Source organism: Saccostrea cucullata, unplaced genomic scaffold (assembly GCF_032062105.1).
Source record: "Saccostrea cucullata isolate Sc308-1 unplaced genomic scaffold, CSIRO_AGI_Scuc_v1 ctg170, whole genome shotgun sequence".
In the NCBI taxonomy this organism is placed as follows: Eukaryota; Metazoa; Mollusca; class Bivalvia; order Ostreida; family Ostreidae; genus Saccostrea; species Saccostrea cuccullata.
The window spans coordinates 76,935-149,023 of record NW_026931200.1 but is presented as its reverse complement, the minus strand read 5'-3'; the positions used below and the strand labels follow the sequence as shown (position 1 = coordinate 149,023).

General features: G+C 31.5%; 3 protein-coding genes and 1 pseudogene across 10 annotated transcripts; 2 read left to right on the top strand and 2 right to left on the bottom strand.

Moving 5' to 3' along the window:
• Nucleotides 1–12,409: 12,409 nt before the first annotated feature.
• On the bottom strand, nt 12,410–20,885 carry LOC134231758 (beta-1,3-galactosyltransferase 1-like). The gene is made up of 2 exons (XM_062713723.1): nt 20,699–20,885; nt 12,410–13,470 (listed from the first exon to the last, which is right to left on the bottom strand). The coding sequence occupies exon 2, from the start codon at nt 13,468–13,470 to the stop codon at nt 12,457–12,459; it is 1,014 nt and encodes a 337-aa protein (XP_062569707.1). The 5' UTR covers nt 20,699–20,885; the 3' UTR covers nt 12,410–12,456.
• A 7,167-nt stretch (nt 20,886–28,052) lies between these two features.
• LOC134231756 (beta-1,3-galactosyltransferase 1-like) lies at nt 28,053–52,845 on the top strand. 8 transcript variants are annotated; one of them, XM_062713720.1, is made up of 4 exons: nt 30,523–30,678; nt 34,798–34,875; nt 47,915–47,982; nt 51,385–52,845. In XM_062713720.1, the coding sequence occupies exons 3-4, from the start codon at nt 47,965–47,967 to the stop codon at nt 52,396–52,398; spliced, it is 1,032 nt and encodes a 343-aa protein (XP_062569704.1). In that variant the 5' UTR covers nt 30,523–30,678; nt 34,798–34,875; nt 47,915–47,964; the 3' UTR covers nt 52,399–52,845. The 8 variants fall into 8 exon arrangements, with proteins under 8 accessions (XP_062569702.1, XP_062569703.1, XP_062569699.1 ...); XM_062713718.1 differs by lacking the exons at nt 30,523–30,678; nt 34,798–34,875 and adding an exon at nt 28,053–28,188; XM_062713719.1 differs by lacking the exons at nt 30,523–30,678; nt 34,798–34,875 and adding an exon at nt 28,059–28,192.
• A 6,789-nt stretch (nt 52,846–59,634) lies between these two features.
• On the bottom strand, nt 59,635–60,674 carry LOC134231749 (beta-1,3-galactosyltransferase 1-like; annotated as a pseudogene).
• Nucleotides 60,675–62,894: 2,220 nt separating this feature from the next.
• Nucleotides 62,895–65,944, top strand: LOC134231764 (tigger transposable element-derived protein 4-like). Its single transcript, XM_062713730.1, has 3 exons — nt 62,895–62,952; nt 64,420–65,225; nt 65,405–65,944. Exons 1-3 carry the CDS (start codon nt 62,895–62,897, stop codon nt 65,942–65,944), a joined length of 1,404 nt encoding a protein of 467 aa, XP_062569714.1.
• Nucleotides 65,945–72,089: the final 6,145 nt, after the last annotated feature.

Here is a 72,089-nt window from a genome sequence, read left to right as displayed (position 1 = left end):
TCTAACGCTCTAAATATTACGTTATTGGAACATCTACTCTAAATCAACTTGTATAAATTCACAAAACAGTGCTTCTCTCTTAAAATTATGAAAGGCGGGTCACTCTTCAAAATTTAGCGCCAAACGCCACGAGTTAATCTTTGCACCTTTTCTTTGGAATGTTCTATTAAACAGGTGTGATAGCTTGAATGAAATAAAAAAAAAAGAACTTTCTTAAAGCCTACGTTTCGAAGTTTAGAAAGTATATTTAACACAATTACAAATTTCATTTAGTATATATGCATGGGAAACGGTTATAAATTTTAAACTTTTTTTTTCAATTTCCTGTTTATCCCCAAAGTGAACTATCCCGATTAGTTAATAAAAAAAAAGGTTAAAACGTTTCGCCGAAAAACATGGCTCGCCTTACAGGTACGATGGTCAAGGAATCAGATATCATTTATGCTCAATAACTTTAATCAGGTCTTTGAAACAAAAATGCTAAAATAATCTACATGAAGCGATCTTTAAAAAAAATCGCTTTCTTATTATTTTTTTCTTATTTATAAGTTTAATATGACACAAGTGTGCATAAAAAGCAGTGGTTAAGATTTATACTTGATATTGATACTGATATAATTGATTTTCTTTTTGAGAAAGTATTATTTATAAGTATGATTTAAGATCTTTTTTTTTTCGTGGTGCACAAGAATATTAGGTATCGAATTTCATTTGCACATTTAGTCTTTTCTTTTTCTATTTTGAGAACAAGCCAAAACCAATTAAAGAAGACGTTAGTTTGACATAGAACTGCAACGTAACTACGACGTGACAATCCAAGTATTCCTTTACATTTCATTTATCCTTATGTTACTTTCGTTCAAGCAAACGCTCGGATGCCTCCGTAAACCACTATTGCGAAATGTCGGCGTTGACAGCGACAGCCGCCATTTTGGGCCCGCTTCAGATTTTTGAATGCTAATATCTAGAGTTTAGATTTATCAGCATTCAAAAAAATTATATAGTAAGCATAATAAGAAGGGTTTCTATTACTATACCAAAAATAAATGAAAAATGTTGAAAAACAAAAAAGTTAGAAAAAACGCTTTTTTTAAATTTGCATCTCGTAACGACCGGAAGTACTGACGACGCACGAAAAAGCAATTCTGCAAACCACAAAGTCATGATCTATCATCTCCAATAAGCCTCCAGTTCATACGCTTAGCCAATTTCGATAAAAGTGCGCGACTAAATCGCATTTTAAAATCAGGAAATTGTCCATAACTTGGCACCAGAATCGAATTTTCCAAATTTTATTTGGGATGAACAAAGATCATATTATGACTCATATTTTGTGAAAGTTTCATTGAAAACTGCCGAATAGTTTTCGAGAAATCGCCTGCACAAAATTTTGTCAAAAAAATTAATAATAATAATAAGAAACAGTAGAATCACTATAAGGTCTTCCGTAAAGACGGAAGACCTTAATAATAAGAAACAGAGTAAAAACAATATGTTCCCCAACTTCGTTTGGGGAACATAAAAAACGACAGTCAAACTTTACCAAGCGCTCTCAACTGGGCCGCACATCTGGGAGCGGGGCTCTTCCGAGCAACGTTCTAAGAGGCAGAGGCACTCTACGATCAGGAGCCACTTTACGATCGAGGTTCACTATATCTATATAGCTATACGATCAGGAACTGTATTATCTATCTCTTTCAGTTCTTTAAAATAAACTCTTCGAAAAAGACATCTTATTTGTCATTGGCTTACACTCTCCACAAACTGTAAGAAATTATAGTTAATGCATTTGTAGGGAGATTAATACAAATTACATATTTATACTTTCATTATTTTTTCAATTCCTTATGAAATAAGCTGATTGATTATTCCTTTCTGATGCTTAAGTGATTAACTGATCGTTTAAAATATATATCTGAAGTGCACGAAATTAAAATGCTGCGCAAGGTTATGCGCACTCGAATTAGACTCGGCCTAGCTATTAAATATGATGGTTTCTTACGAACGTTCTATTTTTTTTTATATTTACATCGAAGATGGAAATTTTATGATTGCATAATTCATATTTTATGAGCCACCTTTTCGAACAAATCTTGTGATTGACAATTTTACACTGTCTAATCGATGGAAAGAAATCAAGTGGTGATCTTTTGATTCACATTAAAGTGAAATAAGTTTTAGAACTGCAACAAACTATTTACTTTTGCATTAACTGTTTAGAAAGAGAAAATATCGGCGGAAAGTCTTTGCCAAGTGTACAGGAAGCAAACACTTCCTTTCCCTTAAATACACATTTAACACCTGAAGAAGTCGTCAATGTGTATTTACACAATACACAATGCGTCACAATTAAAATTGTCATAAAGTGGAAGAGCTGAGAAAAGTTTTCAATCCAGTTAAATTCACCTTACATCAGCAAAATTATTCTTAGTTTTTGTATTTGAGAAAAGTAACACATTGCAACGTATCTTTTGTTATTAAAATATTTCAGGAATAAGGAATTCTGATGATAATCTATTGTTACAGTTATGAAGTATTACAAGGAGAAGAAAGAATTGACAAAAAGAGAGTGTAAAAAGAAGAGATTTTTAGTATTTAAAAAAAACACAAAAAATAAAACCCTCAGGTGATTTATAGGCTTATAATTAATTGGAAGTTAGACATGGTTTAATTGAATTTTTTTTAATCTAAAAAAAAAAACAGAATATAAGGAACATTTTTACATCGCTAGAACAATCTGATACAAAGCCCCCAAAAATTGATAATTTAAACAGGTTTGTATTGTCCATCTTTTACGGAATCCCTGCAGGAACATTGATTACTTGTTAGACTTATTTGTTACATGTATAACTTGTTTGTTGTAACCTAATTGTTATGAATATGTTGCTTGTTAAAACTTAGCGTAACGTAGCTATGTAAAACGTGTAGCTTGGCTTAAAAGGATATGTTTAGATCTAGTTTAACTATGGTTTTTATTGATTAATTTTTTAATATTTATTACAAATGTGACTACTTAATTCTTACATGTATCCGTTGGTATGTTTTTTGCTATAACTTAATTGTTATTTGTTAAATGTTATTCCTTGTTACTTTATAGTTGTTACTTAATTTTCATATGTATCTTCCAGTTTGTATAATGATTAAACACACGCATATAACTACCATTTTATATTGTCGTTAGTAATAAATAAAAAGCAAAATATTACTTTTTTCCCTCTGAAACTACACGTAGCCTCTATCTCTCATGCCACGTTTTTGGTTTAAATAAACATCAGATAACAAAAAAAATTGTTCATAGCAAACATAACAATATTATCGATCTATTTTCCCTGGGATATATGATTCAGGCAAGTTTGTTCACTACAATTCATAAAAAAATGATTAAAGGCAGAGATTTAAAGCACCACCTTCACAATAAAACCTTGTCTGGGTAGCCTTGTCAATCAAGTGCATGAAGGTCCATGATTGGATGCTTGTACTTGATTGACATTTACTTACTGCTCCCTGTGTATACTCTGTACACCTTCTTTGGCATTCCTGGGGACCTTCAAGTTAACTTTTGATCATTTGAAGTTCACTAAACATTGCATAGAGAAACTGTATTTCTATGAACTATTAGCTTCATAATATATGAATTAAATTTACCTTAAGTATTTGAAAAAATGCTAATATGAAATAAATTTAAAAAAATTACTTTGGTATATAAAAGCTTTTTTCTCATGCAATTTCTACACTAATTTCAATTGCTAAACGGTAACCTAAAGGGAAATGGTATTGATTAAGGTAAGAGCAGCACTGTGTGAAGTAATGAAATTCAAAATATTTTTAAATGTTTCTTATCATGGGTATTTTTTAATGAAATGTAGTTAACAAGACTCTTTTTTCATTTAATAGATGGGATCCACGGGATGAATGAATGAAGCCTAATTTGGTTGTTACTTTTTTTAAATTAACACATACACTAATATCTAAAATAATCTTTGTTGTAATATTTGAATTTCTAGTATGATATCATCGTATTTTTTTAAAATGGGTAGGGATGTTTTCAAACATTTAATAATAAACCAATATAGATTATTGAGAAACTTTTTACTTCTAATTTGAAATTGTCTCAAAATCCCCAACACATGTAAAGTTTGACATCTGGATATTTCACTGTTTATTAAATCACTTATGTGTATAGGGATTAGGATACAGGTGACCACAGGTAGACTGCTAGCAACTAAAGGAATTCACACCAATACAAAATAAGCCCCTCCCTCACCTGGAATTTACCACCCGGTGAAAAATCTCTGCCTTTAAATTGGAACTAAACATTTTATTTTATAATAAACGTAAGCTAAGCTACCAAGTTCTCCATTTCTACTTTACACTTAGTTATAACTAGCAACAAAAACTTCATGATAATTAAGCCAAAGCAAAAGAAGTTATAATAATTAAGTCAATTTCCCTCTCCAGAGTTCCGTAACGGTTCCTTTGCATTGCAAATGGGCTATTCACTTATTATAGTTATGGCGATTTAACGTAAAAATCTTGCTAATCAGATATCTACAAAACTGTGACGAGGTATTCAGAAATTAACTTTTTTTGTACTTATTTTTGGGGAGTAATTTTTTTCAAATTTTTAAAATCAAAATCTTCAAAATCGCAGAAGAGAAACATGAATGCAGGTATCATTAATAACTATATTTTGAAGGCGGGTGACTAATTCAATATAAACAGTGCGACAATTAACTCCGGACACGAGGTTGTCTAGACTCATTACTACCATTTCTAATTGTCATGTCCAAAACTTTTTTTTATAGTTCTTGATTGTATTTTTTTTTCAGTATTACAGGGCCTTATACTGTTCTCACAAACACGTCTTTTTTTTAAAGATATGAAGTCTTTAAAGTCAGAATCTCTTGGGCAGAAAGATTTTTAGTCATAACAGCTAAATCCCACCTTGCTCCGATGGGAGAAAAATAGGTGTCAGAAGGGATATTTTCTCCAATTGGGAGTTTTTTCAAGTAAAAATGTACAAATTGTAGATAATGATTAATTTTTCCATTCACTGTTAAACAGGGGATATATCCCATAGAATATCATAAGATACATGTATTTCAATCATCATTGTTATATTTTTTTTAAATTTACTATTACTATTATTATTAATTTTTGTATATTTATTTCAAGTCTATTTATGACCAGACATATTGAAAGGCAGTCATTGTGGCAATCTTATTAAAATTAGATCCTTGCTCCGCTGAAGTTAGATCGCTGCACAAAGTAGCTATCTAACTTGAGTGGATCAAAGATATGATTTTAATTAGATTGTTATTGTGAAAATTTTCTGCCTTAATTAATCTTTTGAGAAACATTCAGAGGTCATCATCATGATGAGCAGCTCTTTGGCCTACTTTTCTTGAAAAATGAATAGCGCCACAATAAAAAAAAATCTATCATGTACAATAGTGGTTTTTACTTCCAACCTGTATTTTTCCCCATCTCTTTGCGTGTCCTTAGTATACAAATAAAAGCCATTTTTGTCATCAGGAAGAGATTAAGATTTCAATTTCAAGTCGATACTTGGGAAAACCAAAATTCCTTTCTTACAACCATACACTTTAGCATGACATATTTATAGCAGATAATAAACTGAGTTATTGAAATAAAACATCCGCCTTTGTATTTGTCTACCATTTCATTTATATCTGAAAAACATTTCTATAAATGAAAATGGAATACAAAGAATTGAAACTGTTCTAAAACTAAAGCTTTATATTTTGCACTTAACGTCACTAACAATAATATCTTAGTACAGGTGAATAATTTCTTCTTTTTTTGAAAAAAAAAAAAGTTTTGACCAATTTGAGTCAGTTTAAGACTAAAAAAGGTATGTGTAAGGAATTTGGCGTAAATTCTGTAATCTGATTCTCAACCAATAACCGATAAAAAGATAGAAATACGTGCTTTTAAAATCAAATATATTTTAGTCTGTTATTCGTTTTTTTGTAAAACAAATTGTATTAAGCAGCATTTCATGCAAAATATTTAATTATCTTCAAGTTTTCTGGCGAATATGAATTTCGAAATATACCAAGGAAAGTGTAATATAAAGTTTAGAAAAATATACCAAGTCAGTTGAATTTAATGGGGAAAATCAAAATGGTTAAAATAAGCTCATGTAAATTTTGTGATTTTTATCATTTTGTTTTTTCTCATAAAATTCACCTGGCTTGGTATATTTAAAAAAAAAACATATTCTGAAATTTATTTTCATCTGTAAAGTTTCACTTAATGTGATTTGACCACATTTTTCATTTAATAGAAGTATGCATAAATATTTTCCGAGTCAATTTCATTTTCCAAGTCTTAGGAGGAAAATTTCTAAACCTGTGACATGATATACATGTAAAGTCTCCTCCAAAGAAAAAAAAATGTCTGTATAATCTGTCCTTAATTTCATTGGAAGTGCAGCAGTTTGCTTGAAAACCATGTCTCCATAAACTGGAAAAACTATCAATGAAGAAGAGTAGCAAACAAGTCATTGAAAGTGGCATTAATCGTGGATTCCGGAAAGTTATGAAATGTGATCGGTTGCCAAGAATAAGTAAGTATTCTCTGTTGATCGGTTTTACTCGTCGCAATATTTGTATGGAACTGGAAGACAGAACATTTGTGGTCCTTGTCGAATCAGAAGAACTCTTAACAAAGTAATTTTCTTGATAACCAATAATATGAATTAAAAAGAAATCCAACTTTGCTGAAGAAATAATGATACACGACACAAATAAACCCTAGAAATAGTTTATTTCAAACTACATGTACGAGGGTTGTCCCGTAAAATCGTGGACAAGTTGTCTAGTTTGAAAAATAATCATCACTGCGTTCTGAAATTTTCACCACTTTTTAGGAAATAAATTATGAATATACATAGCAAATTTCAAATAGATATATGCATAGGTAAACAAATTGTGATATTTTATGTTATGTACTGTATCGCCCTACGGCGCACGGATGATAACGTCAAAGTGTCTAAAACAGCGTCACGTTTCATCTTTGCTAAACTTAAAGTTGGATAAGCCCCACTTAAATTTAGAAATTTTATTGATTTACATATGTGAGTATCTATAACCAGTTAAGAAACCAATAAGGCACACTCATGCGATTTTCTGAATATTTATTAGCAAGTTACAGACAGTATTCTCACCATCATTCAACTAAAAGAGAATCTCACATCGACGGTCGACAGTGACAGTGTCCTTTGCTATAACAAATGGCAGTCTGTCCATATGTTTTGTACTATCTGGGGACTCGATCACGAAGACTTCACTAAGAAAACTTTCATTTCATTTATATACTAAAGATCTGGTGATATTTTTCATATTTTCTTTCTTCTGTATTCATTTAAAGTCTCTTAAGGCGTCATTGCAACATCCTAATCTATCTGAACTGCTCTCCGGTGCGCCGTAACGTCACAAAAAGTCGCCAATTTTTGGGTATTGTGTTTATTACTTTCCCATTTCAAATGCTCGGGAAACTGCCAAAAATTAACCAGATGCCTTGAAATTTTTAAAAAGACGACAGAATTGATTAAGGAATGGAATTAGGATAATTTTCATCCTAATCTTATGTATTGAAAACTTTTCTTACGAATTAATTCTTATGTCTTCTCTAATATAACCTTGCTATTTTTACCGTGCGCCGTAGGACCGTACCTTGTGCACATTCAAGCAGAATAAAATCTTTATTTTTGAATATATATTATCAAAAACATTATGATTCACTTAAATATGATGAATAAACATTTACTGAAAATTTCAGCTTAGTGCGCCCATTACTTTTAGAGAAAAACGCTTTGTCCACGATTTTATGGGACAACCCTCGTATAGTCATTCGTTTTCCAAATTAAGTCACGAGATCACACGCTTAAATTGGAACTGCACATTTAACAGAACAATGCATTTCATGTCGAAAAGATGAAGAAAATTCATTCATACATGTATCATTAAAAAATCATCAGTTAATGAGGCCATATGAAATATTAAAAGAATACTTGCTTATTTGCCTTATATATTCAGATGTAAGAGATTTAGAAGATCATAATTCCTTTCCATACAAGAATTGTACAACTTTAAATAGAAATGATAAATTGAGTTTGAAATCTAGGAATGATGGCGTATGAAAATATTTTCTTTTCTCGATCTGCTTTTCAAAAGTATTATAGAACAATAAATTAATTAATATTTTTTACACAAAGACGTACTCGAAAGAAAATAAAATTGATTAAAATTGACTAAAGTTTTATAATAAATCAAATAGATATGATTTTTTAAAACAAATTTCAATTATGTAAGTAAATCTAAGTACAGATTTAGCTAAAAAACCAGCTTAACCTTAAAAGGTGGGCTTTTTTCTTTCTAAGTGAACGAGCAATTTTTTGTTTTTGTATCATTTTATATGACAACTTTATCATAATTATGTGAAAATAAAAAAAAAATAAATATAGGAAGCAAATAAAAATAATTGAAATATCAAAAAATGAGAAAAAAGAGAGAATTCGGATCAGTCAATATCATTTTTAAATAAACAATTTATGTTAATTTGATAATATCATCTTATAGACCGTAGGTAGTTTTATTTTTGTATAAAGATGATTTTTTTAAAAATGATTTGGAATAGAAGTAGGATCTCATGTTTGGCAACAGTAATGTCCTCTGAAAAGTTAATAACCTTGACCTGACCTTGCCTCTAATCAAAAAAAAAAAAAAAAAAAAAAAAAAAAAGGGTCAAATTTAATGTATTTAATTTTATCACTTAAAGTTAAGTTGTCTTCTAGATTCTATAGGAATTTTATTAAATTTTTAAATACCAATTTATTTATGATATTCAGAAACTATAGGTAGAATACGGCAGAAAATATCTTTTATATTACTTTTATCTTACGGAGGTTTTTTGTATAATGGAAGGTACCATATTTCATAGATCTTTGATGTCTGTTTCTCATTTAAGGCAATAATGCAATTTGAATTGTTTTTTTCCACAAAAGGAGAGGGAATATTTATATTTTTACAAAGGAAATTTGATAAAAAAAAAACCCAGATACATGTACTTGTAAAATAATATACGTGACTCCTTCTTTAAAAAAATGTGAAAAAAATTCTTTCAGTAAATATTTTTTTTACTACACAAACTAAATAAAAGAAAATAGTATATGCTATTTGATTACCTGCACCAATTAAAGTGATGAGCCTTCCAACATATTGTTCATGGAAATCATAAAATAATCTAGAACATTTAGATCATTTGAACTTTAATTTATTTCAATAATACTGTGAAAAAATAATTGCACGTGTAATTGCACGTATTCCCTTTTTTGTCAAAATATTAATTGTTTTGCTTTTAAATGGTTTAAAATAAAAATGTTCTGGCAGTGTTTTGTTTTAAAGATCTTTCCGCAATTACTTCATCTGTAAAAAAAAAATAAGATTTTTTTTTATTTAGAAACAGAAATTGGTTTGATTAAACACTGGAACACGACAAAATATACCATGAAAGCGGTATGCTCTCTTTCAATTTCAAAATCGTCGTTCAGGCAAAAAATTACAAAATAGAAGACTATAGTTGTACAGTAATATTATGCAATAATATTTTTGAAGGAAATCAATCGTTAAACATTTTTATGTTAGATTGAACTAAACCGAAGGATTGGTAACACACCCGGTGACAGGTTTTTCTTAGAATCGTTTGTATAATTAAAAAAAAACTTCGTGATTCACCAATTCATACCGCGAAAGTGCGTAAAACCCTGAACTTGGAATTCCTATTATTTCCATTTACTCATTTTATCCAACAAATTGAAGGGTGGATCCAATGCTGATCTCATGTTTCATATAAAAATGGATTATATTTACCAACTACAACAGGATGTAATTCAAATTTTACAACTGAATAATGATAATATTATCATTTTGCGTTCATGTCTTGGGAGAGAGAGAAAGGTTATGGAAAAGGGATAAAACGTCAGGTTGATCTGAAAAGAAAAGTGTACTTTAACTATGTGCATGTTTTACGCCTGATCAAGTAACACCAAGTAGTGAATGTCTATTTACACGTACACATATGCAATTTTACTTCATAATTGAATCCAAATTAGCATTGCTTTACGTAGAAAAAGACGGAAAAGTTTGATGGTGGTCTGTTATGAAATTGTATAAGATAAACATGAACAAATAAGCATATGCAGTAAACAAAGAAAAAAATCAAGATTTCAGTTTCTTTAAAGTTTTGGGTCTTTTTTATGATTCACTGTTTTTTCTTGACTCGACGTTTTTAAAAAAAAAAACATTTCCACAATTTATGTATTTTCATACCTGATGAGAAACAAACTAGGATTTTTTTTCAATTATGAATCTTATTTATTATTTTATTTATTTATTGATTTATTGATTTATTGATTTATTATTATTATTATTATTATTATTATCTTTTATGATCATCACAAATTGCCCTGAGTGCCTTCACATTTCTAAATGAGTAAAAGGCTCTTGAACTGGACTTAAAACAATCACTCACTCACTGAATCCTGTACACTAAGTGACAATATATGTAGTAGTTAACACCAAGGTATTCAGCAAAATAACATAATTTTGTTTGTATTCTAGCCACTGATTGGCTTAAATTAAAAAGAAAGAAACATGAATTATTTCTGTATAACCTGGTTTGGTATGGGGACACACCCCCTGACAACTAGTTGAATCATCTGTATCTCTTTATTTCAAGTCCAGGATTCATGGTAAAAAACACATTCTAGATTTATTGAATGCACCTTGAACTTCAAACAGTAACTCGAACTTACCACATGTAAACAAACATCATGGCTACTAGGACCGTGTTTTAATACCAGTTTTCGCCTCCCAATCACTTCCGTTACTACGGATATATTATGGAGCGGTAAAATTAAACTAATTAAAAGCAGGAAAAATTTACATCCACAGTTTTTTAATGATTTTAAAATTTTAAAATTAAATTATGAGGAACCACGCTTCGTGGATTCTGAAGAGTAAATTGACCAAACCAGGTACGTTATATTCGAATAATTTGACCAAGAATTAAAGAGTCATTCCTAAATAAATGTAGAAACAATTTTCCAAATGTAATTTGTTTCCTGTGGAGTGGAAAGATTCAATTGTGATTTTTTTCCTTTCAAATGTATGTTGTCATAGTTTTCAATATTTAAAATCACAAACATCAATGCATGTATCTTTTGAATATTGAATTATTGTATTCCCTATTGCGATACTTAAGTTCAAACGTATGAGAATCAAAAACAGCATTTCCCTATATGGTGAAGTAATTACCCTTGAATTTATTACCTCCATTTTATTCCTATCCACAAATATCTCATCTCTTTATTTCTGATCAGCAGTTTGAAAAATGTATTTTTAATATAAATGAAAATTCAAGAATTTTACTTTGAATACAAATTAAACGTGCCTTTTTACTTTTTACTTAACAAAACAAGTATTCAAACGAATAACTTACCATTTGTTAAAGAGCTGAAAGAATATGTTACAACAGTAGAAAATTAAATGTAGCAGAACCGGTGATATTGGATTACAAGTCGTTCTTGGGATGTAAATATACCAGACCTCCTGGATCGTATCATAAACAACACAGTTTACCTGTAATTGTATGTGTTGATGATTTTATTGATAACCATTTTTTACATTATAAAAAAGAATCGTGTTTAATATGTATTAGTTCATATATAAGATATTTACATGTAGCTTTTAAATCGTGATATGTTTTTTGTTTCTTTTTCGTTTTCTATTATTTTTTCTCTTAAAATGAATTGAAAATATCGTTCTCTGTATGTTTTGAAGATTTTTAAACCAAAATAATTATACTTTGTTTTCTCTGTACACATTGTCAATATCATTTGGATAGTCTGTTTTGTTAATTACTGATCCAACTGAAGTGCAGGTGAACAATCTTTAAATGCGTGTATAGACTTCACGTAGATTATATGTTAATAATATGCATGGTTAACATGTAAATTGCTTCTCGTATTTATCAAATAATGAAGTTACAATGAACATGCTTCATGTAAACAATGTCTTTACAAAGACGTGACGACAAATTGTGAAACAGACCTTAAAGTTGACGTCCTGTTTCTCAATGATAAATACATAACATGTAATTTTTCCCATTTATCATTGGAGCATTAATTCCTACTTTAACGAGTTTGCTCAAAGAAAATTGAGGTACCTTGCATGTACAGGCATTTGTGCTACATTCCAGAAAGTAGTGTTTTCTTTACAAATATATTTGAATTGATTAAAATGGTCAAAATTACAATTTTTAATGCATTTTATAACTACAGGTTTTTCATTTTAATAAATTAATTATCATCTATTAATTCCAATTTATTTAGCGATGCTTTATTCTTTTAGTATTCTCAAAAATGTTCTTTCATAAAAACATAAACCTAAAGATATCAACAAGTTTGTAAATGATAAAGTTATCCAAAATGCGACAGTTGGACCATCTGTCTTGCAGTTCTACCCACATCCTTTTTATTTCTGATGGACTATAATGATGTCCAGTGATTCCATAACGGAAGTTCTTTCCACAAGGCCCCTCATCGCGATATCCACAACTGAAACCCTTATGCTCTACAGCACGGGCTTCAATATATTGCCTACATAGACCAGTGATGTAAATATCTTCGAATATAAAATACGGAACTTTTTGAGTGGCCATGTACAGGTTGTGTAAAATATCACCACTGATAAGATATGCAGTTCCGGCTATATAATCGGGATAGTAGTCTTCTTTATATTGTGTCCTTGACACTGTCCATTTATTTATTGGAAATCGGAACGGAGTAGAATCCTTGACCTTACATCCAGTTATTGAATTTTCGGTAGGATTCTTCGTTACCTCATTTAGAAGTCTTGGAAGGTTAAGAAAAATGTCATCATCTACCTTAAGCAGATAACGAACCCGATGACAATTCATGGACGCCCAACGTAACATAGCAATAGATTTCCTTGTCAGGTTTTCATAAGTTTCTATGATGTTTTCAAATAGAATATCATTGTAGATACGGTTTTCAGTCGTTGCTAAATCCTGTTGAGTATCTTCTTTACTTTTCCCCAAGAGAAATTTAACGAGGATAGGCTTTTCTACATTTGATACATTTCCCCATGTATTTCTGATGGCATTTCGTTTTTCGAAGTTCGACACAGAACTATGAACAATAATTAACAGAAACACATCCTTATTATCACAAGTTACAGGTTTTGTCGAAAATGACCTGATGATCCCAGCATTCACATATGCTTGAACTAGTTTGTACGAAGTTATTTGTACATTATCCTTCGATTCTCGAAAAGGTAAACACACAAAGAAAGTTATTAAGTATAAGATGAAAATCCATTTGAATAAAGATTTTAATGTCTTTATCTTTGCTCTACTCAGCATCTGAAATTACACAAAAACATGTGCTGATAAACAGATTTCAAAGAAAAAATTCTCAAAAAGAGATTATTTCTTCTATTTTATGAAATCTGCTTTTAAAGACTATAGAAGGGGAAGTGTCAAGGATCAAATTTCTCAAAATTATTAGGAAAATTTCATTTTAATTACCATATCTCATTTGGTCCTATAAAATGCTGAATTAAAAGCAGGTTTGTGCTTGAATATTTACATATCTTGTGATTTTCTCTTTGAGAACTCTTAGAAAGTTAGGTGAATTGCAATTGATCTCTTGATAATTAAACCTGAATGCACATTTTACAGAGTGAAAGATCAAGTGCCTGATAGGTCAACTTCTCGTAGCTTTCTTTGTGGCTAACGACAGTTGGCGGGGACTACACATCTATTGAAATTGACTTGGGAGGTCTCGTGTACTGTAAATCTTTGAGACAACATTTTTAAAACCTAAATTTACAATAGGTATTCAAAGTTTTATTTCAGATATAAATGTTAATATAAGGGATCACTATCTAGGTTATTTGGTATGTTAGGGACATCAACGATAGATGGAAAATTATGCAAATTACCCAACATATGTAACTATCGTTGATTCTTTTATTAACTCCACAGCTTCATATCTTTATTTTTAATTATTGTTATTAATACTAGTATTATTGTTGTAATAAAAATGCAGAGTATATGCACATATTTGAAAAAAAAATCACCTTCGTGATGACAATTTAATTGGCATTATTTACTTGGTAGTCCAAATTTTCTAATCATAGCTTTTCTACCTGTAATTTGATCGAAATATTTTGGAATCTTTGTGAGGGTGAGTTTGTTAGAGTGAGTTTAAAAAAATTATATATAAATTAAAGACCATGTCTTTTAATATAGAATCTCAGTTATTAAGTACCATTTCTTGTTGACTTGTTAATCTGATTGTTTACCATTAGTTATACATATTCCGATTTTGTTTTTGTTATTGTGTTAAGCTCATTAGTTTTTCCTTTTTTAATGAATATAATTCAAGTCAAATATTGTACTGAAAATTGTAATAAAAAATTTAAATTTTTGAATGTTACAGAAATCTTATATTTGAGCAATCAAAATAGAAATATTAAAAAAAATCAAAACACATTCGCTGTAATATATGTTGTCTTTTCCATTTCTACTTACTCTTTGAATAAGCTACAAGCCATCAATTATTTTCTATTTTCAAATCTAAGGATTTGATGTTCAGATTGTTCAAAATATATGTCCTAAACAAATGTTGGGAAAATCTTCAGATTTATCTTCAATCAAATATATTTTTGTTCGTCATTATTTTTACATGTATCAAAAAATAAAACCATATGTTCCTATATTAACAAGCTGTCTTGAGTGCATTGTGGTTTGATTTATCAACCGCTAGCAAGTAGTTAGGATTTAATGAAATTACGTCCAGAAGTTGTGACATGATAATGTGATTTGCAATCAAATGAGTTTTTCCATTATCTTAAATGATTATTTTATTTGGTTTTTTATTTAAACTCACGCCGTTTAAGCTGTTTCCACTAATAATACTATGTCCGTGGAAAAATGCGGCTGATCTGACGTAAGAAAAGCGTAACATAAAACACAGAAGCAAATTCCAATGCATACTCTGTGTCATCTGTATGACACAGTTGTTGGTTAAATGTATTAGTTATACACTGAATTGACGTCGGATTATTCCGTTATTTCTCGATCATGACAAGGATCACACGGCGGGTATGACATGTCTGCAGGGGATGTTTACTCTTCCATGGCACCTGATCCCACCTATAATGTTTTGGGGTTGTGTGTTTGCTCTGCTCTTATTTTGTATTGTTTTATATATCTTTTGATCTTGCATACTGTTTGTTATCTCCATATTTTTCATGTACTAAGTTTGTTGTTCAATGTCCTTCTTAAGATTGTTCACACAGATGGACACACCACCACTTCCTGACTGAAGGCTGCAAATGTGGACCTATATTCATCACTCAAGGTCATAAATGTGTGAGTGATCTTTACCTGTCAGTACCTATTGCGACATGGAACCTCTTTTTATATGCTGTTTCAGCCCACGACTCTATCGCAAACTTTAGATCTAGAGCCATGTGGTTTTATTTTATTGAGAATGGACGATATCTAATTTTTATATGACAGAAAAGAACTTTTTGCATTTACAAATTCCAATGCATACTCTGTGTCATCTGTATGACACAGTTGTTGGTTAAATGTATTAGTTATACACTGAATTGACGTCGGATTATTCCGTTATTTCTCGATCATGACAAGGATCACAGGGCGGGTGTGACATGTCTGCAGGGGATGTTTACTCTTCCATGGCACCTGATCCCACCTATAATGTTTTGGGGTTGTGTGTTTGCTCTGCTCTTATTTTGTATTGTTTTATATATCTTTTGATCTTGCATACTGTTTGTTATCTCCATATTTTTCATGTATTAAGTTTGCTGTTCAATGTCCTTCTTAAGATTGTTCACACAGATGGACACACCACCACTTCCTGACTGAAGGCTGCAAATGTGGACCTATATTCATCACTCAAGATCATAAATGTGTGAGTGATCTTTACCTGTCAGTACCTATTGCGACATGGAACCTCTTTTTATATGCTGTTTTAGCCCACGACTCTATCGCAAACTTTAGATCTAGAGCCATGTGGTTTTATTTTATTGAGAATGGACGATATCTAATTTTTATATGACAGAAAAGAACTTTTTGCATTTACAAGCCCCTTTTCATTTATAAGTTAAATAACTATTCGCAATATAATAAAATGCAAAGTATCATAAAATAAACATTTTAAATTGCTATGAATTTTTTAAAAAGAGGATCTGATTAGCATGCAAAAGATAAAGATGCCATGTAACTATACCCACTTCTGATCTTTAAAGTGATAACCTTACACCCGTTTTGTACGTTTTACTGGATTATGAACCTGATCTCTGTTTATAGTTTTCAAATTTTATGGATGTATTTCTTTTCATATTTGCATAAGACATTGATACAGACTAAAAAAATTAAAATCAGTCAAGGTCTTACAAAAACATCTGCAGTTACAAGTTTTGCTAACATATCTTTTTTAAATCCCTGAGATTTCTTTTTTATATATACCTGGTATGCTTCCTTATTTGCAGGAAATATGTGATTGTCTTCCAAATAATTGAGGAAACATACTTTTTTTGATACAATGATTCTATTACTGTACTAACAATAAGCTGATTTTCCAGTACCATGCGCTGTAATTAAAGTTTTCTTGAAACTTGTTTAATTAACAATTATTAAAAAACAAAAACAAAAAACAATTAATGTTAATGCCATGATTGTAAATTGACCTTAGAATCTAAAACGAGGTAATGAACTTTTTAATTGTCATAGAAAAGCGAAATCATTTCGTTCAATCATAAATTGTTATTCGTCATGATATTGTTTTTCAATGATCAGTTGCCATAAGTTTGGCATGTTTGTTTTTTCTTGGTGAAATGACAGCAGTGTGCATGCCGGTATTGCATGTATATGTGGAATAAAAGATTGTATAGATAACCACGTCTTTTTTTCATACCCTCGGTGCAAATCATGCATTCTAAACATAACATGCAACAAAAAAAGTTTTCTTTTTGAACATTGTGACGGCAACATTGCAAATGTCACCATTAAAATTACAGATTTCCTGCAAGGAAGACAGGATTTTTTGTATTGTGTACTTGTATTTGACAGAATGCAGGCATACAAGGCAATGTTAATCCCCCGCTCTGAGAAAAGACATTTCTTAATTCTAAAAGTTCATGAAAGCTATTTTTTTCAAAATTATATGATCTTTTATATTACATTTAATTCTGCATTTCATTGTTTTAATATTTCATTCATAATTTATTTTTTCACTCATGTTTAAATATATATGAAAACAAAAAGAAAAACCTCATGTTTGATTCAAACTCTCTCCATAGAGCAGGGATTGGCACAAGACCGACCGCGTTAACCGCTACAAAACGAAGAATATGCGTTATGGCAGTCTGTCAGTGTGAGTAAACGAACGGGTTTTTGAAGCGTATATTTTTTTTCCAGAAATGTTCGATTTTCATATAGAATGGGCTAAGATTCCAATTTTTCGACAAATGAAATGGATTTCACATTTACGTTTCTATCATTTAAGCGATAACGAAAGATGGTCGGTGACTTGACCCATTCGTGTTCAAAATTCATTTTTTTATGGCTCTAGTAAACCCATTTTCCACTAAATATGCTTAACTGTCAACTTTGAAAAAAAGATTATCAAATGATAAGTCGTTCAGTAAAATAAAATAATAAAATGTTTTGAAGATGACATTACTGAGAACATGATTTTAGAAAAATATAACTTTTCCGTGAATTTTGAAAATTGAGAAACATATTATCTCAGAGCGCCTTGTACGCCCTCTTTTGCACTTATTGAGGGATGTTTGGCATTAAAAAATGAAATAATTTCAAAAGCAGTAAAAGTAATTAATGAATTCATTTTACAAATTACGATAAATCAAACAAATGAGGGAAAATATAAAATAAAATAAATGGAATCAAAACTTTACTTTCGATTCATATACTATAATGTAGACTCAAATTAACGATGTAGATAAATATAAGAAAAACAGACAAAATTTTCCTTTCTAATAATTTTGTCTTATTGTTTCTAGAAATCGGGTAAGGGATGTTAGAAATGAATTGTTAAGAATGGCTCATGATTTTTATCGTTGCTTGAACTGAAAAAAAGACAGTGGAGATCCCTCCTTAAATAATTTTGCACTATATATGTTTGTAGTTAACTCCAGAAAATAAAGCTATGTTTTAGATACCCCCCCCCCCAATAAATAAGCCCGATGTCTTATTTTGGGTTGCGAAGAAACAGGAACGTAGCATCAGTGGCCAGACCCAAACCTTTTCCAAACAAAAGTTTTTACTAATCAAAAGATTGATTGAACATTGCCCGGTTGAACCTACTCATTTTAGTCAAAAAAGGTAATGTAGTAGTTTATGAATACAATATATATAGTAATGACAGAAATTGTATCCTATTTTGATCGTTATGTTTTTTCCGGTTAGTTGATTTTTTCCCTTTTACTCACCCCTCCCCCCTTTAAATCGATGCTAATTTCTTGAATGAATTAAGGTAGTGTTCACCAAAAATGTGTAGTTGTACCTCACACTGAAAAACTTCTATAAAGAGTGTATGTATATAGGTGTAGTACTTTTTTTAAACATGATTTTTCTTAACTGATCGTGTCAGAATCTTTATTTAAGCAACTTTTGGAGTGTATTTAATTGTAAATAATTTAGAAAAAAAAATTATTTTACGTATACGTTTAACAATCCGGAAGACAAGCCCCTATGCCCAAGCCTCCTTGTTTTATCAGCTCGTCTCACCCCACCTAAAATCCCCTATCCACCCTTGATTGTATAAAATGCATTTGTTGGAGCCTTAAGCGATGTCTGAAGACATCCCATCCCAGATATTTAAAAGGTTTAATTTTTAGTGCATAATGCGCTCAATACTGAAGATCTGTAGTCGCTATTTTGTAAATGTTCACCGAACCGAAAATGTCCATAAGTAAAAGATTTATTCAGTTTCTGGGCTAATTACTTTCACTGTAGATCCTTTGGTTCGATGAGTTTTTCTTTAAGAAAAAATTGTTTTATTTAAAAACCAAAAAAAGGAAAATTAGCTTTTTGTTTATATATTTTCCAAATGACAACTATCAAAAAATTCCTATGAGATATATTTTTTCTCATTTTTTTTTTTTTATAAATATACTGCAGATCTTTGATGAAAAAAAAATAATTGAGTACAGTTTTGTAAAAATTTAATAAAGGTTTAGGTTTCATTATTCTTCTTTTACTTGACATATAACGAAATACTGAAAACCGACGCTCCTTTATACACACCATACCGGGTGAACAGTTTTATGTAATTCTGAATTAAACGTATGGTTTTCTAAAAACGTCGCCTATATTTCAAGGATGCACACAAATCAAATAAATGAGCACATTCCTAATTTTATCCTTGGTTATCAAAGATGAATATGAAATATTATTTATGAAACGAATATCTTATGTAAGAATCATTGCGTTTTCATTCTTAAATGACATGTATTATTATTGTGAAATGAACAAATTTCATTAAATGCATTATTATTTTAACGAGGAAAATTCGAAAAGTTCGTGGACGATGTCACTTTTCGTTATTTTACATTCATGAATCAAAAATAAGCACTATATAATGTCACAGTGTAAAAATATTTGATTTGCTGATGTGTGTGTGTGTGAAGTTTCATTCCATTTGATTTATCAAAAATCAAGTTGCTTCATTTTATAATCATGTTTTGTGACCACGGAGCACACTTACAGGCAGTGTAACGTCAAAAACATAGCGTCAAGAATTTCTCAAAAAATCCTATTCATTTACATTTCATACAGTGTAGTCCGTTATCGACTCATTAAAAACCCTATTTTATCACTTGACATTTCATTTTTGAAGTTTTCCTCGTTATTTAGATTCCTTTGTCAATATCTTAATCAATTTTCCTTTCTCTCTTTACTGTGCTTTCACAATATCAGCAGCTCTGAAGCACCAATGTCTTTCCAACTTTGAAAGATTTTGTTGATTTTTTTTTTCAGTTACAATGTTTCTTTACAGATTTTCTACGTCCGATACAGAGTCTCAATCACTCAAATATCGCCTGTTCATTTACACAAATATGCACGACTCACTTGAGGCATATTTTTGAGTCCTCTAATATTTATAAGGTTTATACAAAATATTCACCGAGAATTATACAATAATGCATCGTTATTTGCAGCTCCGTGACGTAATAATTCTTAATTTGAACGTCTATGATTTTTTTTCGATTTTACTACGTTTTACAGAGAATTTGACAACAGACGTTTAATTAGTGTATTGTTTGTAAATTACTAAATTTTGACCTGCAACGCGGTCCGGGTTTTGAATTTAAAAAAAAAATCTTTAAAAGTTTGAAATCCATCGTGACATTTTAAAATCTTTTAATACAAATCATTTTAATTTATTGATTAAACATTTCTACCAAATTAGAATAACATACGACGTCAAATAAAAAAGATGTGACAGAAGTCCACGAACTTTTCGAATAACCTCGTTTAATTGCTTCGTGGCAATTCAAAAATATCTTTTTTTTTTAAATTTAAATAATCCTACCTCTTATTTGCATGCATCAACACTAAAAACAAAAGAATGGTCCAAAGCAGAATGCAAGGTTTTAAAAGTTAGTATTAAAGAAGATCCCGGTGTTTTGAAAAAATCTCTATCCTGACAAATTCCTGGGTTAGAATGCATGTAATCACATGGGTTACCTGACGACGTTCATTGGTCAGGAAGTTGGGAAACCCAAGGTCTCTCTCATATTTCCTAGCTACTTTATATATGCAATATTTTGTAGTTAAATGGAGTTACCTGAGAAATCAACAGAAAATGTCAAATTTGATATTCATTTAAACACTGCACAAACATCCTATGAATTTTAATTTTTTTTACAATCACAAGGTACAATACACCATCAAAAGCACATTGATGTCTGCAATCATATATTTTTTCATATTTTAAATAAACAATGAAAGTTAACTATCATAATTTAAAAAATCTGTTTTTTATTTGCGAAAAAATTATTTGCGAACATAATAATTTTTCATTTATTATAATAATTTTTTATCAAAATATCCACAGATAGCAAAAAATATTGCCTCATTTCTAAATATCGAATCTATAATTAACTGGCATAAAAAAAAAAAAAAAAAAATAAAATGATCTAAAATAAAAATTAAATTATTCAATTCATGGAAAGCTATTAATGCTGATGTTAACAAATAAAAATGGTTACCCCTTTTCAGTTTCACTCCGGTGTGTACTTGTATAATTGATTCTGTAAAATGGTCTATCTTAGATTTATTAATGCATCAAAGATGCACTCCGAAAAGCAGAGCATCCTCTTGCAAAAAACATACCAGGGGTATGTTTAAATCGTGTATTTGACATCGATTATGATGCAAATGTACGTCGAATCATTTTATTACAAGAAAAACTTAAACACATACATGTACACAAGCGCGTTACTTTATCCCCTCCAGTTTGAGATAATAATGGGAAATACGACACTGTCGTGATCTTTTCAGGAGTATGAATATTATCCAATTTTGTTCAGAAGATAATATTTTTTTAATAGATCTTCACGGTGATCCCTAATTCTATCACTTTGTATAGGTTGTGATGAATTAAAAGTTAGAAAAACTTATAATGGAAATTAAATTTATGGATGTTGTTAATTTAGGAAAATCAACGCCTGTCTATATTTGACATAAAAAAAAAACAAAATCTCTTTGCATGCAGTATTCACAGAATTAATTTTGCCAGTGAACATAATAATGCGAAAACCACTCAATGACACACATTTTCTTGTATTTTTTGAACCCATAAAAACTATCCTTTTCGAAAGTTCATGTAATACTTGGGTAATATTTGAGTAAAATTATAATGAAATGAACCCATCCTGTAACTTTACATACATCTAACTTTACATACAACATATATGGAAATTTGATCCATAGAAAGAACATTTCTCTACTTCAAATACAACCCTTTATAGATATCTCTACACACCAAAAAGCTATCTTTAGCTAGAAATGATTTTTTTCGGATAGCTGTGACTGATTTTAAAAAGGGGATGCTTTCTCTAATAAGACACCCCTTTAATTCTCGGAGATTCTTGTTTTATGCAATCATTCAATCTTTGAATTGATTATAGTTTTTTTTTTAAATCAAAGAGTGTTAGTTAATCTTACCTTTTCTATACTACAGGATGTTTTCATGGTGCAAAAGTTGCCCTGAGATAAAAAAAAAAAGAAGGGGACTGGTCTAATTTTTAATGCACTGATGACGACTGACTTGAGAAAAATATCGTCTTTCAATGAAAAAGGACACATGTAAATTTTTTTTGCATAACCTTGGAATTCCTAATTGAGGTGAATTGAAACTTGAGTACGGTTTGTTGAAGACATTTTGGTGTGATGATTTAATTTTTTGAGTGTGTTATAGAGATTTGAAAATCGTCGATTTCTAACGGATTTCATAAAGAAAATTGCACCGAAAGGAAATACACAGGAAATATACAGGAAATAATCATTTTATAATTTTCAGAAGCATAAGGAATTTAATTGATTATACATTAGTGGTTTAATTTGAATGATATTAAAATTTTTCAAATCTTCGAATGAAACATATGGATATAAACGAGCAGTTTCAAGTCAAAAGTCCAGTTAACAATACAAACTATGAGCAGAGCAAACACGAACCACCAAAACATTAGAGGTGGGATCATGTGCCACTGGGGAGTAAGCATACCCTGCCGACCGGCCACGCCCGCCTTGTGCTCCTCCTATCGTGCTTTCATGATCGGGAAATAACGGAAAAATCCGTCGTCAACATTCAATGTATGAATAATGGACTTACAATTAGTATGAACAATGTCAGTCAGCATTTGATGAATGATAAATTGTACTTGCTGATAAGGTCATTGTATCGACCATAGAACTTACAAAATGATGACTTTAAACAAAATGGTATTCGAAAATAGGATGCAACAATTTATCATATTGATATTATGTACAAAAATCTGCAGAAAGTAGCTCAGCTATCTAAACGACTGCGGACGAATGATTAGAAAGATATAGAGTAACGTATATTAAAAACTTTCATATACGAGTATATCGCACCATCTTAAAGTATAAGTCACATTATCCAACGATGGGGTATACGATGAGAAACCGATGCGTTTTTTGATGAAAATGGCGTGGTTGCCGGCCGGGCCCACTAGTGATCGGACTGTGACTGATTCTTTTTTTGCGAATCGGTGGGGTCATCGGTAGGAAATAATTCGTAGTTAAAATTCAGCGATGTCGCCAACGATGTCTCACATCGCTCCTCATCGGCAACCCATCATTAACACATCTTTCAAGGATCGGCCGATGTATGGCCGAGCATCGTCCAATATCCTTTGAATCTGAGGTCATCGGGGAGTTTAGTGGTGTTCAACAGATAACGACCGGTCATCAGTCGATGTTCGACCAAACATTGGCCCGTAGTCGACCGATGTACGAACGATGTTCACCAATGTATGAGCAATGTAATATATATCGGCCGATTATCCTTGAACATCGTTTTATGATTAGCAATGCATCGCTGGGCCTTTGTAAGTCCGACCGGCAACCACGCCATTTTTCTCATAAAACGCATTGGATGCCCATCGTATGCACATCGCTGGATAATGTGACTGATACTTTTAGGACTACTTGGCCGATGTGGACCGATGTTGGGGCATCGTTAACACCATGGATTACTACCGATTACCACCGGTCTACGGCTACCGGCCGGGAAATGTGACCTAGGCATTAATCGGTCATTTTAAATGATATGTTTATTTATAACATTTTTCTCACCAACACCTTCTTCTTCCAAAATAAATCGTTAAATGTGTTTATACTATACAAATTAGGAGCAAAGGAAACACGGACCTCCAAAACATCAGAGGAAGGATCAGGTTTCACGAAGGGGTAAGCTTCGCCTGCCGACCGGTCACACCTGCCGTGTGCTCCTTGTCCTGATATCGGGTATGAACAGAAAATCAGTTGACATATTAATATGTAAATAATACCCCAAAATTAGTATGAAAAACGTCAGTCAGTATTTGACTGAACGATATACTGAATTGGCTGACAAGACAATATATCGACCAAAAAACTAACAAAATGATTACTTTAATTGAGACTGCTGATATTCTTGTTTCATAAACTTTTTCATGAAATTGTTCATACATGGACGTATAGCAAATGATTTAAGTTTATGAGTGTATAAGTAAGGTGATTTAAAGATTAAAAAGTTTGAAACTTAAAAAAAAGACAAAAAACGAGAAAGGAAACAAACTTGGAATTTTTTCATGATTTTTAAGCTATGCACTTACATGTTAAACGACAGGAAAGATAACTTCTAGTTTTTCAGCGTTAGTTAAAGCATCCATTCCCAAGTCACAGAAGTTGTTTTTAATTAAGTACTTATAATTTGACTGGTTTACATATATTTTGGAAGGGAGGAAAATGCAAACATGAATTTGTCTATTTAAAGAGGCTGGGGGGGGGGGGGCAGCCATTTTCAGACTATTTATATCTTCTTTCAAAGAAGAGCTCCATATAAGGATATACAAAAATGATCAAATTTTAAAACTAAAATGTATGAATTTTTTCTTTGCCAAATGATAGTTGACAGCTTAAGATACCGTATCTAAAAAAATAAGTTAAACCTGGTGGTTAATTTGTGATTAATTTGTTGACCCCCAGCCTCCTTAAACATCGCAAGCAACTAGTCTAAAATGTGTTCATACAAAAAAATATATATATAGTTAAACACTTCTATCACAAAACATCAGATTCAATGCATATTTTTTTCGAAACGTTCTATGTATTTTATCGCAATACTTTCCTGTAAGAAAAAATGTTTATTTTTTTCTTTCTTTAATTTAAAAAAGTCTCAGGTTTAAAAAAAAAACATTTTTATAAACTTTCAAATACACAAAAAATGATATCATTTCATCAAAGGGTTTTAATTTAATCAATTTATACACTGCTTTTCGAGACAAGAAAAATAATTCGGTCAGGCATGTTTTTAGGGCTTTATTTATTGGCATTATACACGAACGGCCACTTTCTCTCATGTATTGCATGCATTACTATCAGACTTCTCATTTTTGTAATAATGACTATCAAAACCAATTATAGTTATGGTCAAATTGTCCCAGCGGATAGAAATGAGCTGTGTTAGCCATTGATGACGAGAGCTGTATGGCAACAGATGTCTCTTTTTGTACACTCATCCCGAATGAGTCCAAAGTAGAATGAATTTATTGATTTGTTGTTTCTTCTCTCATATACATGTAAGGGATGTTTTTACGCTTACGCCCAACGGTTTTATAGGAATATGCAATCCATTTGCAAAAACGACTTTTTGGTACCAGAGTTTAGCTTCAAGCATAATCCGGTCATGAAGGTTCAAACTGGCCATAGACCGGTGGTAGTCGGTGTTAATCCGTGGTGTGAGCGATATCCCAACATCTGCACACATCGGCCTTTACACATCAGCCCAGTATAGTCGTTAAAGTATCAGTCACATTATGCAGCGATAGGGTACAGGATGAAAAAAAGAAAAAAGATTTTTGCAATTTTTGATTGATAAATTGATTGTATATTGTTTAACGCCAAGTCGGCAATATTTCAGCCATACAGGTATTTCGGAGAATTTGCGGTTTTGATAAAAATGGTTGCTGACCGGACACCTATAGTAATCGGAGAGTGACTGAGGGCATTTTGCAAATTGGTGGGGGTCATCGGTAGAAAATAAGTTGTAGTTAAAACTCAGCGATGTCTCCTCCGATGCTCCATATCGCTCCTCATCGGCAACCCATCATTAACACGTCCTTCAAGGATTGGCCGATGTATGGCCGAGCATCTTCAACATATAAATGTATAATATAATGTACATTATATAAAGTATAATGTGACTGATACTTTAAGCACTACTAGGCTGATGTGTACCGATGTTGGGGCATCGCTCACACCACGGATTACCATCGATTACCATCGGTGTACCGCCAATGGTCGAGAAATGTGACTAAAGCATAACATATCAGTCACATTATCCAGCAATGGGGTTTACGATGGGCAACAATTGCGGTTTTTTGTTGTTGTAAAAATGGCGTGGTTGCCGGCCGGACTTGCATAGGCCCAGCGATGCATTGCTAATCTTAAAACGATGTTCCAGGGTAACCAGCCGATGTATATTTAATCGCTCATACATTTGTGAACATAGTTTGTACGTTGGTCAACTATGGGCCAATGTTTGGTCGAACATCGACCGAAGACCGGCCGAAGTCTGTTGCCCACCACTCAACATCCCGATGTCCTCAGATTCAGCAGGCACTTGACGATGCTCGGCCATACATCGGCCAATCCTTGAAAGATGTGTTAATGATGGGTTGCCGATGAGGAGCAATGTGGGGCATCGGTGGAGACATCGCTGAATTTTAACTACAACTTATTTTCTACCAATGACCCCCACCGGTTTGTCTAATGGCTCCAGTCACCGTCCGATTACTATAGGTTTCCGGCCGGCAACCACGCCATTTAAAAAAAAAAAACCGCATCATTTTTAATCGTATACCCCATCGCTGGATAATGTGACTGATACTTAAATCATATAATTATCATGGACACTCTAGCAGGGTTGGCATATGTGCCTTTAAATAATATTGTTCTTATAGAAAGAATTTAGTTGGTAGTTGAACATTAAAAACCTTTGGAGGAAAATAAAAATCATTTCAATAATAAAATTTTAAATACATGTAAATCCTCAATTGTAATGGTCACCCTCGTGGCTCAGTTGTTAAAACGCCTGCTCTAGAGTCCCGAAGTAAGCAGTTGATCCTTACGTCGCGAATCCCACTGTGGGGCGTAGAGACCGGTCTTTCAGATGAGGCCCCGTGTAGCAGTAGGTGCTGACACGAAAAAGATCCATTCCTGCTCAATAGCCCTAAGTGCTGAGAATAGGACAATGTTTGCAGCTCTCCACCGACAAGTGTTGACGTCTCCAAATGAATGAAAAATTCTCGAGAGGGACTTTAAACAAAATACAATCAATCAATCAATCAATCAATCAATCAATCAATCAGTTGTAAAATGGATAGAAATATACGCATTTTTCTTAAACTTTAATATCATTTCTCAATGTTACAATTCATACAACCTTATAGATATTGTAAGTTCTTGTAGAAAGGATCCCTACATCTAAATTACATTAATGGACTTTAGGTAATCCAGATATAAAATTATTCTTTATAAACCACGTTTCATATATTTTCATCAAATTAATTTTAAGATACACAGTATAATAAATTATTATTTTCATACCGACCCATTCAAAGTTTGTGCTAAAATATCCAACAGATAACCTCATCACAGAAATTTTTAGTTAATTTAAAATGTATTGAATTATTATAGAACTCTTTACCAAACTATTTCTTAGGCATTTCCCTTTTCCTATTCAGTTATGCAAAAATTGGCTTAGACCTTTGTAGATCAAACTATCTACAACTGGACATTCCCGTATCTACTGCACTTTCGAGTATATTGCCCCCCCCCCCTCCAAACGCCCCTCCACCCGGTTTCTCCCGTTTGTGTCTATATTTAAATGTATATTTCTATAGTTAAGCCAATGAACAATCTTGTATATTTCTTGAATGTATAGAGAGTCAAGTATATACATGGAAGGTTGTATTTTTACTTTTTAAAAAATGCACGAATCTTGCTTTTGAAAATTGAAAAAAAAAATTATTAAGTTTATTCTTCTATTCTTGTTGAGCGCAGTGAACATGAGATTGATTAAAAATAAATTACCGAATCTGCATCTATAGTGCGTCATAAAGTCTTGGGGATTCCCCATCGTGCCTTCCAATATTCGCCATCTTGCACACGGCTTTTTGTGTGCAGTTAATGCATTTGCCTAATGTTGTTCTAGTCATCTGTTTGGAAAATATGCGATAGTCCTACGGCAACTGGATTTTATGTTTCACAAAGTTTGCTAAAAACACAAAGGTAGGTAAGTATTAACATTTTTTTTTTACAAAAAGGTACAAGGGTAATGCGCTAACAGCATACATTATTCTAATGAGCTAACGTCTTTGTCCTTTATAATGACTTGATAAAAAGACCACTTTAAAGAATTGTCCAATAAATATATGAATACTATAGTTTAATAACTTCCTTTGGTTCTATATTTGTTTTTGAAATTTTTCCTTACACTGGATGTTATAATAAAAGAAATAATAAAAGAAATATGTTCCGAATCAAAAATAATGTATTTCTTTTGAATTGACTGTATAGATATAGTCAAAGAGAAGAAAAAAACCGCATTATTATTTTAACATAGAATTGTTAAAAAGCGTTTAAATATACATGTAACATTAAAGTGAATTGTGTACGCTGCTTATTAAACATTGATTGAAGTCAGTCTCTGTACACTTAGAAAGTTCATTCAGTTCTCCAATTTCAATGCGTATCTACATGTACAATGCCACGGAGGTCCAAATATATGGTGTAATCTTTCCTCATATATTCAAACGTAATGAATATAATTCTTTCAAATTGTTCTTCCTGTCTTTTTCTTGCCTTTTTGGCAAGTGTTTAAAAAATCCAACGAAAACATCGCTTCATGAAAAAATATGCATGGTTTCATCAATCCTTTATTTCGCTTTCCTATCCCGTCCTTCAACTTATTATACATGCATTGAAAAATTTATCGCTAACTGTCGGTTGACAAAAGCATGCATGGGCAGATTTTATCAATTATTTTAATTTCAATTATCACAGACCTAATTGTCTGAAGAAACCACCGGTGTTAGACCCTAACAAATGTTTAACATTCATGACAATGTGCACTAGGCAGGTGGGATCGGTCAGCAGGGGATACTCACTCCTCCATGGCACATGATCCCACCTTTGGTGTTTTAGAGGTCCGTGTTTGACATGCTCTAATATTTGTATCATTTAATGGACTTTTAAAATTGAATACTGCTTGTTATTTCCATATATTTCATTTACTATTGCGAAAATTCTGATACAAATACAAATTTAAGTTCATGTAGTTAAATTAATATATTTCGCTTTAATAGTACTTTTCTTGTTAGGGTAAAGAACGAAAGATTGAGCTTCATTGACAGCTTTTTTAAAGCCATTTGCTTACTGAAGATTACACGTCAATTGTTTTTGTCCCGTGATTTTCGTGATTGTAATTAGATGAGAAATAGATTCACAAGTCTTACATTGTTACAATTACATTTTTTTTTTCATATTTACGTTTAAAGTTGTTGGTATTTAGTAGCTCACTACTAGAATATTCATGCAGGGCCTCTGTAGATTCTAGCATGCAAAAAAGAATTACTATGTGAAAATTTATATGAAATAATGTTACAAAAATGACGAAGCAGCTTGTCACGAAATTAAGTTGTTTGAATGACTCATCCTTAAATTCGACATGTCTCATATCGATATTTTTTTTGCTAACATAACTCCCTTTATGCGTTTGGCCTTTTATCTATCGATACTACAATATCAGAATTTGTATCATCTGTGCTTTTTGAGCAGATCTATTTATTTTTATTACTGTGTTTTGTATAGTGTATCATATTTCCCCTTGTGTACAGACTGCATCACTGATGGAGGTGAGAAGTATACATGATGTGAAATCTCAATAACTACCAAAATAATGTAAAATCTATGTTTTGTTTCAAAGATGCTCTATACAGCTGGAATATTTTCTTTTTTTAATAGCAAATTACATATAATTACTGTTGTCATAGAATCTGAAATAAATGGAACATGTGGAAGAAAGATAAGACTTTTCTTACAAGTCATATACATTTATATCGTATAATTAAAAAGGATATTGCTTAGGTGTCTTAATATTCACGAATTTATGACTTGTACAGCTTCCTTGACGATAACTAATTATCGGATAAACGAATCCCCCAAAGATATTTAACATTTAGTACTTATAATTATGTATGTATCAAGCCAATTGTTAACTCCGTAATGGTAATTCTCACTATTTTGATGGCCTTGGTAGAAATAGTAAATAACTCGTTAAATGTTCTTGAGATTGTTTTTATATTTATCAACCCTTACATAGATTAAACCTTATTGCATACACATTCATGGGGCGTTTAAGCGGGTCAATTTTTTTTCCCCGATGTGTGACTTAACAGTTTTTTTTTCAATGAAAATTACATTTTTGCCACAGAAAGAGTTTATTTAATATATATATATATATTTTTTTAAATTGAATAATAAAATCTTCTGGAAATGTTAGAAATAATTTGGCGAATCTGAATCTCCACTGCGTCACAAAGATCTGGGGGCTTTCCCAATATGCAGACGACCGATATTCGCCATCTTGCACTCAGCCTGTTATTTTCAGTGAAACATTTGCATCATGTGTTTGTGTCATCTGTTTGGGAAATAAGCAAGGGCTGTGTTTCAGCAAGCTTAATTCCATGAAGGTTATCTGCGATTACTTAAAATACTAAGGTAGGCTTGATTTTTCTTCATAATGTTTTATAAAACGCTAAAGATCAAGAAATGAATTTTAAAATATTATTTATTCCGTATGAGTTAAGATATTTGTAACCTTCCTTTAAATAAGCACATTAGTAATCGTACAATATATAAATATTTTTTCTGGAAACAATGCATCTTTGGTAAGGAAAAGAAATATTAATGCATCCCAAAGTTAGCCGAAATGGGCTAAATTTCTCTATTTTGGAAAATATCGATTTTGTTTGTCTGGTTCACTGACAGCTTTGCCAGAATATGATAGATATAAAACAAAGATTCCTATTGTTCCTGCGTAAAAAAGGGGAAATGTAAAATGCTTAACCTGCATTTGTGCTCAAAACAAAAAAGTCTGTTAAAACGTACTTTATTTCAACCTTCATGCTTAAGCTGTTAATCATGCAAATAGGAGTAGGTAAATATCTTAAAAATATCATTTATCATAAAAACAAAACAAAACAAAAAGAAATTGCCAAAAGAATTAATGTTTTTCTTTGATAACGTAGCAAAAATTTATGTTTTTTTCAAAAAAAAAAATGAATTACGATATTACGAATGCATATAAGGTATACGTAGAAAAGAAATCTAAGTTGCAAATCAGCAAATAAATATTTCATTCGCACGCTTTCTCCAAACAGTCGGAATGTAACACGTTTTAGACTCGACGCATTCCAGTGGTTTATCCTCAGCATTTCTGTCGTCTGCATGTGTTGCTACAAATGTAACCCAAATTTCATTATTTAAAGCTATTCTCCGCTGACAACGGTGAACCGATTACGATTTTATAACACTCAATTTCAGTGCCCAGATTAATTGTACTTGTATTCTTTATTCAATTTACCCACAAATGCAAAACAGGCAGATATATATATAAGTTAAGATTAATTTTTTCATTGTCGACCATACTCACTTTTGGGTATTATTTCAAATGTAAATTTTATACCGATTCTACACCTCGCTTCTATAATCGCCATTGTTGTAAGTTTTTGTGGTATCAAGAATGTTTGATTTTTAAATATGTCATTTCAAATTGTCTGCAGACTTTTAAAACCTTGAATAAGTCAATAAAAAAAAAATTATTGTAGCCTTGTTTGATTATTTCAAGTGAAATTAAAATGATAATTATCATTTGTTAAGTTTGAAACAGAATATAATAAGGTTTTTTTTTGTTTTTGTAATTTATATGAAAGGACTTGATTCATTTTTTACTAATTGTTTTTTTTTTTTTTTTTTGAGTACTGCCAAGATTTTACTCTTTTTGAGGGTAATACACACTTAAACATTCATTGTCTGTAACTTAAAGATATCTGCTTATAGTAAACAAACTCCTGTGGGAACTGTACAGAAATCATTTTTGACAGATGAAAGGCAAACTTGACAATTAGCTGTCTAAATGATATATCCTCATAACTCCGTTTGCCATCAATATATTTTATATACAAAAGATCTGCCTGGTTCATCATTGTCGAAATTGTTTAATCCAATAACAGCCGATGCGTTATTTGCGTGTTTTCTGTATGTCATTAAATTACTGTAGCGTCTTTTTTCTCTATTAACTATACCACATGACAAGCATGGTAGGATTAAAGATAAAATTTGTCTAGAAATCGATTTTCAAACACGTACACAAAAATTTTTCTCTAGTAAAAGAAAATAAAACATATATAAATTACATGAAATGTTATTTATTATTTTGCTGAACTGCATTTACATTCTAACGATCAAGATGGCTTTGTCAGCTTTAAAATTGAAGTTTAAGTTGTAGTTACTTCAGTCTATGAAAAAAGAACCCGTATGTATTTCATTCCCAGAAAAAAAAAAACGTTGTGAATAAAATTATCGAAAATCCAATATTTACTTCTCCTAATCTGTTTAAGGAATGAATTAAATTGCAACCCAAGTTATCCTGTATAACCTAGGTTGGGGCACTTTATGCTTTATATACCGCGAATTCTCAATCATGAAGTATAGAAAACAATTTCTTCCTTACAAACGTCTTCAAATTGATCATATTTTAAACGTAACGTGAAGCGGATTGATATGTTTTTCACGTTTGTCATTGTGACGTAGTCAACCCAGATGATACAATATAGACTAATTTTTTTATCCAATCAAATAACATGTGCAAACCAAAATTAAACTATTTTGAATTGACACCCCATTCCCTTTACTGTATCGTCGATAACAACTAGAATACATATGTCATGATTTAAGGTTTGGTTTGCTTTAGTAATGGAACTTTGCTGTGAGGATTGAAGACAATTTTTGCAGTGATAAACTTGACAATTTCGCAGTACTGTTAAGGCTTCCCATAGCTTTAATTGCATTTAAAACGTAACGCTGCATTGCAAGGTCGATTTTAAGTTTTGTTTTTAAGTTTTTACCTAAATACGGCCAATTCATACAGAGAGTTTCCTAGGCTATATATAAAAATATTTGTTACGATATCACATGACCTCGAAGACCACGTGGCGTTCATGTCTACATTTTTGAAGTGCTTCACATAAATCGCTTCGGCGCAGCCCTATAGACCTGACACAATTATTTATAATTTTTTGTCATGTAAATAAACTCGTTGCGTCCTTGATAACCCGAAATGTACGTCGGAAAAGTTATACTATTGCTCTGATACAAAATATTTCACATTGACTTCAACTTACCGACAAATCTGAGGATATTTTCCGCTCAATATCGTCATCTCTTTTAAAACAAAGTAGCCATCATACATTTTTCCCAAGCAAGATTCAGTTAGAGGGGATACTCCTGTTACAGATTTTCACAAAACATCTCAAATTAATCCTCAGTAAAGACCTGCGCCAGGCCCTTTTATACACATATTATGAATTCTGCCTCTATCCACGAGTAAAAATAAGGGTAAATGTCAAACGTATATTTTCGTATGTATTTTGAACACGCTGACTTTTACACAAGAGTAATAGAACAAAGCTATCTACATTATTCGGATACATTATATTTTAAAAAAAATGATTAAAACATCTTTATTTTAAACTAGATTTCTGCATCTTTATATGCAGATTGAAATAAGATGTAAGGTTTATGACACTCTCCCCCTCATTACAGCTCAAGTTTGTAGTGACTTGACGTCTTTTTTAATTATGACGTCACACATTTGTAGTTCAGAGAAGTGCATGCACAGAGTACACTGCAATATTCTCTGGGAAGTCTTATCGTACCTGCGTAATTTTTCGATTTATAAAAACTTAAAATAATTATTTTCTCTTTGTTTTCTTTTTCTATTTTTGTTAATTTTTTTGTTTTTTTATATTTAAATTAAGAAAAAAATTAAAACATATAAACAGCTATTTAGATATAATTATTGCCAGTATTTCCATTGGTTACATCTTTTTCAAAATTTTATATTATTTTTATCCATGCAATTATGTCCTTCTTTTTTAATCCTTAAATCTTTATGATGAATTTACCTGTATGTGGAAAAGTGTATGGTTGTTTTCTTTTTTCCACGTTCGATTTATACAAAAGTGAAGTTACGACTTCAAACATTGAATACAAATTGTGTATAGGATATCAACAAACAATTGACTCAAGCTCAAGAAATTAAGTGGCCTTTACCCTACCTGATTTCATAAAGAAAACTTATTTGAATTGAAATTCCACCCGCCAGCATGTCTTGAAATGAAAATTTCGACGAAAATAACTTTTTTAATTTATAATTTATATGGGGATTTTATAAAAGTCTCCAAAAGCCTCATAATAAAAGAAATATACACAATCATTTTCATATGTAATCACAGTCGTATGATATTTTAATGAACTCTTTGCTATAACAACATTTGTAAAATTACACAAAGTTATGCAAAGATATGAATACTTTAAAAAAAGAATAGTGGTATTAGTAAGATTTATTGAAATTCCATATCCATATTTTATATAATGCCTAAAAGAACACGCTGTAACATTGCAAGATGAATTAAGTATAGCAGCTGTTTTGAATAACACAGCTTCCATTTTTTGTACCTCTTTATCTACAAATTTAAAGAAACAACGTCTGGATGTACTTTCATTCATGATTTTTTTACTAACCTTTTCTGTTTGTTTCGAATAATTGGGATTTAGTTTTCAGCGGGACAGTGGTTTGTGTCAGTTTTGACCTCACTGCATATTCCAGTATTAACTATTACATCAAAATTGGTGGTGAGTTCATTTTTCTTTTGCATTTGTATTTTGTAATTTGAAGAAAAAAAATGCATGAACTTCTTTAAGATTACTATTATTAATTTTTGCATATATTACGGAATGAAAAATAAAACAACAAATCATTTTAACAGTAACATTGAAAAGAAAAATTGTTAGAGCTTACAGAGTTATTTGAGGTGACGCTTATGTAAAACAAAAGGTCGGATTATTCATATATGTAAATCAAACAAAAGGCATAGTCTAAAACAATTCATGTGCTCTTTCTACTTTTTAAGGCTGGTAATAATTTATATGAAAATAATAAAGTTATATAATACGTTCCTAAAATAATATAGGTACCTCCTTGAATCTTCTCTGTTTCATTTTTCCTAACCGATGATTTTCACAGAGATTGTCGAAAAAGAGCATTAATTAAACATCACTGATGTCTTCACGATTATTAAAATTTCTTAAATAAATTTCATACTCAAATATTTTTATTCAGATCCAAAACGCAGTATATTTAAATAATGTCATTGTATTTTTGTATGCAAATTTGAATGCAGCTCTGCTAGAATACAAATACTGAAAATGTACATGAATCAAAGTACAGTTGTTGTGCACAATGGCCGAAATTAAACCTCTTAAAACGACTAATCCTTATTTTATAAAGGCAAGGTTTTATACTTTTTTCAGCAACTTAGAATTATACATATATGTATGATATACGCTGAAAGGTTGAGTGTTGTTTTGAAAGTCTAAATCATGTCAGGCTGCCTTATTCAAGATTTTAAACAATGAATAACTTGAAATGATCAAATTGTTATATACATATATATATATATATATATATATATATATATATATATATATATATATATACATATATATATATATAAAACATTCTTTTTGTTGATGTGTGAAATTTTATTTCATGTGGTTTGTTAAAAATAATGTCATCTTTTAATTTTTAAGTCAATTTTAAACTAGAAAATATGCGTAAGATTCTCATAAATACTGTATACAGGAAGATGTTTGCCTCCTCTTTATTTTCGTCGCTTTTGATTTTGTTGCTAGTGTACAAATGTAAAACTGGGTAATTTCGACAAAAACTCCAAAATTTTATGTGCAAAACATTGGGCAATCTAAAGCGGGTCATTTTTTGCAAGTGTTAATCGGTGAAAATAACACGATGGAAAAATAACCTTGTTAACAGTTATCTACCTAATACATTTATACAGTCTGGGAAATTTATAATTACTAATTAACTCATTCAAACGGTTCTCTATCTGAATTCTATTCTCCTTGCAATTGCTTCAATAAGATAAATTAATTTAGCGATAATTTTATCCTTTACAAATGTGCTAAAACTGTATTAGAAACTGCAAATTACATCGTATCTTTCCATGACATGAAGATTTTGCTCAGATTTATACTGTCAGTGAGATAGTCCACTTCCTGATAGATTTTGATCAGCTGATACAAAGCGTATGTTATTCAAATGCACAAGCTCGGTTTTGTTGGATTTCCTGCTTCCTCCATTTTTTCCAATTTTTATTCTGGAATTTTCCTTGATGATCATTGTATTATAAATATCATTAACGAAATCATTTACTTCTGCGAGAACAATTTAGGATGTCATTTTCTTTACCTCTTTCAAAAAGCACTACATATAGTCTAAAAAAGATTTCTTCTCAATAAGGTAAAATATTTAGTCATAATTTGAAATATAAAACACAATTCATAACGTCTCGGATATGTTTTTTTCTTGTTTTCATGCTATTTTTAAGAAGTTATACAATCATTTAGTGTATTGTTTGTAATTAACTAAATTTGGACCTTCGCAATCCAGTTTTTGAAGTTTTTAACATTAAAAAAGTTTTAAATAAATCAAAATATCAAAAGATGGGTGAACATGCTTCCAATTTTTCTTGTTAAAAGGTTTCTCCCAATTAATATGTGATAATCCGCTAAGTGAAAAAATAGCATGATAGTAGCCTTTTTTTAAAATCACCTTCCTATAATCATATTTCATAAAACAAAGTATTTAATGTTTTCATTTTGTAATTCAACTTTAAACAGTTCTGTTTGTCATTTTAAAACTATAAAAGTGTGTATTGATAAACGTTAATTTGTTCCACTTTGTTAAAACTGTGATGACGTGACAAATGTATAATGTCTCTAATCTTTGTTTTGTGCATATATAATAGCTTTTGAGAATATGATATCGGTCTGTCGTCGCTCTGGTTCTGTTACATCATTTCTATAATTGATATATTTCCTTCATCCATACCCTATCGTCTTAAACACGATGCTTTCTTTTTCTTTTAAAAACACTTGCATCACTCTGTATGAATATTTTACAAACTGCATGTTTGATTTTGATTAACTAAACATCAATTTAGTTCAGGGATTTTCTTAGCGTAACAGGGAAATTGATTTTGATTTTTTTTTTTTTGAAAATCGCTGACGTCATTTATCTCTTTCTTGCAGCGTTTAAAAAAATGATAGTTTATTTAGTAATAATTTTTGGCAAGGTCATCATTTTTTCTTTTTAATTTTGGTTACAACCTCACATTGATAAATAAATTGTAAGTACATGTAGTCTCTTCGTGATGTTTGACCAGACTAGATAATTAAAAGGTAAGTTATGTCCACAATTAATGATCGAAAGTTTTTGAAGTCTGCAAGAATTTACCAAGACTATAATTCTCATTAACCGGTTAATTATGTATTTTGTTGAAAGAGTGCAAAAATCTGTACAACAATTAGCTCAAGAACATAAAGAAGTTTGTAATAGATATATTGTCGAATATCAAAAAAGTAAACAAATCTTTGCAAAAATTTCTTACTGTAATCGACTGAGAAATATCTTGTCGACGTATTGAGAGATACCAATCGCTATTTTCTCTATAAAGTTTTTTTTTATTTTATTTTTTTTTTTTTACAAAAGTCATTGTAGAATAAAAGCATATTAAAACCCCCTCAGTTATAATGCAGAGAAGTTTTTTTTCCTGTTAATGTTTCATAACAGTAAGAAATATCAATTGAATGCCATTCCCAAACTTTCGATGTACCGAATAATATATGAGCATTGTGCGTAAACAAAGAGTTTAAGGATGAAGGCTTCGTTTATTAATCGGTTTGCCAGACTGTTTGTCTAGATAAAGTTCATCATAGTTCACTAGCATCACTATTAACGTCAAGAACCAAGGTCGGACGTCCGGCTATTTGTAGTTTATTATATGTAATATAATGGATTTACAATGAAGCGCATTGAAGTGGTAAAATTTTCCGTTTGGACGAAACGTTCTGAGTCATGTTTTGAACGTCAATTACAACACAATGACACGCCCATATTTTTAGAAACGAGAAAGAAATATTCGTCGTAATGTTTTAGGACACCCCAATCTTCGCGACAAGCAGCATGAGTTACACTGAAATGGTGCTTGAAAAAAATAAGAAGAGAGAGTTAGAGACTCTCCGCTTCTGTAAAACATAAATTGCAACGAATATGTACATATCTTTGAACTTATCATGTCTATTGAAGTTACGACAACACATGTTTCGGTCGAACACGTGTTTACTCGGTGTTTATTTAGACCGTCAATTTGATTGGCTTTTATATTTATGGAAAACCTGTTCTACAGGTATTCGAATAAACAAATTGACCGTTTTATCCATTTCTAAAGAAATGGGCGTGTCATAAGATGACAATAAACGTTCTAAAGATAGCTCAAAACGTTCCATTCGAACGGAAAATTTTACCACTTCTATGCGCTTCATTGTATGTCATGTTTGATGAAAACAACTAACGCAGCCTTCACGAAAACGTTCCTCAGAAACTAACCAGTAGGGCAAGTTGATTTGCTATGATAATTTTTACAAGCCCAAAGAAATTTTTAAAAACCAATAAATCAATAATATGTGAATAATATATAAAATGAAATTTCATATTTTATTTTGTATCATTTTATTCCATTTAACAATTTTCAGTATCAAATATATCATTAGTACCGTATATAGCATTTAAAAGCTTGATTAATTTGCTATCTATATTCCATTATTTGAAATTTCATTTTCATCTTATTTAACAAATATTTTTATTTTGATTTAAATTTCAAGAGCATAAATATAGTTAAATCAACTTTTTAAAACACTTTTCATTGACACCTATCTGCCTCCAGACTAAAAACTGGACTTAAAAAGGTATCTCAGATTTTTAAAAAATCTATTTATTCAAAAGTTATAGTCATTTGTCCTTCAATGTTATTAATTCATAAGCACAATTCTACACTTCCTTCAATAATGCCCGAACCAAGCAAAATATCAGATCTGAGATAGATTTTGTGAACACTATTTTAAACACAATCTAGCAAGATTTCAAAGAAATTGGCCTAAAAGATGGCAACTGAATCCTTTGAAATACTACCAATTTTCTTATAACGGTAGAGGGAAAACCCAATTACACAGTACATTCTGCCAAATCTACAAATACTTGACAGTTTCGAGATTCAGCTTTTGATACCTGGCACCTAGCCATATTTCCAATGCATTTTCAAGAGAATATGGGGTTCTTTTCTGTATTTAGGTGGTTTAAATTTCAAGAGTAAGTAAAAACAGGTTAAATTCTGAATCAGAAATATCTCCCGACAAAATGGCAAGAGCTAAGATCCACCTCCGGATCCTATTGTATGGTTGTTAGTGACCTGTTAGATCTCGTTCCCTTAATTTAGAGTTCCTGTAGTCTAATTCCTGATAACCTCTGTGTGGCTAGTGGAGAATTTCCACAATTGTCAGTAATTTATTGCTCATTTCATGTGCAGGTAGTCACAGATCAAATCAGAAGCTTTAATAACGGAACATTCTCATGGGATAGTGTTTATGTTTCTTTATTGTTAAAGAATTAGAAAATCATGTCATAATCAGCAAGAATTTTTCATGCATTATAAAGCAGTGATTAACTTCCTTATTTTAGCCAAAAAATTGCTGAATTGACAAAAATCTCAAAAAGCCTTTGTGTATCTTAAACATTTCTTTATTTCCCCGTTTTCTTCTTGAGTCATAAAATGAATCAGTAATAATGAAAAAGAATGAATTTAATGTCAACAAAGATTATCTCTATAGCTTTTCTGACAAAATATTGTACATTTTCCCTTTTCTGGGCACAGGACTTCTCTTTCAAAGGAAGTGAATTTTCAGATTCACTGTTAGTATAATTTTTAGCACATAATGCATGTAAATCATTGCTCCTCAGTAAATTGAATAATCGGAAATAATTTAATTGGATATTGCATATTTTTCCCAAAAACAATGGAAGTAAGAAATTGAATTGGAGAAAAAAAAACCGATCATTTTGATGGATAAATGCATTATGAAGTCGTGTTATATGAATTAGATAGGGGATATTTTTGATCAAAAAGACCATACCGATTTGATTTTGTCAATATGGTTAAGTATGTAAAAAGAAAACAATTCTAAAAGTACCTGTTAGTTTTTTTTTTACAAGCCAGTTTGGCTACTTTTCAAACTATTTTTACTAGCCCAAACCTATTTTTACAATGTTCGTGAATCGGTTTAGTGAGTTTTAGTGAGGGCTGTACTGTAAGATAATAAAAACAACCCAAAAAGTTCATTATATTCTCATGTCATGAATCAAACGGGGGAATGATTAATATTTCGGTTTTCAGTAAAAATATTTCGATTACAGTTAGAACCGATTTTAGTTAATTTCAGAGAAAAATACAAAACCTTGAACTTTTAGTATAAGGAGTAAATAAAATCAGACAATCTGAATGTTCCCATATTTCTTCTACAGTACCAAAACAGTCCTTCTAGTAGTTTCCTAGACAATGTTGTTAACGCCTATCAAACAACGTACAACTCCCAAATATAAAAACATAATATCCAAGCATCTCGAAAAAAGGTCCACAGAACAGAGTTGCAATAACTGTCTGGAAGACACAGGGACCTTACACCATAGGGCAATAAAATAATGATAGTTGAAACAAAACATTAAACATTAGTGACCGCCATCGTTACACATGTAGCTGTTTTACTGTGCCGTGCCAGATACAGTATAAATTTTCTGTCACTGAAACGATGCAAATGCTATGTGTGTGTCACAGTAAAAATACATCCATGATGATCAGAAAACAAATTCTGTCTAACGTAAACTCTTATCAAGCAAATCTACCGTGTTTCTTTTTTTTTTTTTTTAGAGCAGAGCCATTAATTATCTCTTAATTAGGACATATTGTCTTGCTTCACCTTGTATGGCACGTATCAATTACATTCTTTAAGTTTGCTGGACTCGGCGCTTGAAAGCGCAAAGACATACAAAATGCTTTCACTCTTCCATGAAGCGAAAACTCCCACTAGTTTCATTTAAAAAAATATTATCAAAATATTAACCAAATATAGCGGTTTATCTTTTCTCCAGGACCGCATATCCGCTAAAATTATGTTGGCGCTGTGAGTCAAACATATCGTATACCATTTAATTCTTGCTAATGCTTAATTTGTTGAAAAAATTAAAACTAACCGGCAATTTGATCAACTGACACATATGATCAACTGACACATATGATGGCAAATTTCCAGAATTTCCTCTGCTCTTCAGTGCATGTGTTAAATACAGAATAATAAAAGAATATCAAGGCTTTTATATTTTAAAAAATCGTACTTTTTTTGTAAAGTACTTTCCTTTTTTTAGGGATGGGGGTGGAAGGTAAGTGAGATTGTAAATTATTAGTTTTTTGGAACAGACGTATTGTTTTCAATAGTCATCTATTAATACTGTCTTATATGTAATATGTACGACAGTTTGTGCACGAATTGGTGATTCAAATAAGTTGTGTGTATTTTTGCCGTGTATACGTTGTTGGTAATTATAGAGTACTGGTGAAGTTGCGATATTTAATCGCGAAATAACCGCAAATAATAGTGTTTCGCGTAAAATATGCAACACAGTAAATTCAATGGAAGAAGAAATATATTGAATCAGAGTAAAAAGGGAGCAGGGGCATATATTTTGTTAGTTAACATGTGTTCACCTGCATTATTAACATTTGTGTCAAAGTCTCATTGGACATCGTTTTTTAGTGTTAAAATAAATCTGTTTGTGGACACTTTCTTTCTATTTTTTCTTTCTAATTGTGTCGGCAATAATCTGTCAGGGCCATTTAGTAATTACCGCTTATAAATCTATAAAAACTTGGGTGTGTCAATTTCCTTTCTAAGAATAAAAGTCTTAAGACTAAACCAACTTTAATCAATATTTTGTCTTTTGTAAAGAAAAAAATCAAAGAAAATCAGAGAAAAGACAATTTATAAAAAAGAAAGCTAAAATGGTTCACTTTTCTATCCATGCAACTTAGCGACCAGTTATAACGTTATATTTTGACTTAAAATGGCTATTTTTTCTTATTTTTCAAAATAGCACAAATAGGTCAAGATGTCTAAACCAATCAGTTTGTGTAATCTGATGTCATCTTAATTACTGGCACATTTATTTACATGCTTTTTACTCCAAAAGTCTTGCAAATAACTTTAATCAATATTTAATTTACTCATCCTAAGGGAGTCCTGCCACATATGTTTCGTATATATGGATGCTTTACTGACCCTAGAACGATAATCACCAATTAGCAATTAACCTGTTTGACAAACGAGAATACTTCAACTCTTCCATCGTCAACTTTCCTTTTTTTTTGTAATAATATTCCACTATCACCTGTTCATTATGTTAATGTATCTCAACTTATTGGTTACTCAAGTGCATGCTTATTAATATATTAGAAGACTTCGATCAATTTTTCAAAGCAAGACAAATATATGTAAGTTGATATTAAAGGAATTTAAGCAGCCCCTTTTAAAGACAGCATTTTGTTAATTCTATGGTCGTTGAAATGTCCTTGTTAGCAAAAATGTCTTGCTTCATAGGAGGCCTTTGTTTTATATGAGTTTTGACTACGCAACGTATCCTTGATTAATTCAGCAGATTAATGCATAAAAAATGTCAGTCAGCAATCAATTTGATTATGCATTGCACTCTCTTAAAAGGTCACTTAATAATCAACCATGGAATCTGTAAAATAATCAGTGGTGGATCCAGGAACCTTGAAAAGAGGGAAGGGTAGGGGGCACGTCACAGACAAAAAAAAATTCATATATCAAATTTTATGTACATTTTGGAAAAAAAGAGGGGCCTGTCCCCTTGGGCCCCCTCGAAATCTGCCAGTGATAATGATTTAAATGAGACAAGACTGTTGGTAACTTTTTTTTCAATTTGTTTGTCAAAAGCTTGTCTTGTATTTGTAATAATTCGTGACTTGATTTCGATATTAAATAACGAGGAGCTTTTTGCTTTGCCTCTTGAAAGTACACAGTAATTAATTGAATTTTAAATTTAATTGGCTTTAATTATAGATTAACTGATTACGGAAAAAAAAATAAATTTGAATTAATTAGGGAAGGCAATCGAAAAGAAATTGTGTTCTTTGGATAACCGCATGACGTTCCAACCGATGAAGCGATTAATGATATCAAAACATTTTTTCCTGACATTTTTTGTTAAAAGTTGAGAGCTTTAATTAATGAATGAAAAATTAAGCTTGATGAAAAACGTAATGACTTTAACTTTAATTTCAAATGTCAACATTCCTTACTCATGCAGCAATATACTTTTGTGATCTGCATATACGATGTCAGTAGCTCTCAAATGATCCGATAAGCAAGAGCGTGTTCTAAATATGAACAATTTCTAAAACGAGGTATACAATTTGTATATAACCGACAGACAATTTGCTGAAACAAGAATATCAGCAGTCTCATTAAAATGCACAATTTTATAAATTCTATGGTCGATCCAATGACCTTGTCAGCATATACAGTTTATCACTAAGTCAAATGATGATTGACGTTTTTCATGCCAATTATTAGGCCATTTTTTACACTCTGAATTGTCGACGGGTTTTTTCGTTAATTTGCGATCATGACGATGAGCACACGCCGCGGATGTAAACGGTCGACAGGGGATGCGGTAATCTATTGCACCTAATCTCTAATTATTTGGGGGTCCGACTTTTCTCTGCTCCAATTTTTTGTTATCTAATGTTTTTTTAGCTTGAATACTGTTCTGCACCTGTTCCAAATATTTCTTGGAAATAACGAACAGTATTGGAGCTCATAAGACCATCAAACAATACAAAATTAGAGCAGAGCATAAACGGATCTTCAATCCACCAGAAGTTGGATCAGGTACAATGGAGGCGTGAGCATCCCCTGCTGACCGACCAGCTGATATAAATCTCTTAAACAATATACTTGTAACTTATCAACATTAAGATTTATTTTGTATAAATTGTCTTAATTAAATTTCTAAGAAAATAAGACATTTAATTTTTTTTCCTGAATAATCGATAACAGATTTTCTAATTTTTTTTTTTACTGATCTAACCGAATTATTGATTAAACAGTTACAAATTGCCATCCCTAAAATTAATCATAACAGACAATTAAGATAAAAACTTTTTCTAGGGCAGGATAAATGGGGCTTTTGTCTGACATGTATTTAAACCTACATTCGTTTGGCTTTGTGAATGTCTATAATCATGAGAAACTCCTTGAGATAAAATGCAGAGACTTAGCAAATGTTCAACAACTCTTTCCTTTCTAATCAATACATTCAATAACATTTAATGATATTATCATGGAAATTCATTACGTGTAACTTTGTAAGTTAAAGGTTAAATGGAATGTCTAAAAAGAACATTAAATATCTAGATACATGTATATAAAAAAAGTAAAATTATTTATTCCTTTTATGGTTGTTGTCACAGCAAAAATACACATGACTGTTTAAGTAATAGGAAATAAGCTAAAAAAAATCATAAATTTATATTTCTGGATTTATACTGAGTCCAAGTATTCCAGCAAGAATATCGTAGGTTATTCCACTGACCCATTGTTTTTCTTTTGAGGATAAAATTGTATTTGAACAAAGTCATACATTATACCAGATCCTATTGTTAAGTATTTCCTTTACTTTTTTTAATTTGTTTATATATATACAAAACATTGAATATATTTTATTCTGCAACTACCCAGTGCACTTTACTTATAAATTGTACTAAATAAACCTAAATTTCCTCGGTCAATGTTATAATAAAACCTCGAACATGTACAGTAAGGGTTTTATTGACATGTAATTATCGTGTTTGAAAAATAAATAAAAATCCCTCAGAAAAATGATTCTATTCCGACGTTCGCAAAACATTGTGCCATCATGTTTATTGCAATGCTTACGCTATGGCATCTTTGTATGTGCCTAAATTGAGTTAAAAATAGTTCGTGTTGGAAATCAGATGTTGCAGGATAAAAAAAATACATGGTTACTGTCTTGAAATATAAGCAGCATTTGGGCTCGGATAAAAAAAAAGTGATGATAGTCTCGGCTGACCTCGCCCGCTATCACGTTTTCTCATCCTCACAAAAATATATTGCTTATAATTAAAGATATAATCATTCATTTTACATTTTCTTAAAACGGAAAATGGATAACAAAAGCAAAAACACACACAGAAGGTGAGTGTTACTGTAAAAAAGAACATTGTAGGTACTGCCTCAATTTTCCGATTGTTTGACGACAACAAAATTAGAGTTTGTACTTGGGCAGCTGTCACTGCCTCTTAGCATGACCCTGATTCAGCGTACCGCACAAGACTTGATTTTTATCGATTCAACAGTGTGCACTGTCGCTTGTTTTATTGCTTTATGTTGACACATCTTTTTTATGAACATCGTGTGAATCTTATGTTCCTTTGTTTGGAATTATATAAATCATCGCAGGTAGCTCATGTTTACATGTACTTTATTATTATTTTATTATTACTGCATGCTGTAATATTTTGATTATTATAGAAGAATGTATAAATACATGTATTTAATTTTTTAGAATGTCATATTATTTAAAAAATTTAGAATTTTTTTTCTTTCATAAAAGTTTTTCAATTTAAAATATACAAATCCATCTGTAAGAAGAAATAATTTTAAATTTCTTTAATTTCAAAATTCCAATGTAACATATAAAAAATAAAAGCAAAAAAAAAAGTTTCTAACTATGCAATTTCAAGCGTTGCTTATTTATTTATTTATTTTTAGATTTTCTGTAAAAAATATATAGGCTCAAAAAAACAAATATTCTTTAAACCAATTTAAAAGATATAAAAATGATATTCAATGTCAGTTTTTTGTGGAATGTTAACCAGTTCTCCTCTTGAGTGATAAAATATTATGCTGGGTTATGTGATCAATTTTCCATTGTCAATTGTTTATAGTAAGTTTAAAGAAGTAAAAACATTTTTTTAAAAAATGACAGAGACTTTAACAGCTTTAAGAAGACAAAAACTCTCTTTCAAAATATAAAACTATTTTTCCCCTTTTACATGTACAATTACAGACCAGGTAATACACATGCATGCATAAAAAGAAACAAATGAATGAATACATGTACGAGGGTTGATCCAAAAGTAATGTCACTGTGTCCATATCTTTAATATTTGGCGTCTTATTATCAAATTTAATGTACCAAAAGATTTTAAAAGATTAAAAATTTAAAATTTCATTTAAGAGTATTTAATTGAATTTATTTTATAGGCGTTTTAAATATTAAATATATGTGGTGTCACATAAGCGTCACAAATAAACGTCACGTTTTAGAGTGTATAACACATCAAAAAGCATCTAAAAAGCGTCTTATCGCCCAATACTAGTATTCAGGACATTTTCTAGTCTTTAGTTGAAAATAAAATAACGTAATTGCTTTCAGATCATAAAAAATATGATGTTATTTAGGTGCGGCGACTACCATAATTGCACTTTGTATATAATTCGATATTTTGAAAATTTTAAATCATTTTAATTTGAATTTTTCAGGACTGATTTGTAATAAAATATAGCTTCAATCGTGAAAAATTTTGTTGATTTCCGTCGACTAGAAGCAATTTTATCGAAGTTGTGACATTACTTTTGGATCAACCCTCGTAAATAAACTATTAATAAATTAATATCAAAATATGAATAAAACGAACAGATACGATAAAAAAATTCAAAGATTATTTAAAGCTTCCTTTTTTAAAAAAGAAAAAAAAATCAAAGGTGAATAACATTTTTACTCCAAAGATCAAGCCATTTAAGAATTTAAAACATCACGAGAATTCAGTTTCGTATCAATTTTTAAGGGAATGTGACGTCAATTGGTATATAATTTCCTTTTTTTCCCTTGACTTTGCAAATCGATTTTATTTTAAGGAAATTATTATTTAAGTTTTAATGATTTATATTTAAATAACAAATATTACTTCAAGAAGTCACGTCCCCGATACATGTAGTTTTAATTTTAATATACTGTATTATATCAAGCGTGTAAAATATTCAGGCACGTAGCAACAGGGAGCCAGGGGAGGCCTCTACCCACCTCCACCCCCACGAAATAGGATTTTAGAGCTTGGTCTTTTTTTTGCTTCTTAACTTTTTCAGGTAAGTAGACCTGCCCCCCCCCCCTCTCACTTTCAAAAACGATGATACGACACTGATATTTGGCGGATATCGATTTTTGAGCAATTTAGCATTGATTTGATTTAGGGCATCTCTTATTATTTTTATTAATGTGTATATGTGCGAGACGTTTTGCGTTTACGTTGTACTTCAATTAGCGGACGCTGCTCTCCGCCAAAAACTCTAAAAGAACACACAGCCAAAATGTAATACGCGAACAGTAAATAAATACCCCCAAGGAAACATCTTTCTTAATTTTACGTGGAGGTTAAGATATTTTTTTTATAAATATCATTTTTAAAATGCTTCAAAAGAATTTTGTCTTGAAAGAATTTTCTGTTAGAATATTTCAAGAATCGTTTGTCTTAGTATTTGATATATTGACAAGATGAAAATAAAATACAATGATCATATAATTACTCTGCATTTTGTGATGTTAAAAAAATTGACAAAATCTGTATAGGAATGATTTTTTATATCAATCTTTATTACCTTGCAGGTTCGAACTGATTGCTTTGCTGAAAAAATTCTGAGTATGTCTTCGACATAATGGGTCAAATACGAAAGGTAAGCATTAAATAAAAATGAAAACATTAATTTTCTTTCTTTCCTTGTAGTTTGAACACTCAAAATAACATTATATAGTTGCGAGAAATATCTGCGAATTTTTGAATCGCATTTTTTAATCACGAATATTTCTCAGGCGAAATATTTATTTTCATTTGAACATATAAGTGTAGACTTTTCCTCAGTCGTAAAAAAAATGTCGTTCAGGATATATATTTCAAACTGTAGCCAAAATTTCCCATTTATTTGATTTTTTAAAACTCGCAAATTTAACAAAGAAAGGACGTTGGGAATATTACGTTTTTCAATATGATGATGTTTTTCGGTTTATTTTAAGCCGTAGAAATCATTCAGAGCCAAAGGCCACAAAGGAAACACACTGTGTCGACTTCCTTAGTCAATCGAGATGTGGTAAAAAGAATTAATTGCTTGTCAGCCATTAATTAAGAGAAAGTGCTTACACAAACTCTGCAGACCATTAATCACTAGTCTTATTGAATAGTAACTATAGTTTAGAGTCTAAAGGGTATACTTTACATTTTAAAAAAATACTTCAAGCTTACAATATCACATAAACTTCCTGGTAATTTAGTGAGATAGGGAATAACCTGAAAAAATAACCTCTCTCTATATATTTACAGTAGACATGATAGAAAGAGTAATATGTAGGCTTTATTGTTATATTGAGAACTTTAAGATCACCAAGTAATACATCTTTTCTTATTCTATTTATTTATTTTTTGAAGATTTTTTTTTTTAATTCATCTACCTAAGTAAAATTTAATTCATTTTGCAGAAAAATGAAAACCCCTACACATGCGTGTTTAAGAACCCTCTCTATGAATTATTCATGGACATTGTATCGACAGATAATTAAAAGGAATTTTCAAAAAATGGAAAAATATGAAATACAAACAATTAAAAAGATGATGATGGTGGTATCAAGGAAAAATAAGGGCTTCAATAACATCTAATTTGAAATATTTTTTTTTTTAATTTCTTATGTATACCCCGGTCTGAATTTATCTTTTCAAAGTCATTACTAATGTTTTGTTGCGTACGAGGGTTGTCCCGTAAAATCGTGGACAAAGCGTTTTTTTTCGAAAAGTAATGGGCGCATTAAGCTGAAATTTTCAATGAATGTTATTCATCATATTTAAGTGCATCATTATTTTTTTTTTATAATATATAGGGAAAAATAAAGATTTTATTATGCTTGAACGTGCACATAGTATGGTCCTACGGCGCACGGTAAAAAAAAAACAAGGTTATATTAGAGAATACACAAGAATTAATTCGTAATAAAAGTTTTCAATACATAAAAATAGGATGAAAAGTATCATAATTCGATTCCTTAATCAATTTGTCGTCTTTATAAAAATTTCAAGGCATTTGGTTAATTTTTGGCAGTTTCCCGAGCATTCGAAATAGGAAAAAGGTAAACACAATACTGCAAAAATCGCGATTTTTGATGACGTTACGGCTCACCGGAGAGCAGTTCAGTTAGATTTGGATGTTGTAATGACACCTTAAGAGACTTTAAATGAATACAGAAGAAAGAAAATATGACAAAAATCACCAGATCTTTAGAATATAAATGAAATGGAAGGTTTTTTAGCAAAGTCTTTTTGATTGAGTCCTCAGGTAGTACAAAATGTACGGACAAACTGATATTGTAATAGCAAAGATGCTGTCATTGTCGACTGTTGATATGAGATTCTCTGTTATTTGAATGCTGTTGAGGATACTGTCCAAAACTTGCTAATGAATTTTCAAAAGATTGCATGTGTGTGCCAGTTGAGTTTCTTATCTGGTTTTAGACATTCATGAATGTGAATTAATAGAATTTTTAAATTTAAGTTGGACTTCTCCAACTTTATTTTAGCAAAGATAAAACGTGACGCTGTTTTAGACACTTTGACGTTATCATCCGTGCGCCGTATGGCGATACAATACATAACATAACATCTAATAATCTGTTTATTTATGCATATATCTATTTGAAATTTGCTCTGTATATTCATAATATCTGTACTAAAGAGTAGTGAAAATTTCAGAACACAGTGATGATTATTTTTCAAACTAGACAACTTGTCCACGATTTTACGGGACAACCCTCGTATATAACACCGTTTTATATTTCTTGCTTTTCTTAGAGTGTGTATTATCTGAAAAGCGACTGAGATTAAAAGTACTATATTTTCACACGTAACTTTAATTTAGTGGTTAAGCGGTCAGCACTTTATTCCTCAAACAGGCTGAGAATAGTCGGTAATTGCTCATTGAATAATAAATCCGGCTTAAAAATGAACTAGGGAACTTAAAGAAAACCTCTTCTTTATGCCATATTATTTTTTTCAAACCCCGAAAATATAATTTTTAGTGTTGTTACATGTAAGAGTGTCCTTTTGTGTACATAAAAAGTACTGCCTCAGACGCCAATACTTATGAAAAAATAGAATATTATGGCGCTAAAAATACACAGGTCAATCCACGTCTGAAAAAAAGTATATGCACAACTTTTCAGATTTTTTTTCAATATTTTAGCATTATTTTTTGGTTGATAAAGAGTGTTAAAGTAAAGTTTATAAAAATCTTTTTTTTCTACAATGACGCTTCAGAGAACACTTAAAAGTATAATCTTATTTCCTCTATGTTTATAAATGTATGTCTGTGTGTTGTGTTTTCGAGATTGTTAAAGTGTTTTTATCTTGATAAAATATTCTCATGATCATGAAATATATGGCTATAACGAACCGTGAACAATCTCAGAGGTCTCTTAATTATATAAATCTCTAAAACATCAGAGATAGGATCAGGTGCCATGGAGGCGTGAGTGTTCCCTGTCGACCGGTCATTTATTTAAATATGGTAATTTAAACTTAAGGAGTAAAAAAGCACCCCTACTACCATTCTAACATAGAAATGACTATTGACAGGATTTTTCTAAGTATTACATAAATATTTCTTTTGGCCTTTGAATTTGTACTAAATCTTATTTAAAACAACAGATACCTCATACATGTACTTGGTACATGAAGGATGCAGTCACTGTGATTGATATTTGTTTTTATTTCTTAATGAGACTGAGTCAGCACTTTAAGGGAACACTTTTCAATGAAACAACGTCCATGACTTCCTTGTTTGGTTAAGAGTTTAAAGCCGAAAACAATTTTAGAAAAAAAAAAAAACGAAATATAATTTATTTAGTGATTTGAAAGGTTATGATAGCTAACTTATCAAAATGTAATGCTTCTCATAAACTTAAACCTATCTCCATGAACTTTTCTTTCTTATAAAATACTGGAATAGGAGTGTGTCAAAGAATAGTACGTGATTTTAAAAGTGGACATTTAAAATTTTATCGATTAATAAAGATTCTTTGTTCTATTTTCATTTCAGGCTACACTGAGATCAAGGCTAAAGACTTTGATAACGGTATCCAAATGGATCATAATTTTGTTCATCATTACCTACATAATCTGTTTACCACTTCGGAGAGTAAAGCAAAACATCAGGGAAACATCTTATAAACTAGTCCAAGCTTACATAAGCTCGGGAATCATCACGACATCGTCGATAGCTCCAATAACCTGCGAGGATAAATATGTGTATCTACTGATGGTTGTGCCAAGTGCAGTAGCTAATTTTGAACAAAGAAACGCCATACGAAATACATGGGGAAATGTATCTAATTTGCATACGACTGTTTTGTTAAAATTCTTGTTAGGAAAAAGTACGAACGCTGCGCTCCAAGATATTGCAGTAACGGAAAGTGAAATTTACAATGATATTATATTTGAAGATATTTTAGAAACTTATGAAAATTTAACAAGGAAATCAATTGCCATGTTGCGATGGGCATCAATGCACTGTCGTGATGTGCAATATCTCCTTAAAGTAGACGATGATATATTTTTAAATCTTCCTAGACTCCTAGATGAACTAAAGAAACATCAAATGAAAAATGCAATAAGTGGATGCAAGGTAACGGGGTCATCTCCATTTAGACATTCAATATCAAAATGGAGTGTGTCAAGAGCGCAATACAAAGAGGATTATTATCCGGACTATTTAGCCGGAACAGCATATTTAATAAGTGGTGATATTATACAAAACCTTTACCGTGCAACACAAAAAGTTCCGTATTTCATATTTGAGGATGTGTATATTACTGGTTTGTGTAGACAGTATATTGGGGCATCAGCCAATGGAAATTTAGGATTCAGCTGTGGATACCGTGACCAAGGGCCGTGTGGAAAGAACTTCCGGTACAAAATAACTGGACATCATTACAGTCCTCCGGAAATTGAAAGAATGTGGTTGGAATTGCAAGATAGATGGTCTAATTGCCGACTTGTAGATTATGATTTTATATATAAATTAGTTGATTTATTTAGATACATATTCTTATAGATATTCACGTACATGTACATAAAACATAACTGCAATATAAGAAAAGAATCGTTTATCTTAATTAGCTTGATAAAATAATGGTTGACAATGTAATGTCTATGTTCAAGAAAAATACATGTATTAACAGCGGTGCTTTGTAAAATTAGTTGAAGTGCTTTGTTACTTTTAGATCTCTATGTGATTAAGTATTATACAAAGTTGAAGTATTGTTTAAAGCAATCCGAGTGATTTTATATTAACCTTATACATGAATGTCTAGCTTCCTACTGCTTATGCAAAAACTATGCAGTTTTTACATTTTTTTATTTGATTTCTCTTACTTTTGAGTTTATATTATGCTGCTCAGCTGTGTTCAATAAAATTGATTTCTTTTGTATTGTTAGAATTTGCGATGTAAAGACGCTTTCATTTATTAATGATTCGAAATAAAAAAAAATATTTTACAGAGTTTGGAATATCTAGAGGTTCATCTTTGGATACATATAGTATACTAGACAATCAAACAAAGATTGATTGGTTGTACTGTAAAACGAGAATATATGGCGCATTACTTATTTCAGCGCCTCTGGCGCATGAGCCCTTGATCGCTAAAAATTTATTGTGCGCTATGGATTTTTGTGCGTGTTCAAAGCTTTCACATGCACATGTTAACCGGAATACGTAATGCCGAAGGGTCGTTAGACTTTTATATACACACTAACACTGTAGGATCGATCGAGAAAGTCCTGCCAAATTGTAATTCAATTAAGCTATTGTTAGTTGTTACCAAGTACTTATTATAAGAACTTTCAAAGTTTGGCTTCTCGGCGTGTCAATAATTTATCGCCTCGAGATAAAGAATTCAATCAAGCATGGCGATTGAGCATACAGACAATACCTAATTATGATTACCGTTTATCCTGGTAACTTTCTTTCGATGCATGCATTGTTTTAGTAAATGAAATATGATGTGTAAATACTCCACTTTTTTTCTTTTATTTAAAAAAAAAATAAAATAAAAATTTACTTTGTGCCACGTCCATGTGATTGCAACATCACGATAAAGTTGACAAATGTTTATTTATATACGGGAGACCTATTGTGTTTCCATGCTTGACTAATCAAAAAGTCAAATACGGGCTTGGATAAAAGAAAACAATATCACATTTATATCATAATGAAATTATATATCTTAATAATTCAAGCGCTAAAATTTATTTGCGCTAAAATACGTATGCGCTAAATTCTCTCGTTTTACAGTATGTTCTTCTACGTCCCATTCAAAAATTTTCACTCTCTTAATGATTGATTGTACAGTAAAACTCGGTTATAAAGAAGTCACTGGGACCTATGAAATTACTTTGCTTTATCCGTAATTCGTTATATCCGTACAAGAAATTCGTTAAATTTATATAGCTGGGGATCCAAGACAACTTCGCTATAATCGTAAATTCGCAATATCCATGTTCGTACTAACCGAGTTTTGCTGTATTTTTTTAACGTCCCTCTCGAGAATTTAACACTCATATATATGGACACACCACCACTTTCCGATGGAGATGCAAATTTTGTGCTACACTCGGCACTAGCTCAAGGCCATCGAGCAGGGAGAAATCTTTTTTCGTACCAACACCTTCTCGTTTCATACGGTCTTATCCGAAGGACCGGTCTCCATATCTTACAGTGGAATTCGAAATCGCGACGTAGGATCAACTTCTTACTTCGCCACTCTGGAGCAGAGCAGACGCCCTAACCATTCCTCCAAGCGGGCGAACCACTCTTACGAGATGCCACTATATACCGCTGTGACTTTTTACTTGGCACACAGAGCCTTTGACCAGTGTGGGATCTTTCTCGTACCAAGGCATGTCGTGACACGAGTCTTTCTTGTTTTTTTTTTTTTTGGATGATTTCTGATGATTTAAAAAAGAAATACTTGACATACTATATTACATGAAAACACATCCTTAATCCAGCTACGACGATGCGTTTTCTATTTCTAGAATGTATATTAAGTACAAGGTCGTTTAGCTTTTTCCTAACTTCGTAAAGATATTCCTGAACTTAGTAACCGATACCGTTAGTGAGAAAAAGTAAACAAATTAACTAGGAGAGGTAACTAGCATGAATTTTATTATGATGATATATTTTCTCCCTATCAACTTTGTTTCCAATGAAATTTGTGGAGATAATGAACATTTTACCAGCTCAATAGTTCTTAAAACATTACAAAATAGGAGCAGAGCAAACATCGACCTCCAATACATCAGGAGTGGGATCAGGTGCCATAGAGGTTTTAGAATCCCCTGCCAACCGGTCACACCTGCCGTGTGTTCCTTGTCATGATCGGGAAATAACGGAAAAATCGTTGGGTAAATAATGGTCTAAGAATGTAAAAAGACGGTCAGCATTTGGCCTACTGATAAATTGCATTTGCTGACAATATCATTGTTTAAATCATAGAACATATGAAATGAAAACTTAAAGCAAGACTGCAGATATTATTGCTTCATTAACTCGTATGTCAATAACTTACCTCCTTTTAGAAATTTTTCATACGTAGAATATGTCCTTCAGTATTGGATCAACTGAGAGATTTGAAGTGTGTATACAGGTGACAAAAGTATATGCTGCTTAAGCGAGGGATGTTGATGATTGAAAAGTTAAAGTCATCACATTAATCATAAAGCTTTGTTGTAAGATAACCAGTAAAGTCTTCTCCAAATATCAAACAGATGTGTCAGACACTGTCACAGTGGTATCTTTTATTTCAAGCTCACTGGGATATATCGTCCATATAAGAATGGAAATAACTATTATTAGGGTGTAATATCTCTCTGATAAGAGAGATAACTTTATGAGGACTTTTTGCCATGAAATACAAGGAATAGTCTTGTCAAAATATACAGAGTCCATTAATGAGGACCATTTAATAGTCAATTCAATCAAATCTTATCTAAAGTAGAGATGTTGATTTCTAGTTTCTATTGCCAATATTTTCATGAATTATTATAATAGATTATCTAAAACTGTTATACTCACTCCCTGTAAATTGTGTAAATTGGGATATTTCTATTTCTTTAAATTGTTACAGAAAGAACGAGGGCGCTTTTGATTGGCATTCGGCAGGAATCTGGGCGTAATTGAAAAGTGAAAATTTTATTGACATGTCACATGAAATTTTAACATTTTTTTTATTTATCGGGTTCCTGTGCAACAGGAAAGAAAAATATTTTCCCGAAATTGAGCTTCAATTTGCTAAAAAATAATCTGAAAATTGACCAAATCAGACATTTTGTACAAAATGGTACATTTTTAAACACGTTTTTCTAAAAAAAATTCTGTCTCTGGGTCTTCTCTCCATGATATTGAAACGTTATTTGTGTGTATTTTAATTCAAAGAAACGAACGAATACACATTTTTAAAAAATGAAGAGAAGACCCAGACACCACGAAAAATGAATTTTTAACCCAAAAATCCAAATGTGTGAATGTAGTGCTTCTTTGTCCTTTTAAAAACATATGTATATGTGTAGCGGTGATAGCTCAGTAAGTTGGACTACCTGTTCAGTGCACTATATGCGAAACGTTTTTGGTTCGAGCCTGGCATGAAGCGTTAAGTTTTTTTTCATGCAAACCATTTATTTTGTCAGTTTCGCTTTATGTACTGATGTATTAAAATTTTGAATTAGATAAATTTTGGTTCAGTTTGGTTCTCGAGAAAAATCTATAATTCCGATCTTCCATTTTATAATGTACATGTACTTGTATCACGCTTCTCTGCATTAAATATTTTGGTGTTTATTTTTTGTGGAACATTACTATGTTATAGTACCCCCTTAAGAAAAACGGACATAAATGTTACAATGTCACAAGGTTTTTTAAACTAAATTTAAAAAAAATCTATGGACGTGTTTGTAAAATCTGACCAGCTATGTTCAGCCAACCAAATCATGGACATTTAAACCATAAATGTTTCGTACAAATGATTCTTGCAGATCACACGCCAAATGCGCCCATCTTCTTTCAGATGCCGAATTGTTTATAATCATTGAGTTAATATTTTGTTTCATTAAAAATATTTTCAAGGGCAATAATGGTAAGATAACTCTTGTTGATGGATGCATATTATTACCTGGTATTTTATAATGACAGAAAGCAGTTTGTTATTCTTATTTAAAAAGCAACACTTCCTTTTTTTCTGATGAGAATTAGATATGTATGATAGTAAATATTATTTTCATATATAACTCTTGAATGGAAACACTGAATTAACACATAAACAATTTCTTCTTGTACTTTTCAGTAATATGGGAAAGAAGAGAAAAACGGATAGCAGACTAGACTAAGAATTAATACTGAAAGTTTTGAAATACATGGAGATAAGGAATAGTATTCAAGCTCAAAAGTACATTAAACAAATCAAAATAGGAGTAGAGCAAACACGGACCTCCGAAACATCAGAGGTGGGATCAGGTGCCATGGAGGTGTTAGAATCCCCTGTCGACCGGTCACTTCCTCTGTGTGCTCCTTGTCATGATCAGAAAATAATGGAAAATCCGTCATCAATTCAGTGTGTATATATTGTACGGACAATTAGTACGAAAATATCAGTCATCATTTGACTCAATAATGAGTTGTATTTGCTGACAGGCCAAAACTAATGGTTGTTATTGTTGTTTCCAGGGAGCAACATTAGCTGTTGTGCGTGTCAGTTGTAGTCTGCATACATATTCTATTTATATTATTATTCATTATATTAACTTATTATACTAACAACTTGAAGAAAATGAAAAAGGCTACTCTAGCCATTTTTATTTGAAAAATAAAACAAGCCTGGTACAGATACTTACATACATAGAAACCATGATACTAAAACTGGCAAAATATACTCAATCAAATGAAAAAAATGGGGGTGGGGTGGGGGTGGGTGGGAATTTAAAAGCTTAATAAAAACAAGCAGTATGTTTTGAAAAGCCGTAATTCTTTCACTTAGGAAGAGTCAAAACAATTTAACGACCTATACAATGAAAAAAAAAAAAACAAGAAAAAAATGAGCTTGCTTTCTTTTCATGTTGCCATACATGTACATCTACATCATTCATTCTCTGAGGTATCAAAGGAAATGTCATTTAATTACTACTTATGGTTTGAGGTTTTCCTCATTTTTTTTTTAAATACAAGCATAAAAATCATAGAATCGTATACATAATTATATGGATTGCACAAACTGAATCAATTATAAAGCAACGATTTACATGCACAAGTTTTAAATCAAACATCTCAACTTTGTAACAATACACAACACGTTTCATGATTGTTAGAAAAAGTTTTGAGTTGCAAATTCGATCTATAATAGATGTCACTTCACACTCAACATAAATAATGAAAACTTTTCTAAACTTTTTCTAAAGTTTCTAATACTGAACGGTAAACTATAGTAAACTCTGCGAGATTTGATTTCACCGATAGAGTGTTGTGCATTGGTCAAATCTTTTCAAACAACAACCCGTGAATAAGATTTAGCATCAGAATTGAATAAAAAAAATTATCTAAAGTTCAGCAAAACCATAAATCGCAATATTAATCAAAAATAATTTTTCATGGTTTTTCAAATCATGTCCACCTAGGTAGAAGTAGATAGGCAGAAAAAGCTTAAGTAGAAGACAAATTAAAGTTTACTTTTACAGGAACATATTAATATATTTATGAAAAAACATTTTCTTAAGAACATGAAAGCCGTGATAAGTGATATTTATATTGAAGCATTCTGGAATAGTGTAGAATCATGTTTATTCGAAATATTCTTCGAAAAAGTAAAATTGCTCCTCTAATATAAATATTTAGATTATCTATATTGAACTTATTTCTATTTTTTCTGGCTTCCATTGTGTGTGCGAAGTAGTCAAGATGAGCAAAGTAGCCAGTGTGTCTCATTATATGACGCAAATAGAGTTTATATTTGCTAAAGAGTCCATTTAAATGACCATAAAATTTACAAAGTCATTGAGACACATCGAACATACTAATGAAAATAACCTTTTTTTTAATTGAGAATACATACATGATTGTGATATCTGAATGTCCAATTCAGGGCCAAAGCTAGTGATGTCTTCTCATGTAAAGGTTTTTGAATAAATTCTGCTTCATAAAATATAAGGAAAGATCAGCTAGGAAAGAAGTACAATAAGTACTCTTTTTAATCATGTATGAATAATATATACACGCTGTTACCTACTGTAAAACGAGAATATTTGGCGCACTGCTAATTTTAGCGCCTTTGGCGCAAGAGCCCCTGAGCGCTAAAATTTATTGTGCGCTAACAGACTTCAAAATATTATTTTTTAGTGTGTTCAAAGCTTTTACATAAGTACATGCAAACCAGAACGCACGATTACGTAATGTCGAAGGGTCGTTGGATTTTTATAAACACACTAGCACTGCACAAGGTAGGATCGATCGAGAAAGTTCTGCCGAACTATAATTTAATCAAACTATTGTTATATACCCAGGTAGTCGTTACCTGATTCTAATCATTAGCACCTTCAAAGTTTGGCTTCTCGGCGTGTCAATCATCTATCGCCTCGAGAAAAACAGTGCAATCAAGCATGGCGATTGAGCTTGCAGACAATTATACCTGATTATGATAACCGTTTATCCAAGTAACTTTTTTTTTTAGATGTATGCATTGTTTAAATTTGAATAAAATGCAATAATACTCCACTGCTTTTATTTAAGATAAAATTTCAACACTGTGTCACGTCCGTGTTATTGCAACACCACGGTAAAAGTGACGAATATCTACTTACATAGGGAAGTGGCATTGTGTTTCCGTGCTTGACTAACCAAAAAGTCAAATACGGATGTGGATACAAAAAAAATATATATATAACATTTGTATATTTTTATGACAAATAAAAGCGCTAAAATTTATTTGCGCCAATGCATTTCCACTTGCGTTTGCGCTAAAACACGCATGCGCCAAATTTTCTGGTTTTACAGGATTCCTTCAAAATTATATATTAAGCATTATATCATGTAAAAGGTTCTGCATTATCCTTCACGAAAATATGCAGTATATTCCGTTTGAATACAAGCTATTGAACTGAGATATATCTGTATGGCTTGTAAATTTATCTAAAACATCCATACAAGAATGAAACAAAAAACGGTCGTCTTGTCGTCTCTAGTACAAAATAGATAATTTTTTTTTATTATTTTGGGAAGCCAAACAAAATACGTCAATTATATAATTAATTTACCTTTTTAAAAGATTTCTTAAAAATAAGGTATATTTTACAGAAATATATACTTAAAGATGTCAACAAGTTCGTAAATGAAAGAAATATCTACAATGCGACGGTTGGACCATCTATCTTGTAATTCTATCCACATTCTTTTTATTTCTGATGGACTATAATGATGTCCAGTGATTCCATAACGGAAGTTCTTTCCACAAGGCCCCTCATCGCGATATCCACAACTGAAACCCTTATGCTCTACAGCATGGGCTTCAATATATTTCCTACATAGACCAGTAATGTAAATATCTTCGAATATAAAATACGGAACTTTTTGAGTTGCCATGTACAGGTTGTGTAAAATATCACCAGTGATAAGATACCGTACGCAGTTCCGGAAATATAATCTGGATAGTAGTCTTCTTTATATTGTGTCCTTGACACTCTCCATTTTGTTATTGATAATCGAAACGGAGAAGAATCCTTGACCTTACATCCGGTTATTGATTTTTCGGTAGGATGTTTCGTGAATTCATTTAGAAGTCTGGGAAGGTTTAGAATTATATCATCATCTACCTTAAGCAGATAACGAACGTGATGACAATTCATGGACGCCCAACGTAGCATGGCTATAGACTTCCTTGTCAGATTTTCATAATTTTCTATGATGTCTTCAAATAAAATATCATTGTAAATTTGGTTTTCAGTTGCTGCAAGATCCTGATGCGCCGTGTTTCCACTTTTTCCTAATAGAAATCTAACAAGAACAAGCTGCTTTGCATTTGTTACATTGCCCCAAGTGTTCCTGATGGCATTCCGTTGTTCAAAGTTGGATACTGCACTTGGGACCATGACCAAAAGAAAAACTTCCTTTTTATCACATGTTACGGGCTTTGTTGGAAATGACGTGATGATTCCAGAATTCATATACGCTTGAACTAATTTGTAGGATGTTAACTGTATATCAATATTTGAATTTCTAAATGGTATACACACTAGGAAGGTTAATAAGAACACCAATGTGATCCATTTCAATACCGTCTTTATTCTCTTCATTCCCCTTGAATCGAACATCTAAAAAATAGAAAAAATGATTCTCAAGAGATTTAGAATACATATCTTTGTAAATGAGTGACAACTAAATAAAACGCGCGCCCGCCCGAATTATGAAAAGAATCACATTTAAACATTTTGAAGACAAGCAGAAGCGCTAAAATGTAGTTGCTCCTATGAATCTCCTTTTGCATTCGCGTTAAAATAGGTATTTACTGAATTTTCTCACTTTACAGTGTAACATGCTGTTAAAAAATTATAGATTTTAAGCTTGATTCTTCCGCTACATTGGATAATATGCAAAGAAATTATACAACTTCTATAACCAAATGCCAGTTAGTTTTAATACTTATTTGTGTTTTCCTTCCATCCTATTCTTTTCTCTCTTGACTAAAACGAGGCCAAGGTAATCGCAATTTAATTCAAATATGTTGTTTACAAAAGAGATATTGGAACAAGCCTATGAAACGAGATTTTCGTTGAAAACTGGAGAATAGCAAGCGCATAATGTAGAATGTAATGTAAAATCCATTTCTTTTATATGTATACAATAAAATATGCAGGCACAATTACATTACAAGTGATTGAAATGATATATTCAAAACACTTTGCGACAACCAAAGGTGGCTTACAAATTAATGTGCTATATCTTTTTTAAAATGAAAAAAAAATCTCTAAAATCGAGACCTCTTTGACTTTGTTTTTACCAATTTGATCTAAAATGGATCATCTTTCATAAAAAATTCCTTAGTTTTTGAAAAAACAAGAAATTGTTCATTTTTCGGCTTGAGGGCTTAAATCAGACTTTAAATTCATAATAATTATAAAAATGTCGCAGAGGTAAAAGTATTTATGTATTTTAAAGAAATTCTCAGATCAATGTTGACTTTTCTTTACACCAGAGAGAAAAAAAAAACTCCAACAAATTCATAAATAACAAATTAAAGTGACATGTTTCTATTTTTTAAAGTCTTGTTTGGCAATTCTTTTACGTTGTTTGTTATTATGCACAAATATTACAGAGGCTTTTTTATGGTTTGTTATTAATTCAAGTTATTTTTTTTGGCATAAATTATCTATAAAAAGGGATGTGTAGTTAAAATCTTAAATTTTAAATAATATATTAAGTAATCATTACAAGAAAAACAGAATTATCATATCAAAATTGTTACCAAATTTTCATTGGCACATTTGGAGATAAGAAACAGCATTCAAGCTCGAAATTCCATAAATCAGTACAAAATAGGAGCAGAACAAACACAGACCTCCAAAACGTCAGAGGTGGGATCAAGTGGCATGGCATCTTATTGGCATAAGAATTAGTTTCTGAATTTTTTTGTAATTCCCTTCATCATAAACAAAAAGTATTTCATCAGAAGCATACATATAGAATATGTTCACGATTTCCCCATGAAGAATATTCCACCGGATATTAAAATAAATAAATATTTTCACACACTCAAATATTGTCTTATTTTAATGAATTAACAATATCCTATTGGAGATAAAGGTGATAAGCAACAATTCTCATTTAAATGTAATTAGTTCCTTGTTTCATTGAGGATGTAAAGTAAAAGTTATATCATGTTTTCAAATATATAAACACAAGATATAAATACAAGTATAAGAACGACTCTCATAATTTTCAGTATTTTTTTCAGTATTAACAAATACATGTACCTTGCTCTCCGCTAAGACTAATCACCAAATGAGTTTGATTCAAATTCCTTTTGAACAATACAGCAAAACTCGAATATAGCGAACACGGATATAGCGAATTTACGGCTATAGCGAATTTTTTTTCAAGTCCCGGCAGAGTCCTTATATAAACCTACCAAAAATTGCTGTATATAACGAACACGGCTATAACGAATTTACGGCTATAACGAAGTGATTTTAAAACCCCCGCTGACGATATTTTAACACATTTCTTTATTAGTATAACGAATATTTTTCATTACAAATTTCGTTTAATATACGCGTTCATAAAACTTTAAAATCTGTGCTTCAATGTTAAGATAATAAAGTGCTCACGGGCTTACGACAAAAACAAGCCAATTATTCAGGTGTGTTGAGTTTTGTTCATTGTTCTTTACTTTAAAATACATCTTATTTGAGATTTGTTCACAACAATGTCCTAGGTTAATCCTAACTCGATAAGTGTCAGTACCAAGATGTCTTCGCCGTCTAGAAAGCGGAAAGCAATTTCAATAGAGACTAAATATGAGATCATTAGAGAAGTTGAAAGAGGTGGCCTCGCTAAAAAAGAAATTGCTACAAGGTTTGATATTTTACCGAATACTCTTAGTACAATTTTGAACAAGAATAGATATGGGTTACCCCATATCCAAAGATATTCGACTTTTAGATTTAATATGCTTATCAGTGTTTATAATGACGTTAATAAAAAAAACTGCAATGTCTAGGGCCTAGTTATGGAACTGGTGTAAATTTCGAGAGCATGGTGAGGTCACCCAGTCTCCTAACAAACGGTACACATAGGCCTACATGAACCTGTGTCCGCAAGACCAACATTAGCCTTGATCTACACACGTGCGATGCAGCTGTTAAACGCATCCAGCGAGCTCGGAGGAACACGTTTTGTTTTGCCGAGAAGTTACGATGGCAGACAAAACTTTTCTTTTCTTAATTAGATCATATGCATACGAATTCTGATTAATAAAAATTATACAATCCCTGTTGAACTATATATAGTTTGTTCTAACATTTGCATCTGCAACAACTTGTGTTTAAAATGGCCGTGTTAGGAAAATCAAGACCGGATCGGAAAATTCTAAACTGAAAACCTTTTTTGTTTTGAAAATTACTGAAATATGCTAATGTATTCGTCGCAGAAATTACTTACATTATTCAAGTTCTATATAAAATGGTAAGCCTATGCTGAACTTCAACACGAACCCGAATGTCCGACCCAGTTCTCGTTTTGCCACACATTTTATCCCCTACAGTTTACAAAGTGTACACACGTGAGCAGAATCCAGCCAGGGATTGAAAATTCCGTCATTTAATAATATACACTAAACTGAAAACCTTTTTTGTTTTGAAAATTACTGAAATATGCTAATGTATTCGTCGCAGAAATTACTTACATTATTCAAGTTCTATATAAAATGGTAAGCCTATGCTGAACTTCAACACGAACCCGAATGTCCGACCCAGTTCTCGTTTTGCCACACATTTTATCCCCTACAGTTTACAAAGTGTACACACGTGAGCAGAATCCAGCCAGGGATTGAAAATTCCGTCATTTAATAATATACACACACAGAATGATTTATTTTTTCTTAAAAGGAAATTGTATGATAATTAACAGACTATAAACATGTACTTAATACAATTGTTGATATAGTATTATCAATTCATCGGTGAAATAATATGAATCGAAGAATGACCTAAATATTCTCTATTATCAAACATGTAAAAAAAAAAAAAGCTGAGGAGGGAGCGAGCGTAGGAATATTGATATTTTTTATTTGCATTTCGGGGGGAAAGTGATTTTCTAATAATATTTTGACGTTATTTTTGATTTCTTTAACGTATGAAATACACAACTTCACTCTTATCATGAACAATAATGTTGTATCTACTTAATCATGATGGAACTATTTTGGTCGGACCAATTTGTGTGAGCTGCCGCTGAATACAATTATATATCTTGCAAAGATAGTATGCATTGATCGAATATATGAAAACAAAGAAGAGATAATTAAAAATTACGAATCTACAGGAATCAGTCCATCACGAAAACGTCACCGGTCCGTTCCGCATGAGACTGTAGATGCGGCATTATTAGAGTGGTTCAATGAAAAGAGACAGGAAAACATTCCAATAAGCGGTCCCATACTCCTTCAAAAATCAGAAGACCTTGCCAAGAAATTAGGAGACCACAGTTTCAAATCCAATACAGGGTGGCTGGATCGCTTTAAAAATCGACATGGAATCGTGTGCCGTGCGATAACTGGAGAGAGCGCAATCGTTGATCCTAAAAGCGTTGACGAATGGAAGGAGAAGCTGCCGCAGATCTTACAAGATTACGATCCTAAAGATATCTTCAATGCAGATGAAACCGGGCTATTTTACAAACTTCTACCGGACAGAACTCTACAAATGAAAGGTGAAAAGTGTCATGGGGGGAAAAGATCAAAGGAGAGATTAACGCTCATGGTTGCGTCAAATATGAACGGGACAGAGAAATTACCCCTGCTAGTCATTGGAAAATTTGAAAACCCTCGATGTTTTAAGGGGGTAAAATCGCTTCCCGTAACCTACAGAGCCAACAAAAAAGCGTGGATGGTTAGTTCTATTTTTGAAGAATGGATACGAACTCTTGACCGCAGATTTCTAAAAGAAAAACGTAAGGTGCTTTTATTTGTTGACAACTGTGCAGCCCACCCGAGAGTCCCTAATCTCAAATCCATCACTCTGAAATTTCTCCCTCCAAATACAACGAGCATACTACAACCAATGGACCAGGGTATAATCAACAATTTGAAAATCAAATATCGTCAGCGCCTGATAAAATACATACTTCAGGTAAGATCACACCTTTATTTCTATTGTCTATTTTTGTGTAAGTAGCGGTTTTAGTCCCGAGGCTATAAATGGCATCGGCGCGCACCTGTGTTTATCTACGAAGCATGACATTTCATTCTTTAATTGATAAATAAACATAATAATTATGATTATTACCTAACATATTAATTTAATTTCAGTGTGACGAAAAGAAAATGGAACCAAACATCAACGTGTTGATATCAATTAGATTTCTTAAGTCGGCTTGGAGTGATGTTAGCGTGTCATGCATTTCAAACTGTTTTAGAAAGGCAGGTTTTGAGGACAAAAGCGCAGAAGTTATTGATGATTGTGATGATGAGTTCGAAGAAGATGATGACATTCCATTAGCATTGTTTGCTCAGAAATTTAACGGATCCTTCGATGATATTGTTCGTGTGGACGAAAACCTGATCAGTGTTGAGACAAGATCCGAAGATGACATCGTTAACGATATTCTTGGAAACTCACAAACTGAATCAGTTAGCACGGAAAGTGACAATGACGACGAAATCATAGATTCAACAGAATTCCCAACTTTTGATGATGGTAAAAACTCTATTCACACCTTGAGGCGATGTTTAGAAGCAAGTGCAAATGTTCCAGAGGTTTTCTTTACCTACCTCTGTGAAATTGAGAAGTTCGTGAATGTCAGTAAAACAAAACAGTCAACTATTCACGATTACTTTAACAATGCATAACGAGATATTTGACTTTCAGATACCTGTAAATACTCCATATGTATAAAACCATTTTGTATTTGATTTGTATTTATTTGCCACCATAAAAAAATATTCCGGAAATAAAGTATTTATTTTTTGGTTCTATTTTTTATTTGATAAATGTGTATCCGGTAGCATTGGTATTACGCAATGATGATCGAGACAGGTTTCAATTTCTTCTGATATCTAAAATGCACAAATTATATAATATTAAATGATCAAAAGTAAATAAAATATAAATATTTTATACACAGTTCTTAAAATATGCATTAAAGAAAGTAAGAGGTTGTATTGACTATTTTTGTAACTAAACTGTAAGTGTTATATCAATTCATGTATGACGTACGATAGGTTGAAGTACTGTTAGCTGACTGTTTTATAACGAATTCGCTATACATTTCTTACGAATTCGCTATAAACATATAACGAATTACGGTTATAGCGAAGTTTTTTCTTGGGTCCCTTGAAATTCGCTATAAACGAGTTTTGCTGTATATCTTTTTTATCTAATGTAGGGAAGAAAAGAGCAATATGCTGATTAAAAACTGTTTCCTTGCAATTAAATACAGCTGCTTTCACAATCCTTAGCCTCTGAATTTAGTCTATCGTTCTTGCACACGGTATGCAACGGAAATAATTAAAATGTATTTTTATATATAAATTTCCGGGTAAAGGATTCGTAAAATGACAAATCAAAACATGTTTAATGTTCAAAACTGAGAAGTTATGACATATGCCATTCAATGAAATACTATACCTGCAAACATTAAGTGGAAATTTGGATTATTCCATGTAGTAAAGCATGAGAGGAATAGACAGAAATTTACAGAAAGAATTATTTTCAAAGGATTTCATGACGCATATCTATTTTTAGAAATGACCCTTCTTTACGCAACTAATTAGAACTATTCAATTAATGTTAAAGTTTTTGTTAAAGACAAAACATTATTCCAGGCAACGAATCTTTGTCTAGATCTTACAATCTTGCACATTTAATTAGAAACACAATTTAATGAAAGGTGTTCTTTTGTAACACTGATGCATATTCTCATAGAACACAATCAGATAACAAACATGGATTTAAAAACAATTAAAAAAATTAAATTAAATTGGTGTGAATCTTTAAAATAAAAATTTATTTAAACTCGCCCCTCTAAGTCAAGATATCTATATTTCAGAGATATATATATATATATATATATATATATATATATATATATATATATATATATATATATATATATATATATATATATAGTCATTTATTTATTTATTTATTCGATTAAATAGTTCTACCTTATATGTAAATAGGCGAGGATAACGAACAGCTATTGATCTCAAAACTCTGTAAATAATAAAAATATTTAAAGAGGACTTACATGTAAAACACGGACTTTGAAAACATCATAGGATCATGAAACGTCTTAAGCTTAAGTCAAAATCGTTATGTTGTACTTAAACCTTGAAGAAGTCAAGTATACCAAAATTAAATTATTTTCCAATATTCTTCCATAGAAATGTTCTTTTCTGTAAATTTAGAGAATAATTCAGCAACAAATAAAGATTCTGTGGTTGATAAAAATTTTGACTTAAGTCTAAGTTTGTTTCATGATCCTTGGGCCAGGTGTCTATTAGAAGAAAGTTAAAACGCTGTAAGCCCCTGCAGCAATAAGGGACATGGAATTTTCCGTAGAAAAACTCGGTATAAAAACGAAGATCGCACAATAAGTCTGAATAATGTTATCAAAGACAAAGCTTGCTACTTCCACGTGCTGAATGCTAAAAGATATGCAGGGAGACTGCAGGGTGGCCGTGACGTCACATTTCACATATCCCTGCTGCAGAGCTACAGGTGGATAAAAACCCGAAAAACCCCAAGAGTGACATAAACGCTATTTAGCTTTGATAAATCGATTTAACTTAAATGAGTTAAATCCTATCAATTTTATTCTATTTTACGGTGAATAATATATCTATTTTTTATATAGTCTTTAAAATATGTTTTTTTAAGTAATTGTTTTAAATTTGAACTTAAAAACATACACACTGGTTGTTTGATAATAATGTAATAGTAATGTATTTAATCTGTTTATATTTCTTTTTGCATAAATTACTGATGAAAAGTGAATGTTAAACTTTAAATTTCCTTATTGGTTATATTCAAGGATACATTAAGTAAAAAAAAAAAAACAAACAAATTCTTCTCCAAGTTAATATAATTGTGAATTAACATTAATCAAAATATATTTCCAAAATTTTGCAATCGATTTGTCTTTTTAGATTGCAGTTGCTAATTAAAGAAACATCACTCAAATATAAATGTAATGCATGAGATACTGTAAATGTATCATATTTTGCATGTATGATACACTGCATTTAGCGGAAAATCATGTTTCAACAAGTTAGCGTATATTTGCTCTTGCGCTGTCTGAATGCGCTATATACATGTATCAATCTATGATAAACAAGACTTTTAGCGATGTACGAGGGTCATTCAAAAAGTTCGTAGACTTTTGTCCTAACTCTTTTATTTAACGTCGGATTATATCCAAATTTGGTAAAAATATTTTGACAGCAGATTCAAATAATTTGAGTAAAAAAATTGGAATGCATCTTCATATTTGTTAAAATTACCAAGGATTTAGAACAGCAAAAATGGGGTCACGGAGCACCGTCCAAATTGAATAATTTACTAATTTTCACTTTATAGTATTTACAACCACCCTCTGATAAATGGAGCTGAAACAAAATAAAATCTACATGTTTAAATAAAGTATTGCTGTATTAATTAAAATGAAACCAGGCTATGTAATATGTCACTCCATTTAAAAGATATCAGTTTCTAAATACATATGGACTGGATTAAAAAAAGCAAAAAACCATGACGTTGGAGGACGTCACTGAGCAGTAAGTAGCAATAAAATTGTACTTTACATTCTGGAAACTCTTTCTACAAGCTTAAAAAATCCGTATAAACCAGGATCTGTATGAAAAATAATCTGTGTATTTGTATTAAATGGAAAATACAATTTTTGAGTGGTAGCAAGTTTGAATCGGACGATTGATTGTCTGCAAAGAAACAGATTAAAGTTAAGAATATTGTCGAAAGAGTTAGGAACGTCATTGAACGTGATGTGTGCTTCATTGTTGCAGAATTAATAGAGTTACATGGTAAATTAAAGAATTTGAAAACAATGACATTCTTATTCAAGCTATATTTGTACAATTGTTCGCAAACTAGGTGTTAAGTGTTATGGATATGTTTTTTGAATGGAGAAGACGCTACAAACCGTGTTTGAAATTAAGAAAATTAGTATAATTTTGACAAACTTTCTCAACGTTGTATTTGACGTTACAATGTTGGTTAATTGAACATTTAAAATAAACGCCTTTGTAACCTCAGACTCTTGTATTTCATATAAGTTTGTACTTCCTCTACTCTCTTAACTGTTCTGATGAGACAGTCACAAACACATGTTTCTTTTTCCAAATTTATTGAATCAATTAGACAAAATATCATACTATATCAATTTACAATTTGACCAGAAAAAGGGGGACAATGGAAGTAAATGGCCACATTGTGTTAACCCAGGGTCCGAGGGGATATCCAGTATACCAACCTAGAAGGTATAACGGGGAAACTGGTGGCCTGGCGTTGAGCGCTAGTACCAAAAATCCCAAACTATGAAAATACCACCCATTTGGGATTGGAAGAGTTTTCAAAATATCCGTTTACCCCGTTTCCCAGTGATTGCACCTGGTTGTTAGTACTTTACCATGTACTCCAGGACTAAGCCTCCCCTCCTGTGTGAAGAGGTGGAGTGGGCACCAAGACTGTCTAACTTGAGTGACCCCAATCTTTGACACACTTTTCCAAAACACATACGTACATATGTAAAAATTTCCTTTTTACAAACCGCCCTCTGTCTTAGATGACAGATGGGGGGAAACCCTAAGGCCAGATAATTTGAAAACTTCCCACTTATATCCCCCCAGACCCGCCACAGACATCGATATGATGTTCCTCCATACCCTATGCACCAAAACTACCCATGTTTTATTCATTATTTTATTATAAGCACACCCGACATAAGGTTATTTAACATCACTTGATTGCCCTCATCAGAGAGGTGTGTCCCAAAATAGACCTATGTTGATGACCGATATGATATCATGTAATATAACCCCCCCCCCCATTCAGTAATGAACTTGTTGACCTGTTTGTTTATTTTCCTGTGTTTTTATCAATCTTGTGGCCACTTTTTAATGGTGCACCATGCCAATATAAGCGATGATCAAAGGGGACCCCCAACCCGTTGTTAGGAGACTTCTTTGTTTATCTTTTCTTGTGCAATATTTGTTGGTGAATACTTTTTAGATTGTTTGCCTCCCTATAATCTCTGGGGCCCTGGTACTGCAATTTGAAACCCAGATTGACACCATTTAACATAACTGTTTTTTCTTTATAATAAATTAATGTAGGTAGTGTAGTGAGACAATATGTTAACATTAATAGGAGTTTTCCCCAGTGTACAAATTGATGATACAAGGCTAGAATTGTTTAGTGCTCTCGCAAATGGATGCTGTATGTCTCCCATCACACAAGTTGCATGCATGGTTGAACCTACAATTTGGGTAAAACCTGCATGATTTACCAGCATTATAGTAATGACAATATTGGGTAGCATTAGCACTAGATGATGAACGGTTTTGTTGGGCTGAAATTATGTTATTTGTGTGATTGACTTTGCCTTGAGGGTTAACCCTATCTTGAGCCTGAGTTAGACTGTTGTTCGTGATATACAATAGCCACAATTCGCTGTTTATTTGGCCCCAGGAAGACTGGGGGTTAGACACTTTGAGTAGGCGAAACTGTTCATCATACTTGAACCAACCTGTAGATCGGGATTCTGCAATTCTTACATCCTGCATGTATTTTAATAGTTCCTGGGACCTTGTTCTATACTTTTTCAGCATAATACTTGTAAATATAATGAATGCAGATGTCCATTCTTCAATAGATAGGAAAATGTTTGATTTTTGCTTGACAAGGCACATGGTGCCGTTGCGTATTTGAATCTGACCTTGTGTATTTTCGTGGTCGACCAGTTCCCTAGCGGATTTTAAGAGGGGGGACAAATTTATGAATTGTCCCTCCCAAATTTTTGTTTTGAGCTTTAGAGGGACATGTGCATTGATCGGGTCAAAGGCGCAAGTGTTCAAAATTGGTTGATATTCTTGAATACTAAAATTCGGTCCAACAAAATTTACCATCTTACCATTTCCTTGCAGTGTTTATTTCCATAAAGTGTTTCTTTTGAATGCTGAATTTGTCATACGTGTAAGCAATATGCAATGATGGCCTTTGTTTTAGCAAATCATTGATTTTTTTTCCATTACTCTTTTAAATTTAGAATGCGATTTATACCCAATGTATAAATTACTAAAGAAGACAAATTAATATTTTACAGGTTGAAATTACCGGTAATTACGGTTTATTTGCGAATAATTAGTATGAAAATTGGTATCTGAATACGTTTGTAAGTCCCTTCATTTTTTCATTAGGCGTTGATATGATATACAGTATGTACACCACGTTAATTTTCACGATAAAATATCTATTCTATCTTAATTTACTTTTTTTTTTTATATAAACGGAATTCGCTAGCTTAAACATTTGATAAAAGTGGAAAATGCCCCATGAAACAAGGGTGTGAAAAGAAACAGGACAGTGGTTTACAGAAATAATGCAAATTAGTAAAGATCTTATGACGCATTCCGTACCTGTACTTAAGCGGGCTTCATAGTTTTGCCGCTTTGACGCAGACAACGTTGCGCTAATTTTAATTGACACTGTTAAAAACTCGTCAATAAAATTAATACAGTATGAGGCGCGGAAGCGTTGAGCGCCAAATTATGTACACTTACAGTATCTTATTTTAAAATTACCCTGTTTTAAATATCTCCTCTTAACTGTTCAATCATTGTTCAAGTCAGAACATTAAGAAACATATGCACGTAATTATTTCCAACGATTATGCATATAAAAAACAAACAAATTAAAGAAAAATTAATGTTCTTGCATGATCAACATGCCCACTCTCATAAAATATAAACACAGTAA

Bases quoted from the DNA above. Each gene is read 5' to 3' on its own strand.
- LOC134231764 (XM_062713730.1), top strand. From the start codon at position 62,895: ATGAGATCATTAGAGAAGTTGAAAGAGGTGGCCTCGCTAAAAAAGAAA. The intron at 62,953-64,419 runs GTTTGATATTTT...ACGAATCTACAG, and splicing joins AAAAAAGAAATTGCTACAAG to GAATCAGTCCATCACGAAAA. The intron at 65,226-65,404 runs GTAAGATCACAC...ATTTAATTTCAG, and splicing joins TGATAAAATACATACTTCAG to TGTGACGAAAAGAAAATGGA.
- LOC134231758 (XM_062713723.1), bottom strand. From the start codon at position 13,470: ATGCTGAGTAGAGCAAAGATAAAGACATTAAAATCTTTATTCAAATGG.